This window comes from Chaetodon auriga, chromosome 12 (assembly GCF_051107435.1).
Source record: "Chaetodon auriga isolate fChaAug3 chromosome 12, fChaAug3.hap1, whole genome shotgun sequence".
Lineage (NCBI taxonomy): Eukaryota > Metazoa > Chordata > Actinopteri > Chaetodontiformes > Chaetodontidae > Chaetodon > Chaetodon auriga.
This window is the reverse complement of record NC_135085.1, coordinates 22,276,441-22,335,540: the sequence shown is the minus strand read 5'-3', so window position 1 is coordinate 22,335,540 and position 59,100 is coordinate 22,276,441. Positions and strand designations below refer to the sequence as shown.

At 43.2% G+C, this 59,100-nt stretch overlaps 6 protein-coding genes across 7 annotated transcripts; 3 read left to right on the top strand and 3 right to left on the bottom strand.

The window, feature by feature from the left end:
* Window positions 1-4,427: 4,427 nt before the first annotated feature.
* Window positions 4,428-15,024, bottom strand: jcadb (junctional cadherin 5 associated b). Its single transcript, XM_076746044.1, has 3 exons — window positions 14,510-15,024; window positions 8,405-12,321; window positions 4,428-7,607 (listed from the first exon to the last, which is right to left on the bottom strand). The coding sequence occupies exons 1-3, from the start codon at window positions 14,833-14,835 to the stop codon at window positions 7,573-7,575; spliced, it is 4,278 nt and encodes a 1,425-aa protein (XP_076602159.1). The 5' UTR covers window positions 14,836-15,024; the 3' UTR covers window positions 4,428-7,572.
* An 11,247-nt stretch (window positions 15,025-26,271) lies between these two features.
* kcnj9 (potassium inwardly rectifying channel subfamily J member 9) lies at window positions 26,272-36,338 on the bottom strand. Its single transcript, XM_076744609.1, has 8 exons — window positions 36,201-36,338; window positions 34,980-35,383; window positions 33,472-33,685; window positions 31,929-32,130; window positions 30,757-30,949; window positions 30,316-30,513; window positions 28,358-28,488; window positions 26,272-27,101 (listed from the first exon to the last, which is right to left on the bottom strand). Exons 2-8 carry the CDS (start codon window positions 35,269-35,271, stop codon window positions 26,835-26,837), a joined length of 1,497 nt encoding a protein of 498 aa, XP_076600724.1. The 5' UTR covers window positions 35,272-35,383; window positions 36,201-36,338; the 3' UTR covers window positions 26,272-26,834.
* A 392-nt stretch (window positions 36,339-36,730) lies between these two features.
* eif3f (eukaryotic translation initiation factor 3, subunit F) lies at window positions 36,731-40,099 on the top strand. The gene is made up of 8 exons (XM_076744610.1): window positions 36,731-37,266; window positions 37,713-37,783; window positions 38,418-38,497; window positions 38,583-38,720; window positions 38,811-38,902; window positions 39,077-39,213; window positions 39,407-39,520; window positions 39,924-40,099. The coding sequence occupies exons 1-8, from the start codon at window positions 37,155-37,157 to the stop codon at window positions 39,999-40,001; spliced, it is 822 nt and encodes a 273-aa protein (XP_076600725.1). The 5' UTR covers window positions 36,731-37,154; the 3' UTR covers window positions 40,002-40,099.
* A 382-nt stretch (window positions 40,100-40,481) lies between these two features.
* LOC143329009 (MICOS complex subunit MIC26-like) lies at window positions 40,482-41,359 on the bottom strand. The gene has a single exon (XM_076744613.1). It carries the CDS (start codon window positions 41,319-41,321, stop codon window positions 40,728-40,730), a length of 594 nt encoding a protein of 197 aa, XP_076600728.1. The 5' UTR covers window positions 41,322-41,359; the 3' UTR covers window positions 40,482-40,727.
* Window positions 41,360-42,028: 669 nt separating this feature from the next.
* On the top strand, window positions 42,029-44,151 carry dnaaf6 (dynein axonemal assembly factor 6). Of its 2 annotated transcripts, none has more exons than XM_076744611.1 (6): window positions 42,029-42,260; window positions 42,517-42,583; window positions 42,676-42,781; window positions 42,961-43,057; window positions 43,490-43,575; window positions 43,803-44,151. In XM_076744611.1, exons 1-6 carry the CDS (start codon window positions 42,153-42,155, stop codon window positions 43,930-43,932), a joined length of 594 nt encoding a protein of 197 aa, XP_076600726.1. In that variant the 5' UTR covers window positions 42,029-42,152; the 3' UTR covers window positions 43,933-44,151. The 2 variants fall into 2 exon arrangements, with proteins under 2 accessions (XP_076600726.1, XP_076600727.1); XM_076744612.1 differs by having other exon boundaries at window positions 42,029-42,255; window positions 42,527-42,583; window positions 43,803-44,060.
* A 791-nt stretch (window positions 44,152-44,942) lies between these two features.
* On the top strand, window positions 44,943-58,503 carry pip4p1a (phosphatidylinositol-4,5-bisphosphate 4-phosphatase 1a). Its single transcript, XM_076745670.1, has 7 exons — window positions 44,943-45,137; window positions 46,207-46,400; window positions 49,711-49,817; window positions 51,298-51,403; window positions 53,567-53,619; window positions 54,803-54,893; window positions 57,010-58,503. Exons 1-7 carry the CDS (start codon window positions 45,020-45,022, stop codon window positions 57,151-57,153), a joined length of 813 nt encoding a protein of 270 aa, XP_076601785.1. The 5' UTR covers window positions 44,943-45,019; the 3' UTR covers window positions 57,154-58,503.
* The last annotated feature ends 597 nt before the right edge of the window (window positions 58,504-59,100 follow it).

The window sequence follows — 59,100 nt, the reverse complement described above, 5'->3', positions numbered from 1 at the left end:
GGATGGTTGTCATCATAAAAGAGCTATCTGCTTACTTTCTGACCTAATATATATCATAGCATTCCTTATATTAGAATAGGTAAGAGAAAACAATACTTACAATGCTTTAGCTCCAATAACAAGGGACTGAGAGAAACGCTCCACTCCAAGTGAAGTCCATTTATCCTGAGAGCAGAAATCAGGGATATGAAACTACCAAAGGGTCTCACTTGTTCCTTATTCAGAGCAAAGCAGATGCTGAGGAGGCAGGAGGCAGGAGGCACAGGTGTGAGCAGGTAAACCCAACCGGAGGATCCAAAGTCAACAACCATGAAGTGGATCCAACCTCAGCAGCCGACAAATATAGCCTGGTGCTTTCCCACTAGCTCTGCTGCAGCGGGTCAAATAAATCAGTCCAGGAGCAGCCGAGCAAAGGAGAGAGGGAAGAAGGTAGAGGGAGAGAGAGCAAGAGGGAGTGGGGTTCGCAGCAGAGGGGTGAAGGAGAGAGACAAGGATGAAGAGGAGAAAATATACACAAAAGGGGTGCTAGAACAGACTGATACTTCAAAATAAGTGGTTCTTCAAACTATTCCAAAAGTCAGAACTGTGGTTCGTAAAATGTCCATTCTTGTAACCCAGGTTTGGGACCCTGGTCTGATAGTTTAGACTGACGGTGAGAAGCGACACAACACTGCTTCCAAGGGGTTTGGGGAGTGCGGGCCAAAATCGGCGTGGTAACCTCATCCCACAGCAACCATGTATGGGCTGAAGAAAGCGGCCTCGATAGAGGGGCATCTGCCATAAATAGCCAGGACGCGTCGGGCTCCCAGCACAGGGGGATCGAATCAGCTGTTAAACTACAATCCAGCAGCACAGTGTGATCCAGGCTCTGCGGGGGCTCCTCTGTTACAGCACTGGGGTCTTACAGCACAGAGCTGCAATAAACTTCATTCTGAGCAATGCATGGTTTATCTACTTATATTCATTATATGTGTTATTTCTACAATTCTGTTCATTTCAGCCAAACGACCAATACTGCATACAACAGTAGGTTTAAATTCCTGGTTCAACCCTTTATTAAACATTGCATTGTGTGGTTTTAAATGCCACAACTGACAGACGTTTCATTTTATCTAAAACTAAAAGGAAAAAGCTGAGTCTCAATCTGCAGTCCCTCCACTCAGTTCAATATGTTATGATCATGATCCCTGCCAAAGTACTCACTACAGGGCAGCTGCAAGATGCACAACACAGGATCTCTTCTCTGCTGTTCATGTTGGGATGCTCACCTACACAAACACACACATGCACGACACAGTGTAAATATTTATGAAAAGTTATGCAACTATTGTTCATCTCCAAAAATGGAAATGTGGGCAGAGTAAGCAAACAATTATTTTAAATGTTGTCCCATGTGTCTTAAAAAAGACAAAGAAAGAAAATAATTGATGCAGGCAATAAAATCAATACAAAATCCTGCACAAGAAAAATTGAAGATATTGGCTGAAAAAGTGGAATTTCACTTACAAGGTTTTTACTGACATTAAGTGTGGACATTTATTTTCTCATGGGTTTGATCTGGATGGGCAGAGTCCTGACCTGCATACAGTATATGTATCAAAGTGAGATGTATGCTATATATAAATGGACTGAAATAAATGGATATAGGTACTCACTTCCTTCTCATCCTCTGGTGGAGAGGACACAGGTTCGGGTCAGGGTTTGTGGTATTTTTATTGTTTGATGCCATCTTGTGGACATAAGAAGTACATAACAGTACATATACTTCATTGAGTCTGTTTGTACTACAGGTGTTTAGGCAAACTAATTTAAATGAAAAAAGAGTAATTCACTCCTTTCAGTTTAATCTTCTGTCCCAGTATTGGAGTATGGTACAGCTGAGAATGCAGTCTGTGTGTAAGCGACAGAGGAGCGGAGAAGGAGGACAACTGTGCCATTGCTGGATTTATTTACTCCCCAAGCAACAGAAGTGAGCAAGCTTGACAGGTGTACAGTAAATGCAGATATGTACATTACTGATAGCGTTCTGGCCCAGAGACCGAGGCTGCTGTAACAGAGGGACAGCTGGAGATTAATGGCAGTGGGACTGTTGGCCCTCGAGGACATAACATGCTGCATGTCCACCAAGCTGTGATGTATTACTAGATATTTAGAAAACACGGCCAACTGCATCATCTCATCATCATATCTGATGAGACTATATTAGAATAACTGTGATATTTTAGAATCAGGTTTACATTCATTGGCAAACATACAATGTTAAAATGGTCAATATTTAGACTTGAATTGATTTTTCTTTTAACAGTGTAGCCGTGAGTAACATGACAGAGGTCAGTGCAGGTGTCAATAACTGCAGTTTTAGCAGTTAGAAGAAGCAGTACTGCAACTAGTTGTAGTACAGTAGCCCAAATGGCAGCTGTAGTGGTAACAGTAACTTCAGTGGAATATTTTGTTGCAGCGTCAGTACATTAACAGCAGGGTGGGACAACAGGGTGTTTCAGACCCAAATAATTATTTACTGTTGACTGGCAGGTGAAATGAGCATTTATCTGTCTGTTAAAAAGTCAACCAGCCACCCTGCAGGAGGCATTTTTGTAGTCATATTATCAGTTATGGCCAATATTTTTAGGGTTAGCTTCACTATTTAGCGGTTTATAAAGTGGGACAGTTATATATGAGCTTTACTTTACCTGAGGAGGACGATTAGCAACGATGACCAGCTGCTATGTTAAAGGTTAGTAACCATGTAGCTTAAGACTGCTTTAGGTTTAGCCTATTTTCTATGACAAATCAGAATAGTTAGCTGCAATAGTAAAAGGGCAACACACCACAACAAAACAATCTGTGGAAAATTACTGTAGAAAAGTCCAGAAAACGTTGTCTGTGTTGGGGCTAACCGTTAGCTTAGCTAAGGTAGGCAGTTAGCTAACATCGGGTATGGCAGTTAGCTTAGTATGGGAAATACAACTCACCCTTTGACGTTTTAAAATGTGTAACTAAGCTGATTGAAAGCGTCTTTCCTGGTTTTCTGCCGTTGTTTTTCCTTCAAGTCAAGCTGGTAGGCTGGCAGCATCAAATTATTACAGTATTTAAAGTAGCTAATTTCGCTAACTGGCGCCTCAGGCTAAGAGTGGTGATTCTGGCTAACAGGTGGCATTAAATGAAAACGCCTATCAGAAAGAAAAGTGTAATGTAGATACGTTCTTTCAATAAAATTAGTATTAGGCTTGTGGAAGTTGTAATCAGATTGGCTATACAAATTCTCTCTAGCCAGATGCTCTAATTCTTTAAAAGTTACTACACCAGAAACATTAAATGTTTCGCAGTTGTAACTCCATGTTGGTCTATATAAGTAGGCTATATCATTTATTTTATATGGCGAAATATCTAACCATTTTCTATTCAAAGTGAGCTGTTTGATTAAAATATTAGCTAGTTTGCTTCAAACAAATCTGAACTAGAGCAATATAAAAGTTATTTGCCATTTTGTGAAGTTATTGTGAAGAGACTGCCAAATATATTCTATGGTCGTCTGTATGTTTTTTGTTCATTGCTACGGCAACAAAACAATTTCCCAGATTGGGATCAATAAAGAAGCAGTCGAAAGTCTAAATATTGCTTCTTATATATGTTCACTAACACTGAGAGATGCTGCATGTACATGATGTGACAACCTATAATGTTTGTGTTTTGCACCACACCTCCCTCTTCTCAGCCACCCTGTGTTCTCGAACACATGCCAACGTGCCTTAAAGCATGACACTGGCATGTCAGTGATAAGACTTGTATCTATACAGAGATCAATGAAGTATCACATCAGAGGAGGTGCTAATCAGATGTCTGCCTCTCCTTTTAGAAAAAGAAGGCACACAGAGGAATTTGAGCAGTGTCTGTGGATGGATGACATCCAAGCCTCAGAGAGCATGCTGGGAGGTTTTTACAAGGTTCAGCTCAAGTATTGTCTTTGCCAACACTGTGATCGAGCAAGTGGAACTCAGTGTGACAGTCTGGCAGGGTAATTGGGCTGAAATTGCCGGTGTGCAAGTGTACATGCGTGAAAACACACATAATTGTGCACACACACACACTTTTTCTGTTGCCTTAATATTACTTTAAGAATAGAAGTCAACTCTAAGGGGAGTTTCATCTGAAAATAAAACATTCATGCCTTGAAAAATATGAAACTAATCATTACAGCATCCTTGCTGAATTTGCTGTTGACTACTGATGATGTTTGTCTTACTTCCTTGTGTCCTTCCCATACAATATACATTTGAGAGAGAATAAGTTGTATATTTCTAAGGTATTTTACAAAGAACAGCAAAAGTATGGTTTCCTCAGTAAATTTGTAAACCTCACAAAGTATAAGAAACAGTTCCTGCAGATGGCCCCGGGGCAATTGATCACAAACACTTCCGTTTCATGCAAAGAGTTTATTTATGAATCAGACTGCAGTATCATACAACAGTAGCACAATCATATGACTATGGATTATGCTCATATTTATAGATACAAAGATAAAGGCATGTCTTAAAGGAAAAAAATGAATGAGTTCTCTTTTGATTTACTCTAAAAATAGCTTTTAAATACTTGGCATAGTTTTGTAAATGAAATTATGAAACATAATGTTTTGCCCACCGGTTTTACTATTGGAGTACCAAATGCAAATATATTTTATGAAAAACATTTTTTTTCCTCCTCTCTCTTGCATTTCATGCAAGGAAGAAAAAAAGATGTCAGTGAGTACAAAAAGCACTTAAATCTCATATGAAAATAGAAAATATTACAAGTGTGCATAATTACTTCATGTTGCACATAACCTGCAGTACAAAAAGTCAAATGACACTATGTTCAAGTGTACCTGACATGCCAATTATTGGGGGGGCGTATGTACTGAAATACCTATTTAAATGTCGTCTGGGGCAGTTTACACAGAAGACCGAGGCAAGGCCTTTCAGTCTTCAAAATGAATTGAAAATGAGGTGGGTTAGTAATTAAGGGCGTGCCAGCTTGTCCTCCCTGTGATGCTGACTATGGGCTTGTCTTGAAACACTGAATCTCATCCTGTACTTTTTAAAACGATGCTTTTTGTATAAGTTGAGTTCACAGTTTTGATTCAATGTTCCTACAGATAAACAGCATGAAGAGCAGAAACTATCCACAATGCTACTGCACCTCTCCAGCCAGAGGCATGGCAGAACAGTAAGTTGTTTGTAAAAACCTAAGGTATGAAACAGTGCTTAGTACGTTAGTATTTGGCATTGCCTGGTGTATAATGTAATGCACACATAATAAGGCGACATGATTATTCCAAATTTACAAGAAATGTTTGAAATACTAAGACCAAGTTCTGAGTTGATAAAATGCTACAACTGTAAAATGCTACATAACAATTAAGTGATACTTGATGAGTGATTTAACAGTGATGATTCCTACAAATCTGTTGTTAATACGTTACACCAATGCAGCATTGCTGTTGTTGAAAAACCACGTAACTGCAAACTTGTTTTTATCCACAACAAGATTTTTTTAGTCATTATTTAAGTTTTAGGCTATGATTTAAAATGTATTAAAAACCCCTGTATGTTTTTAAATTTCATTTTTTTTCCGTACTTTCTGCAAATACGTGGTTCTTAGCCAAAAAATAGCATACTGCATTGTATCCTTTAGTGCAATAAGTATTAGGGACAGCAGAACAGATTTACACAAAATGGACACACTGTGCAATGAATGAAACAAAGAAAGAAAGGAGGAAGTGGGGGAGGGGGGAGGGTAGAAGGAAGGAAAAGAAAAAAAATCCAAATTTTATTTCTAAACATGTTTCGAGGAGACAACAACAGACCAATACATGATTTGAACTGGAAGACAAACAAAGACAAAAAAGGCATCGGCCATGTCTGACCACCAACACCGGAAATACAACTGAGATGGACTGATGTATCAAATATCACAAGGAGCGTCGAACACTGATTCTGTTAGCATATGAAAAAGCACTATCAAATAGGAAATCATGGCACAATCAAAAAGTTTCCAACACATCAACACTGGCACTGATGAACCCTATCACTCACTGAAACCGAATCGTGTGATCAAGGCACACCACAGGGCCATCCCTTCTAATATCACTCTGTTAGATTTTAAAGCACTAGAAAATTATGTGTACTCTCAATATGATACTATACAGACATGTGATACTTTCAGCTTGATATAAGTGTGGAGAAATAAAATTCCATGGTTAAATATAAAATATCTCTTAAAATATTTAAAATATACTTTATTTTGTACATTATGCAAACTGATCAACAATTCGATGATAAGAAAAATAAATATTCAGTGAAATGTCGTCTCTTTGCGATACAGATGTGTGAACATAGATATATATCATGAAGTAAAGCACCCACCCCCTGTTCACCTCCCATATACCCTGACACAATTCCATATCCCTGTAATATGATTTGAATGACACGTTCACATTAAAACTCCTGACAATGGTTCCTACAATTAGCTCCACTAAACCACTGAGCTGTTTGTACAACAATATTGCTCTACGTATCTTTTTTTTTTCCGGTTCTATATCCCTATATCCATCTTTAATTTTAATCAGAGTTGCCGACAACTGCTTCAATTCAATCCTTGCCTTTATTGCTTCCTGAAATTACCTGGAAATGGGAGCTATACATCGGATTGATCAGGGGAATATCACACATCTTGTTAAAGAAGGCAACTCTCCCTCTCCAGCGTAGAACCAATGTATCAAATAGTAGGTCACTGATCTATCATGTCACGTGGAGTAGAATCACTCTTCATTGAAGAGCTTTATGGGTTATGGTTGCAATGTGTACAAAAGCAATGAGACAGGGCACAATGTCATTAAATTTTAAAAAAGAAAGGCTGATTGATCTCATCTGAAAATCAAAACAGTTCTTGAGCCAGAGACAGTGATGTCCAGTTCTAAAACAGCTGTCGCCTCACGACAATCAGATACGCAGTTTATTTTGGTGTAGTTTCAATGCAACAGAACAGGTTTGTGACATTAACCCTTCTATATCTACGTTAGGCTAAACATAAATGCTTACATTCATATCCTTAACAGCTCGCCCGTAAACAAACAGATTCATTCAGTATGCAAAAAAATGTCTCGACTGTATTCACTATGGACATTTTAGAAGTTCTAGTATGCACGACAGAATTGCATAATGTCTGCCAATGAGAAAAGCATAGGGAGAATAGAATAGAAAGGACAAGCCGCTACAAGAAGACTAACTAGTAGGAACCCTATAAGAGGATGGGCTTGGGGATGGAGGACAGATGGGGTAGTGGGAAGTCAGTTTGGGAAGGCTGGGGAGGGATTCTGGGTGGAAGTTGCCCCACAAGTTAAAGGGGCACCTCCCTTTGGCAGTGGAACAGCACTCTTAGTAGTCAACGCAGCGCCGAGGGTGAAGGTGTACACAATGCTCTTGTCGGACAAGAAGGCCATTTCAGTGTCAAGATGAGATGAAGGCATTCTAGTAGGCAGCCAGGTCACAGTGTTGGAGCTAAAAACCTCAGATGGAGATGATGGACGCAGTCTTTCTACACTGTTTCCACTTGGCTGGGATCATGGGGTTCTGGGACATAAAGAAGAAAAATTTTCATTCAGAAAAAGTTTGTATCCTATTGTATTATTCATATAAAATATCAAAAATGAAGAGGAATAGTAGTAGAAATTTCAATATCAATCGCAGTCGAAAATGATTCCCTTTTGAGGACAGTAAACCATACAATTTTCAAGAATGCTTTTGCATTCATTATATTTTTTTTTCCAGTAGCATCAAATTCAGTATACTGTATGTTTAATGGATCTGGATTATGTGAGAAGGAAAGAAGACTTGGACTATCTCTGGGCACTGACACCATCTTGTGGAGATGTCTTTAACAGCAAGGCGCATTGAGAGTCTCTTCAGTTTTGGTAACTTGTGACCTTCAGAGATAAATGAACAAAGCACTCTTAAGAGTTTATGGACACATGTGCTCCTTTACTTAGAGGAGACAAAAAAGCAGTAAATATTGTTTCAGTCATCTCTCTTGACACAGTTTGATGTTTCATTTACAGAATAAAATCAAAACCATTTTTTTCAAATTGACTCACAAAGCATACAATGGCTGAATCAAGTCAGTCAAATTGTGTGATTCATTGAACAAATATCTTAAATAACTGCAATGGTATTTTCCATTTTCCGTTTTTGGTTTGGTAGTCTACTGGATCTGTGTGGACCATGGGAAATAAATGTTTTACTTTTATATTACTTTTGATCATTTCAATGTGCGTACATTTGTAAAGCTGTACAGAGAGTTCTAAACTTTCCGAACACATTTTTCCACAAGGATCCTTAAAATTGAGTTTCCTCTCATTTTCTTATCTTACCTGAGAGAGATGACTCCTCCTCATCTTGCAACACTGTCTCCTCAGAGACCTGCCGGGAATGGGTGACCTCTTGATCGTTCTCCTTGTCTCTCTGAGGAGCAGGATGGGGCTCCTCTGTTTGTTCGTCCTTGACTTCCCCCTCTGTCTCTGTCTCTGCCTCCCCCTCCCCAGAGTCAGTACTCCTGATGCTGAGGCGCCTCATCCGATACATAACATCCACCTCCCTCATCCGGGCCATGCGCTCAACTGCCACCCGACCTGGAGAAATAGCCAGCTTATTCTGCAACGCTTCAATTCGGTGGGAGGGGCCCCTGCTCCTCCTCTCCCCCTCCAAGCTAAGAGACAGCCTGCGGTCTAGGTTTGGGGGAACTGAAAGTGGCAGTCTGTCTGGTGGAAACTCTGGTAACCCTGGGTGGTCTCTCCCCAGATGAGTCCGTACACCAAGTCTATGCTCTGCGACAGCAAATGGCTTCTTTTCTTGCTCCTGCTTGTCATCAGGCATTGTATTGTCTTGCCCCTCACACTCACTTCTCACTTCAGCTGTCAGTTTGTCTGCACTGCCTTCAGGTGTTTCACCTTTAATGGCTTCTTTCTCTCCTAATTCTACTTCCTTAGTTACTGTTTCACTAACACTCTGTTCCTCTATGACTTGGGGGTCTGCAGGCACATCAGTTGCTAATATTGTGGATATATTCTCCTCTGTACCTTCATCTGCTTGTATGCTCTGTGCAGGCTTAACTGTGCACAAATTGTCCAAGTTTTCTGCCTGAGCATTGTCTGTTTTTTCACCCCCTCCCACATTTTCCTGTGTTAATGAAGGCTGCTCCCTTGTTTCAGCACATAGGTCAGACCCTGACTGATTCAAACTTGGGTCATTTGGCTCCTCTGTTTTTCTATGTTCTCCTGGACTTTCTAATGCAGCACATTGTGGCGGACTGCCATTTTGATTGGTCGAGCTGTCCGAGCTGTTTTCCTCATGAAGTGGAGGCAATGGACCCTGTCTCATCTGATTCTCAAGCTCTCTTTTGCAAATGGGACACTCCTCTTCTGATTCAGCACTGAGATCTTGCTGAGACTCTGCGTCATTAGTTTTAAAATTGCCTGTGGATGCTTTATTGGCATCCCCCAGGTCTCTCGACTGACGCAAAGTCTGGCATATGTCCTCGTAATCAGGAGGACTAGTGAGCGTAGAGGCATCCTGCATGGGCTGTCTGTCTGCCCATGGCACCTCAGCTGCTGTGGTGTGCGTTGTTGGACTGAAGTCACAAAGTGGTGTCTCAATAGGCTCATCTGGCAGGTCTAGTTTCACTGTCCTGCCATCGTTGCTCCGTCTACGTGAAAGATGCGCAACAACCCTGTATTCTCTGAAGCCTGTCTCCCGAGGTGGGACGGGGAGCTCCTCCCTAAGCTGCTTGCTGAAGGTTACCGACTTTGTTGCAGGCCTGGAGAAGGCGCTCTTGACTTCCCTGTATTCTGGGTCAACAGACCAGCTTACTGCACTGCGCCTAAGGCTGCTGGGCTTGTTGAGAGGTTCTGATGTCAATCGGATTTTGATACGCTCAGGAATTTGAACAGAACCATTTGGGACTTTATTGCTGGCAGTGCCTAGCTCCAAGATGTCTTTGTAGGCCTCATTGAGGTCCTCTATGCACTTGTCAACACTGGGCTGTTTGCTGCTCTGCTGCTGCTGCTGCTGCTGCTGCTGATCCTGGACTTCTTTTTTGATGGTCTCCAGCTCTTTGACAGCATCCCATGGTCGCTGGCTGGCTGGTTTCAGGAGGAACTGTTCAAATGCATCCTGCCCACTGTTTGCTGCTGGTTTGGTCTCCTCCGCATTTCCTGAGGGTGGTAGTGCTGGCTGCTGAGCTGTGCTCTTGTTCAGCTGGTTGGAGAAGGTGGATGTTAGGGAGAAGGCGCTGTTGCTTGACAGTTTCAGGCTCTTCACTCCCTTTATAGGAAAACTGAAGGCAGTGCCCACTACACCGCTGCTATCAGGAGGGACTTCAGTGCCAGGAGGGACAGGGTCTTGTTGTGCTTCCTTGTTTTCAGGGGCAGGTTTTCGGGCCTCTGGGCTAGTTTGTGTCTCCTGGTCTCGATACTGGTTTGCAGGCCAGGATCCTGACAGTTTCATCTCCTTGTAATGATTTATCTTAGGGGGTCTACAGGGTACTTTTTTAAACATTTTGCTGCTTGCTCTACTGCTTGTTTTGCTGCTCGCTATGCTACCAGTTAGTGCTTGAAGCTCAGCTTCAGCTGAAGATGTGCTTTGGAGACTTTGGTTTGTTAAATGGCCAGTTTTGTTGTCACTAGGACTGTCCGCTGGGTCTGGTGACTTCTCATTGTTGTTATTCTGATCACGGATTGTCCCAGTGAGCTGCGGAGTAACAGGGACAGACACCAAACAAAAAATTGTCTCACTAAGTCTCTTTTTGAGATTCTTGGTTTTGTCTTTCTCTGGTGGCTCTGGTTGTTCCACCTTTTTTACTTCTGTCACAGTTTCAGACACACCCTGGTCAGCCGGCTTGCATGGGGGAGGTGGTGGTTTACCCAGAATAGATGAAGGAAAAAACTGACTACGGTTTTGTTCAGAAGTTACACTATCACTCTTTTTGTTTATGCCCCTGTTGCACCATCGATTACTGCTGTCGTTGTCATTGAGAGCTGTTTTACGGCTGTCAGTATTGAGAGCTGACCCCTGTTGGGGAGGAAAGGCACTGTCATGAGTAGATTGTCCTAAAATTTTAGCGGGTGGAGTCTCTTTGTTGATGTTACGGATCTTGTCTGAGTCAGTGAGAGAACTTCCGCTAGGCCCTCCTGAGATTTGCTTCACTCTTGGGTCTTCAGTGGGTAATTGACGGGCATGGCCTGGTTGTTCTTCATGTCCAGAATGTACCTGTTTTCGATAGGATGCACCACGTTCTCCATAATGTTCCAGCCAGGAACAACTTGCCTGTCTAGAAAACCATCGTCCAGGATCTGAGATGGGCATTTGCAGAGCTTCCGCCCTCCATCTTAGGTTTGCCATTTCATTGCGGTTGATTGAAACTGCTCTTGGGGGTAGGGCTCTTTTATAAGATGGGGGTGGGATGTAGCCCGGGGGCTCCATTCCAGAGATGGCAGAGTGTTGTGCGAAATAGTCATGTCTCAGCTCCCCTCCCCTTGTATAATAGATAGGCCTTTCTTTTTGCTTGGCACCCTGGTCTATAGCAAGCATTTCTGCGCTACCCCTAGTCTGCTGGTGAATCTCATATGACGGAGGCTTTAAAGGCCTGCTGAACCTGGGCTTTGGTAAAAGTGCAACATTGCTGCTTGGCCCGGCATTCCTACCCCACCGGTCCCTGACAACAGCACCACTATAGATATACCTACTATAGGGCCCAGAGAAGACAGTGCTGTTGAACCTCTGTTGCCTGTCAGGTAGGCTAGGCCTGGATGGAATGAGCTCTCTACTGCTAGTTCCATCAGGTGACAAAACTCTGGGGAGAGACTGAGACTTTGCTTTAGTTCTCGGGTGAAAAAAACCCTCCGGTGTCCTCAGGCGGTACTGGTCCTGAGCCCACCTTTCCCCATCCCCATCTGACAACTGCCTTCCCAGCCCAACAGCAGGCCTCCACTCCTCTGTACCAAGGCTCTGGCACTTTCTCTCCCCGGTCACTCTTAGCTGACCAGGGGCTGCGTCCAGGTCCCTTAGCCAGGAAATGTCCTCCCATAGCTGCTGCGCTTGTCTCTCTGCTCTGTGTTCCTCTGCTGTAATCAGGGCCTGTGGCCTCCATGCGCCAGCAGAGGCCCTCAGCTCCCTGCCATCAGCATAGTCCAGAAGGATGCTGAAGTCCTGGCCTCGCCTCCGCCAGTAGGAAACATCCCTCTCGTCATAGCTCAGCGGCTCTGAATAAGTCAAACTGGGAACATCGTAGAACCTGCAAAGACCGATAACATCAGTGTGAATAAGACATTCACATTGTTACGAGAGGAAAGTGTCGTGGTTACAGATGTTGCAAGCTGAGTAATGTCTAACAGTCATTAGATTTAAACTCACAGATAAACACAGAAAAGCATCTGAAAGGCAATATTCTTTCATATTTGCGAGTATCTTCTTGTTTAAAAAACACTGAAAAGAAACTATATGAAGAGACGTTCCCGAAACAAAACTAATAAAAACTACAATTACATCAGTTTCTGCGCTAATATGGTAAAGCAACACCAGCCTTGTGAGATTTGATAGTTGTCAAACATTAGAAGTGACATGTCCATGGCAGCCTCAAGCATGTGTTTTGGCTTTGACAGTATTGGCTTTTCGGTGCAACTTAATCAAGGAGAGCAAGCACATATGAGACAGAATTGCTTAAGTCAGCGGCTTCCAAGTCCCTTGAAGAAACCATGAAATTGTGATGCTACTGCAATATGATCTGCATATTAAATTGTGCTGACCTTATCTTGGAAGCTGGTCATCTGGACAGCGACTGTGGCCCTTTAAGAAAGTCTAAGCAAAAACATTCCACCCTACCCAATCTGGCATGAAAGCAAAACCTCTTTTCCTCTGTTTAATTGATCACAAAACCCAATTAACATGATCGATCTGCATCCTTATAGGAAATCCAACAAATACAATATGACCAACCCACAAACAGTCACAGTTTGCTTCACTATGTCACAATATAATGTAATTTTAGAGAAAATCAGAAGAGGGATTTTTGATTCTTGCTAGAGTGTATATGTACTATCACAAGCACTAATATAATTTTAAAAATGCTTGCTGAATTTAACATAAAATGGCAAGTGTGTGACAAGTGGCTGTTGGCAGGTTCAAAACAGTGCATCCACTGTAGTGTGATAAAGCAGTGCTGCCTGGAGATGATTTTAGCTATGGTTCCATATTTATCTCTTTTGTGCAGGATGTGGCTGTAATGCATGTTGCACTGCCAAAACAATTATCTTAGAAGTAGCATACTTAATCATAACAGATTAAGTCTAAAAAACAGAGCTTCACTTCTGTTAAAGAGGGTCATTTTGATAAATTACACTGTAATTTTACATTTCTAATTTTCACAAGCAGTCGTGATAATTTTCTTGATGTGGTGGAACAGTGCTGCTGAATGAAGCAGAAGTAACAGTGTGATATCCATGAATTTCATAGGTCATCAGTCACATCCAAGGATGTTTTAAGCCATCCTGATGATAACCAGTTATAATGGAACGACAGAGTGTGGGTTTGAAATCCTTGTTGAAATTCAAATGCAACCCTCAGATCTTTTAAATGAAATAGATCAATAACTGTATTTTCCCAGGCTAGTTGATTCATAGTGATGAAATAGCCGCATAAGGCCATGCATTGCAGTTAGCAGTTCCACAAAAAACCAATACACAAATCGAACCATAAAATGTATCATACATACATATTACAATATATGTTCATAACATATCCAGTCTTATAAAAGAGATTTTTTTTTAAATAAATGAATTACAATTACCCTTTTTAACAGCTTCATCTTATGTCTGCACTGCACTAGGAGACTGTGTTAGTCACTGTACTCATTCATTTAAGCAGCAAAGTCAATGGATCATCCTCAGCAGCATATGCTACTGTATGGCTGAGGGGAGCCGCGCTGTGCACACTTGCCCAGCAACATGCTTACATCACAGAGCACGTGCTGGGCGTGATTCAGTGTGCCAGTGTTTACAGTGGAGTGATTACGCGCCTGTCTTGAGGCATGTTCAGTTCTCCTCAGTTTGCTCACTGTCTAGGGCTGCTGTTTACATCTGCATGCCTGGTGGAGGCTGTGGAGACGATACCAGCGCATGGGTGGGCTCCACAGAGACACGAGCCACCTCTCCGTGCAGGCATGTAAACAACTCAAACAAGCGCAAAGGCACCTTTCATAATTCCTCATATCCCAGCATAAGATATGTCAGTGGTGCTGCTGCAGCCACAGTGTTCTGCAGCTCTGGAAGGAGGGGAAAGGGAAGAGGAGGAAAAAAAAAACCCTGCGCAGTGCAGACTCAGTTTTGCATGCAATACCGAAGGGCCCCAGTGAGAAGGAGGGGAGAGGAAAAAAGGGAAGGTAAAGGGTGTGGGGGATCGCAAAAGAGAGGGAAAAAAACACTCACCCACTATCTGTGGCAAGAGAATCACCCAAGGGCTGAGCGTCACCTAGGATACCGATACCGGCTTCTTTTCTCCTTTGGTTCCTTTCCCCGCTCTCGTTGTCAGTGGCGGGGTAGCCCTTCACCAGTGCCTGCCTGCTGCCATAGATGCCTGTGATAGATGCCCCCCGGTCCGCCTCATACCCGTTCAGTGTCCCCCGGCCAGCCCTGTTGTCCACAAGTTCACGCTGGCAATCAGCTGGGCGCTTGTCATAAGGCGTGGCAGATGGAGGGCCCCTCTCGGGCAATTTATATCCGTGCGAAATGAGGAGGTCCTCCACACTGTACATGGTGGTGTCTCTCTCACTTCTGGGCAGTAGGGCAAAGGTGGGTGTGTTGCCTTATGCGCAGTGCTGCTGGTGGAAGCTGGAGCACGGCTGCTCAGCAGAGGCCATCACTGAGGGGAGGACAGTGGAGGGAAGAGGTAGCATGAACAGATTATTTCTGTATGCGCCTAAATCGAGAGTGTGCCGTTTTCAACATGCTCGCTGATGTCAGAAAGTACGAATTTTTGTGAAACCTTTCCAGATGTGCTAATGCGTTACCTATTCAGCATGTTCTATGTTGAAAGCTCAGTGAGTGCTCTAAATTCAACATGAACATGTGCTAAACATAACAGAATATTCAATGCGGACATTATTGTGTCTCCTGGGGCATCTCTGGAATGTGGAACTTTAGCTTTAAAAGTGCACACTGCAGAATTTAGGAACTGTCTTTTTTTATTCTGTAGCCCAATCGATTTTCCTGAACATGGACTATTCTCCCCAAACCCAGAAGCCAGAAAATGTGTGTTGTTCGCCACACCCTTTCTTCCTCTCGGAAACATTTTCTCACCTTTTCAAATTGTCTGAAACCATTGTCAAATAGAAGAATTGCTAAATTGAGAGTTGTTCCCATCCATTAAACCACCGCCTACATAATGATTTCTCTACTCTTTGTAAATACAGTGGAAAATGTGGTTTTGCGTCAACACAGGCAGGTTCTAGGGGGAACATTCATCATCAGTCAATACAATCATTGTTCTCTGGACACAGCAGCATTTGGACAGCTGCACTAATCTATGAATGTGGACAATGGTGTACTTCCTCCAACAGACAAGAATAACTGTGCATATTAACAGAAAGTACAAAGTAATTCTTCAACATTAACTGAAGAGATGAGTTTAAATACCTCACCATACTAACAGCCTGTCAGACACTCTTAAATAATCTCCTAGATGCAGTTTGTATCGTGCATTTTCTTTCTGGTAACTTAATACAGCTGCAGCCAATCCGTGAAATGGAATATTCACTCCAGATGACTGTACGTAAGGTGTGCTGCTCTTCGTCTCTGTGGTACGTGTCACCGTGCATGGTGTAAGTTCACGATCTGTAAGTATTTCTTCTCTCGTATTGCATTCGGGAAAAAAGAAGGTACAGTCATTACATGTAATTGATTCAACTCCTGAATCATACATTAAATATTATTTGCAGTGATCACAAAAAGGTCAAATGAAGATGTAAAAAGAAAAGAAAAGAAAGTTTATGTGAAAATAAAACCAAAAACTAAGTCACATAACATGAATCTTAATTTTTTTATTTTTTTTAGTTAAGATTTCATGTCATATTGTAATATGACCCTTCTAGAAATGTTTAGACTCACCATTCAATTCATTTTAACAACAACAAAATGTGTTTTTTATTTTTTTACAACCAACCTACCTAAAACTTTCCAGGCCACCATATCAGGCTTGGACATGGCTAAATCTGTTCAACTACAATGCAACAAAACTATTTTAGGGTGTTAAACACATCTGTCAGATTTTAGTTGCTGTGTCTTAAATACTAAATAAAGCAGATTAAATTTAGGTGTTTATGTACTGTATTTTAATTTTCTGGCAGTCAACTGTTAATATCAGTAGTTCAAGGAGGTTAAAAAAAAACAAAAAAACGAATATTGTTTGGGACTGCTTGAACACAGACTAAAAGTTTAATGTGTAGAGTGTGTTCTCCTAAGTTCCTCTGCTGTTCCTCTGTTCACTTGTGTGTGTGTGTGTGTGTGTGTGTGTGTGTGTGTGTGTGAATGCAAAAGCAGGCCTGCCTGTCTGATGTATTAATTAGTTTCTATAAGAGTCTATCCGGCTTGGAGATGACAGTGGATGGCTTATAAAACAGTAACACGGTGATCAAAGGCTTTGCACACATTAGCATTTTGGCTAATCATGTTTGGACTTCAGCAGTGGCTCGCTGTTCGTTTTCCATCATGAAGGTGTCACGTAAAGGACAAGTGTAGTGTTGAATCACTTCCATACCACCGCTCACTGAAAGTTAGTGTGCCCAAACTGCTCATGACAAACACCTTCACCTTCACCTTATTTACTGCAATACTGCATCTCCGCTATTTTTCATTTACAGATAACAGTATAAATCAGGGATGGAGGTCATGTGACTGAACAGAGAGGTATTTGATTGTGACACTCGGCCATCCAAAGCCATACAAACAGGTTAATATCTAATAGCAAAGATAGCACAGATTGAAAGTGTCCCTGGGCAGAGCGCCTCTCATATAGTTTCCTCTGTGAGTGAGTAAATTCATTTGCTGTTTTTTTCTATGCAATTCATAATCAATACCTTATGATCAAACAATGCAGTCTATTAAAATGTTATTCACTTTCGCAAGAATTAGATATTACAATAAGTTTGTTACTGTAGCTGTTTTTTTTCCTGGAATGACTAAATACAGATGTGATAACATGGAAATAACTTTATTACACAAAATTACTCCAATATAAGGTAAACTTACAACTTCTCCTAATACCAACCGGGTTTAACAATCAGACTCCGGCTGCACCAAGCAATCAATTTCATTATTGATTCATCTGCAGAGTATTCGGACAATTAAAGATTAATCATTTGTTTCTATAAAAGCAGTGAAAAATTCCCATCAAAACGTCCCACAGCCTGAGATGACACCCTGGCTGCGCTTGTTTTGTTCGACCAGCAGTCCACAGCACATTTCATTCACGATCATATGTGACAAAGACAAGCAGAAAATCAAATATTCTCCATTTTTGCATTGAAATGCCTGAAATAGTTGCTGATTCACCTCCTTTTCATTGAGTAATTGTTGCAGCTCTAAACATAGGAGACAAAAGAAAAGTTGACCTAAACCAAGAAATGTGTCAGTAAATTATTATTTCTATCAGTTACCATCAATGATGTGAAATATAGATTATTTAAAGGACCATTCTGTTCAAATGAGTTGGAAAAATCCCCTCCTCTTCTCTTGACCTTAAGGTGACCTTAACATTTCTCACTCCATAACTTTGTCCACTTTGCAGTTCGGAGGTGCTCCTTGCCTGGGAGCTTATTTCATACTGTGTGATTCACTTTACATATAGCTTAGAGATAATTAAAACTATTTCAGATGCAAAAGGCTCAGCAGAAAATCTTAAGATCACACTGTGTGTAACCATATTTTCAAGGACAACACATGTGAAAATGGATTAGTTTATGAATGTCATTCTAACTTCACTGAGTCGACCAGCCTGAGACGAGCCAGACTCTAAAATAACATTAAAAAAAAATCAGCGTTTTGAAATCAGGGCTTCTGATGTGTAAGTCCTCCAACTATTCCTGGCTCTTCAAGTGGAGTGAATAGGAAGTGTGTTAGATGCAGCAAAAATCAACTCGAGGGCTTCTTGAATTAGCCAAATCCAAGAGCAGTCATGAGCAGCGCCGATGGAAAAGTAGCTTCCTTTAACGCAGAGTTTTATCAGGGAGAACCAGAGCGAACCAGACACACGGTGGCCCTTTTTGACAAGGTCACAGCTTCAAATGATTGCAGTGGAAATAGAGCACATGAGCCGTTTTTTGCATAGCAACAACAAAAGTACCATTAATAATTACAACACCGTCAGATTTCTGCATGCACGTTACTGACACGCTGAGAGACGTGACAATCGTATGTGTGGGGAGAACTGACAGTAAGTTGCTGTTGAGGTCATTCAGAGCTGATAATCACTGCGATTAAGAGTTGAGTCCTTTTTCTGCTTTTGGAAGCACGGATCCATTTTTACACGGGGAGGGGGCTTTCATTGATAACTTTCCTGCGCAGCCCTAAAAACAACTTCAACCTGGAGCCTAAATTCACTTTAAACTTTTGGAAATGAAGTTATTGACCACCACCCTGCCGGAGCAGAGGGAGGGAGGCCCCCAGAGTACAGCCAGGCCTAACACACTGCATGCACAGGTAGTGGCCACTGTAACACATCAGCACTAGCAGGCAGCACCACCCTAACTGTTAAGGGAGTGTACCTACATCTTACCTAGTGACAGGGAAAACAGAGCGCCACAGACCAGGCTCATCATGAAAAAACTGCACATGCAAACTCATCTAAACCTCAAGTTGTGCACGTTCATAATTGAGAGCACTTTGTGTTAACTAAGTCCACCTGATTCTCTGAAAAACACCTTCCTCACCATCGTTTTCCCTGGATGATAACTCACTGTATGAATGAATAATGATTCGAAATAGATCCGTTGTATCATAACACACAGCTATCAATAATATATCACTGTTGTAGGAATAGCTGCCTATGCATAGACACAGTATGACCTACTATAGCCTTGCTATAGCCTGCTGCAGTGTTATATGGCACAGCCTACATTAAATTGACTGCTATGAAATGATTTTTCAAATCAGCTCCCAATACCTGCTTCGCCCAGTGCCGCAAGTCCAGCGCCTACCACAGAAAAAAAAACCCTCTACCTGCACGCACTGTAAGTTGAAAATCTAGTCAGCGGTCATGTTTTTGACGAAAGCCGCTTGGCCAAATCATAACCTCGTTGCAAATTTCGCCCAAGAAATGCACGCAGCGCGGCGAGCGAGCGCTCATCCCCGCCTCGCCACCGGCGGCGGCGGCTCGGCGCGGATCTGTCGAAGGGCGAACATTTTGAGGTGTGTGCAAGTTGACGCGCGGTTAACGAGGAGGTTTTGCAGATGCGGCTTCGCTGGCTGTGAGTGTTTACGAAGACCCGCTCCCCTGCGCTACAGTGGAGGCTACGTGAGCCACGAAAAAAAAAAGAAGAAAAAAAAAAAAAAAGACACAACAGCAACCCCTCCCTAGAAATAAGCCCGTGTCGGCAGAGTGCGGAAACAGCATGCAGCAAGATGCCTTAACATTGCAAAAACGAATAAGGGCGTAGCGGCGGAGAGACGCATACCTGGGAAGATGCTTGGCGCGGCCGTCGCAGTTCCCCTGCGCCCAGCTTTAGCTGCTGAGACTGAGAGCACTGCACAGAGCCTGAGCCGAGCATGCCTATTGGTAGGCAGAGACGCGCTGGTTGCTGGCTGCCTGGACTGGGCTCTCCTCACTACAGCTGAGGTGGGGTGGGCTCCTCACATGCAGGCAGCTACAGAGAGGGATGTCAGAATGGTTTCTTCCAAACTGTTTCTCCTAACTTTGCTTTTTTTTCATAGCAACAGTCATTTTTTTTCATTCAAGCTCATACATTGACTTGAATGATAACTACAGACGTGGAGCAGTGAGGTCTGTGTGTCTGCTTGTGTCTTAATCTCTGTCACACATGTTCAGGACATTAACGCCAGATGGGAACACACCTTATGGGTTTCTACCAGAAAGGTCAGGCACTGCTGGTGCTCATTTTTGCTGCATTACTCAACTGATTTTCCAATAAAAACTCCATCTCCCAGTGACAAATCTCTCCATAAACGCCCATGCGTCTCTTTCCTATCCTGTTAAGTTTTAGATGTGCAGTACGGCAGCGAGCAGCACCGCGCCCTTGGTGATGTTGATGACTCGTCACTGTGTGTGTCCCCCCTCCCATCCAATGCCAAGACAGCTTGGCTAATTAAATGTGCTGGGCTCAGGCCTTCCTGTGCCAACTGTGACATGCTGCACTCTGAGGGATCCCTCGTTCGGAGGAGTGACGGGGCGTCATGCACGTCCCAGAGATCCACTGACTGATGGCAAAGTGTTCAAGCCTGACCTCAGGGGTCCCTGCAAAAAGCAGATACTACAGAAGTCTTTCATTGCTGTTTCCCTTATTCTTGGAAGGGGATTCATTGGCATGCATCCACATCTGGGAGCTGACCAGTGCAACCAGTGCTGGATGGCCAGTGGCTCCTGGCTTCTGAGCTGTTGAGTAAGTTAAAAATGGTCACGTATTGTTACTTTATTCATCTGTCTCTCAGGTAGAATACTGTCCAAAAACCACAAGATGTGTCCGGATTGGGGACTCTTTTGAATGATGATTGGCTCCATCGGTTGCTTTTGTCCCAGTTGACAAAGCAATTAAAATCTGGTAAGAACAGAGGGAGTGCAGTTCAAGTGCTCCCAAGTAGCCAAAAACACAGCTTTCAGAGAGATGACGTATGAGGCACCTGGTCCAAAGCTAACCTGAGAGCTGCTAACAGACAGCTTATCTTCACTCCTAAATTCGTCCATGTCCACACTTTCAGTGAATCACTGAATGTGGAAACCACACATGGGCCACAGCCAAGCCGGCTGACACTCTGCGACAGTCAGCCTGACTGGGCTGACTGCACTTGGAAGGCATTTCACACCATTTTCACACCATCAAAGTTAACAGCACAACCAACTATGTTTCTTTCTTGTAGTTCAAACATGATTGCAGTTACTTGTCTGGGAGGCAGACGATGCACAGAAAGTTTCAGATTTCAGATCAGCTCAAGGATCGAGCTCTGTTTATTCAGTCTCCAGCCCAGATTGTCCACTCGATCCAGTTCACTGATGACCTTGTTGGATTTGTTCCACTTGTTGGAAGTGCAACCAATATTTTCCCTCCCTCTAGAATTACCTGTAATTATGTGAATATACATACTTAAGTGATGATTGTGATTTATCTACCTCATCTGGTGATTTTGGTTATTGGGTTAAATAGCCTCATTAGCTTTTCTTCTGACCTTTTAAGCAAAAGTTCCCTCATAAGGATTGGTGGAATTTGAGTTGGCATTTTTTCCCATTGACCTTCCAGATTGACCTTCCACTCTCAAGACTTCCTACCATGTGTATCCAGCAGGAATTTTTAGAGTCAACAACAAATTCCCACGTGCTCACAAGGTTTTGCCCGGTCAGCAGCACTTATATGTGTTCAATGCAATGTGATGTCTTTTCCCGTTGACCACCAGACACTGCCCAGAGCACAGCAAAGGTCGAGGCCCCCTCCTTCCACAGCAGTTAGAAAATGTATGCATCAACGTTTTATCATCAGATGTGTTTATCAGCTTCAACTGATGCCGTCACACTATAATCTAGATATGGTAGAAAGGGTTGTAATGAGTCAGCAAAACGTACATGTTGAAAAATCTACGTAGTGTTACACATCAGCTAACGACACCGCTCTTGAAGAGCTTTGTGTAATCTACATTCCACCACTCGGTGCTCTGTGATGAACGTCTGGTCATTTTAAACGCTGCCCGTCAGGAATACCTGCTGAACACAGACCACCGTATCAGCTCCTCTCCTGCTTCCTGCCACATTGTCGAGGCACTGCCAGCAATACCCATCTCTATGGCAACATAGCATGTCATTCGGTGGATGCTCACGTACCTTATAGTACTTGAGTGCTTCTTTTTTAGTACAGTTGCCCAAAGGGAAGCGAAGCCCTGACACTGGTCTGAGCACAGGGGTCAGTATTGGTGGAATAGTACCTGAGAAACACTGAATTATTAATGAGCAGCTTGTTTAGCTCTAATCTGATTTTATGTTTATCGTGTTTGCTCTTGATTGTGTTTCTTAGTTGTTGTGTCTTGGTCTTATGTTTATTAGTAACATACACATGTCAAAAGTTGGATTAAAAAAACACGTACGTAATAAACATCTGGCTATTTTGTACTCAGATGTCAAATATGGTCTGAAAAGTCTGGAAAATGTGTAGGAACCGTATGGATGTCTCACTTTTTTCTGCATTTGTAGAACCAAAAAAAAATTGATCATTTTGTTGATGTTTGGCATATTTTCTCCCCATCATGGCATGATCATCATCAGCAGACTACATGTTAGAAGAGTTGATCTTGAGTAAGACCTGCCTCGCTCTGATCCGGGTTTGATCTGGATCACCTTCACAGCTGCTCCTGCTGAATCTGGGAGGTATTTAGGAACTCTATGTCTGTGGTTACGTCTGCCTTCTGTGGCAATATGATATTGAATCATTGTCATTTGGCAGATGAAAAATTTCTTTCCTTCCATTTCCATGACCCGCTGTGCAGCCTGCTTCATGCTACAGAGGGGGGTCCAACACCCATATCAGCTCTGTGCAGCTTCACATGGCAGGCTAGCTGTTACTGGGTGGAGGCCTTCGCTTCTAATTTACCGCTTTTAAAGTAATCGACTAAAGGGCTCAGAGATACGTGAAAGGCCGGTGGCGTGGCGGTGAGGAAGCTAGTATCAGACGGTGACCTTTGACTGAAGACTGAATTTGTGTTTGCACCAAATATGGTCTGAAATTTTGTCAACTTCACATTAAACATTTCTGTGCATCGATTGAATGTGCTGCTTGAATTGTGTTTATTCTTAGAGCAGCTGCTACCCAGAGGTGAATGTCTCACTTTAGATTGAATTCATTGCACATACAGGAGGTGTTGCTGCATGTTTTTCCCGCAAGTGTTACAGACGGAAGTCAAATCTGACGACGTTGTTTTGAGACTTGAGGGAGGTTGGTAGCTGTGTTACAGAGCAGCGCTTTGTGGTTCATACAGTAAGGAAACAGTCATGAATATGAACAGTTAAAGCAGCTTCTGCAGTCCTGTGAGCCAGTACATGAGGTCATTTCCATACCAATCATTGGCCAGATCATCACAAAATGCTAATAAATCACAGTTACTGTATAGACCTGCTGTATATTGTTTTCAAAATGTGGTTGTTTTTTGTGGTCGTTTAAAGCTTCTTTTTGCCCACTTGAGTGATAAAGTGTGTTAGCAAAGACATTTACTTAGTTCGTTGCTCATTTACACATCCTGATGACACGGAACAACATGTTGGTTAGTAGTTGTGTTTCTGGCATTGCTTTAGCTCGGTTTTCTTCTCCACTGACTCTTGGGGCAAATATCTTTGGCTGCTAAATGCTCACTGTGCAGTGGCTATCTTTGTCTTTGTCTTTGTCTTTGTGTGCTGTACAGGTGGTGCACAATGGATTCATGTAAGCTTTTTGGGCTAAAAACCTGCTAAAATGCTCTGCAGAGCTGATTCAGATGATATTTCTGTGTTTTCATCAATGTGAGTGATCACTTTCGCATTACATGTTGTCGTTTGAGCCGCAGTTAATATAAAATATTGATTGGAGCAGCTTTAAACAACAGTGTTTTCCACCAGCAGCCATAAAGCATGTTGTTATGTTTGTTTCAGGTTTGAAATGACACAATGATGACCCCGTGTATTTAAAGCTCTAATACAGTTGTCATAGGTTTTGCATTTTAATGCGTTTTGTGAACTCCAAATACTGTTTTAAAAGCCTCATTTTGTTTAAGGTTTTCTCTTTGTCTCGGGGAAACTGATGGTCAGCATGTTGAGGGGAATCTTTTATTTCGTCTATTTTTAAAACATTCCTCTCCTCCTTTCGCTGTCTGCCTAGACTGAAGCAAGACTGTCATGACTTCCTCGCATGAAGAGAAACATTGATTTCGGCTCAGCGGGGATCATGCAAAACAGCCTCTCATTAAAATCATAATTAGAACTTGGAAATGGCACATGGGGTTCAACTCTGGGGTGAGCTGAAAATCACTGGAAACTATTAAACTTGCACTTAGCCTTTCACTCCCAAACAAAACGGCGATGGCGTCTCATACAACCTGAGGCGAAAGCTAAAGGCAGCGTCATGTCTGCCGAAGCCAAATGTTCCCAGCATTATCTCCAGGTCCAAGAATTTCTCTTCAGAGTTCTGGACTCTGGAAAACACACTTTGATGCTTCAGCCTGTCCCTTTTCATCCATTTTACTGGCCAAAAATGGACTTATTTTGATACTAAAGCTTGTATTTCTCATATTTTATTGTGTCAGGTAAAAAGAAATGGAGAAATATATCAGTATCCTTCATGACTTATTTTTCAATGTCAAGGGCATTCGTTCTTCTCCACCTGAAGGTCACTGCTGTGCATCACCACCACCCGTTCTTACACAAATATCGAACTATAGCATCACATCAACTCTCTGACAATCCTCATAAACTCCCCCATCAGTTGTGAAGGTCCAGTTCAAACACACACACACACACATAAACACACAAACACACACACTGCCCTCTCCCTGTCCCCAGCCCCGGTTGCCTAGGAGACAGCTGAGACGGGGACCCCATCTCATTACACACCAATAGGGCTGTGTGACTGGCTGGAGGTGGAAGCATGGGATCTTTATCGCCATCTAGCAGCCAAGACAGAGAAAGACATTTCATTTTTGAAAGCTAATATTCTGCCTAGTAACCCAATGTGCTGACTTCTCCTGGAGCTGAAATCCAGCCCTGCATGCCTAACGAGATGCATGGTGCTGTGGGGCTTTACACAAGATGGAAAGTTTAATATGGGCCATCAGTCCAATGGCAACCTGCTCGATCATCAGTGACTGATTAGAGAACATGAGGACAAAAGTGTGTGTTTTTAATGCAGGAAGGCAACTTAAAATGATCACACAGCTGCACAATATTAAAGAGTACAAGTACTCTTGTGCTTTACTATGTACTTAAGTTCATTTACCTAAGTACTGTACTTGGGTACAATTGTGAGGGACTTACATTTTACATGTTATGCAGTTTTATACTTGTACTTCATTACATTTCAGGGTTACTACATCGCAGTGCAGGTTTTTTTGGAGGGTATCTGTGTATTGGAAAGCAAACTTTTGAGTAACCTAATTATCACCAGGTTGCGTCCATTAGTATCTACTTCATTCACGAGTCTGTAATAATTCATCATTTTGAACACAAATTAGACTCGGGAGACTTCATACTCACCTGTTTGCTGTAGTTCTGATCAGACAAAGTTCCACTAATTGATTTTATGTATTTTATACAGTGGTAGAAGAAGTATTCAGGTGATTCACTTAAGTAAAAGTACCAACACCGCAATGTCAAAATTCTCCATTTGAAAAATGGCATTTGTGATGGGAACACACATATTTCATTATTACAGCTGCATTAATGTCTGAGCAGTATTATAATGCTGCGGCTGGTGGAGCTGCTTCTGCCTAATCTGTGACATTTCATCAGATTTTATAAAATGGTCGTACTCTCACTTTGTAAAACTTTAAGACAGACAAACGTATGTTACTGTAGGTTGAGTTGCAGTCCATCACCTTTGATATTTACTGCAGGATTAATCTTTGGATTGCACAAGTCTGTTTTCTTCAGCAAACATTTGAACGCAGCGTATCTCAAATCTGCCATCAGGAGTCTCTCAATCAAAACAATGGCAAAAGACTGATGACTTTGTGAAGCAGAGTGGGATCATGGGAGTTGTCTTCGTTGAACTACCATTGCCGAAAATCATCTGTCTGACGTGACTCAGACCGAAATGTTCACAGACGAGCTAATGTAACGTTTAGTCATGTTTGCCGTTTTTCCATGTTTCCCGTGTTTTTCCGGAAGTTACAGCAGGTAGAGAGGGTGAAGGAGATATGACGCCATCGCAGGCGACCAGATGAATGTACCGTTACCTTGAATAATTCTACGGATTTGAACGTAAGCACACAACTCAACAAAATATATAACATAGGTCTTGTCGTTTTTAGACATTTTAATGTGGAAGTGTTACATATTATACCTTTAATATCACTCAGCTTGATTAAAACTATACTCTGAACAGCGGTTTCAAAGCTTTAGTTTGCACAGCATGTACAGTACATACAGCATACTTTCATGTATTCAGACCCTTCGCAGAATATCACACAATCTGAGACGGTTGGTCTAGAATATACTGCAGTTTATTAATTCTAATTCTGTGTTATATTAAATATTAAAAACATCGACACAGGACATACTATTGTTGACCCCACCTAACGCATAGTATTGTCATTTAAATGTAGATATAGGCAAGGGTGATTGGAGCTAACACAACAGATCGAAAAAAGATATCACACATACAGTACACCTGTAACAAAGATCGACATAGAAACAAAAGACGAAAGTATCAAGAGATAAATTCCTTCATGTGGTAACGTAAGATATGTCATATACTGCAGAACCTGTGAAACTACTCATCTGCCTTAAATGAAAAGATCTGCAAACACTAACTGTGGTGTCGTGGTGATATACTGAGGGTCTCTGTAAACATTCTCTGTCCTAGGCCTCTGATTCTGATTGGTCGGTGGCGACGCTGCCGTTCAGCTCGCCCAGTCCTGTTTGCTCCTGGATGTCGGTCATCTCTCCGACGATGAAGGTGGCCTCTCCTCCTTTGCTGTTGGCCGAGCCGCTGTCCGGCTGCTTGGCCGCCTGGTTGGTCAGAGTGGGTTCTTCATCCAGCCTGCTGGAGATGGACCAGTAGAGGTGAGCATCGAGTCTGGCTGCAGCCAATGAGAGCTCTCGGGCTGAGCAGGAGGGCGTGTCCACCTTAGAGGGAGGGGAGACATGATGAGGGCCTGTTCCCACAGTTCTGTTGTAGTTAATGAAATGGTTTCACATCTTGGGAAATGCACTCGTTAGCTCTCTTGCTAAGAGTTAGATGAGGCAATTGGTAAAACTCTCATGACTGGACAGTAAATAGGAAGCTACATCCAGCAGTCGGTTAGCTTAGCTTAGCTTAGCTTGAAGACTGGAAACAGCGACCCTGGTTCTGTCTAAAGGTAACAAAATCTGCCCACCAGCACCTCTGAAGCTCACTAATTGCATATGTTGCATCTCGTTTGTTTAATTAGTGCTAAAACTTAATTGACACGTGATGGTTTTATGGCCCTGCGTAAAACCCAATGCTGTTCTTACACTTTGGCTTTTGCCAGGCTAGCTGCCTTACCCTGTTTCCAAGCTTTATGCTAAGCTAAGCTAACCAGCTGCTGGCGGTAGCTTCTTATTTAACAGACAAGTCTCAGCATGAAGGCAAATATGTGTGTTTCCCAAAATGTCAAACTATCCATTTAAATGTTGTAATTGACTTTATCAGCACACCTTTTCCCCTCCACCTGTGGAGATTAATATGGGAAACTCAACCAGCATGAACAGGGACAGTTTTAAAGAGAAGTCGAACATATTCAGAAGGCCAAACTGATCATTTGGCTGTTCGTGCTCTGTGAGGTTTTGTGTCCTCTTGTTGAGGTGTGTGCACTTGTATAAAAGCTCATCTCTGGATTGGCACATGTTATGAAAGCTTTGGTGTGTGGCATTGGTCCATGCCGTGCACTTGTCCCTACCAAAATAACCATGAAATAAACAGTTAAGTTAAACGTCCTGCATTACCCAGCATGCCTTTCAACAACCCCAAGAGAACAAGTGTGAGAATTCAGCCGCACATGTAGGTGGAGACAGGAATAGGGAGAACAGCAGGAGTTTTCCTCACTGAAACACTTGCACTTATATTCTGTCAGTGGAAGAACTGTGTTTGTCTCTGCTGAGGAACTGTTGACTGATCAAACGGGATTGGAACCAATGTCTGCTGAAATTGCTGAAACATTTTTTTGCTGCCAGATTTTATTGTTACCACATTGCTGATATATTAGTATTCTATGTTTGACCTCCTATACACAGAAATGAAAAAATTCAAGAATCTGTCCCACAAATGCAAAGTACACATCCAACACCAGTAGCCAGTAGCTGCTATATTAACAGCAAACAAGTGTTCTAGGACGAATTACCCCAGCTTCCAAAGACGTTACCTCAAACGTGTGATGAAAGGCTCCGTAGTCAACGTCAAAGAAACCCTCCGCCAGTGACATCATCGGGCTAAACCGGTGACCCCACAACACCTCCTCCGCTAGATAGGAGCTCCTCGCCTGGCACGTCATCCCTGCACACACGAACACAAGCACACCGAGCGCATCAGCTCATCGTGTCTCACAGCGTTTGCGAGGCTGAGATATTTGCTTGCGATACATCAGGGGAAATAACCAGGATCGTCTGAGCAACCATTTAACTGGAAAGACGTCTTTACATGAATATTCTCTGCAGCCAAGTTCTGACTGTGGGCTTCTTCTTTGGAACTCTCCACAGCACTCTGACAAAGGCAATCAATATTTGGAGTAGGCGGCGAGGCCACCTTTACCTCACTGAGACGCATCATGAATAGTTCTGATACACTGAATTCCTGCCAAACGGTCGAGTTTATTATCCTCTCGGAATGAGTTTGACGTAAGGCGAGATGAGAAGGGGGTAAAGGAAGAGAGATAAACACCACCCATCGAAATCCCTCCATGAAAGCAGTACCCGGGTACTTCCTGCCAGACTCAGTTTGGGTTTTATAGTTTTCAGTCAGTGAGATAAGTATAAGTCACTGCAGACCACAACTTGAAGTACAACTATAAATATACCACAGGTGTTAAACCCTGCTTCTAAATATGTCATCTGTGAGGGAGCTATGAGCAGAGATAATGTGTGTCCCGGCTGGTGTGAATGATTTTCCTTAGTTTGGGTAAATTTGGTTCAGTCTGGGTGTTCTGAGCTTCAGAAATGACAAGTGAAATCCCAAAGTTGCAAGCTTAACATTTGAGGTATTTTAACTGATGATTTGTCAAGGGTGACTAACAGTGAGTTAGTCCACAAGGCACCAGTGCTTTGCTCAAGGGCAGATGAGTGTTCACTGACACACGCTGGCTGATGTGGAGATGGATATTCATAGCACCTTGTTGCATGTGATGTAACACCTTTTTAATCTTCTCTCAATGCAAAGATTAGATGCTCCTTTAGTCAGCAGTTAAGTGACGAGAACACGAAGCATACGAAGACAGAAAACATCCTCATGTCCTCAGAAGATCGTCCTCTCCAGTGATGAGTCTCCAGTTCTGTTCCCTGTTACGTAACACATTCACTTATGTACTTAGGTCTAAAAATATACCTGTTTCTGTGTATACATATCTGTATGTTTCCCGTAATCACAACATCATAAAGCTCCAAAAGCCTCCTGAAAGACGGAGGGGAGCTGGAGAGCTCTCAGACCAAACGCTGCAGATCTGAAGTCAGACATCCTGGAAGGGGAATTTCATTTTCTAATGGAGAGTTCTGGACTTTGCTTTCTGTAAAACAGTGATGGTATTACTGTAATATCATATCGTTGTATGCATCTACAAGATTAATTTCCCTAATGCTCAGTTCTTGTTGTCCAAACAGGAACATGCAGCCAAACATGCATTTACAACACAGAGGCCATTAGAACTTTGCAGTCAAATGAAATGGCGAGGTATTATTCCCACACAGTCCGATGCTGTTATGTTTTATAATGTTTTTAGCATTTTTAAGCACAGAATCATCTTCAACAAATCATATAAAGCATAGAGTAATAAAATATTGTTAATGGAATTATTTATGCGGCCTGTACCTCAATGAACTGAAAATGTAATTATCATAAACTCAGTGTAGCTTCATTCACTTTCAGCTCTCAAATTTGTTCAGTGCACTTTGATTCTTAGCAGCACGTTTTGTCCATCACCAACATTTTCATTAGATTATGCAAACATGTAAACGCACTCCTGCTCAGCCACTTTTATGTTGCATTTTGTGATTAATTTTGATCTGTTTTGGGCACAAAACCGCATAACTTCCGAGATTATTTGGCGGTTCACTGCGAGTATGGAGTACAGGGGAAGTGATTGAGCAGCATTTTATTAAACCCATTCCTCACCGGTTGCCTCCACCATTCCCTCCAGGATGACCACGATCTCAAAGTCCTCCTTCTCCAGCTGGGACTGCGACATGTCCCAGAAGGGCGAATGCGCGTCAATCTCGTGGGAGATCACCAGCGGCGAGACCAGGAAGAGACGATCGTCACCTGTCTCGAAGCCCACGCTGATGTCTGTCTGGTCCAGCGGGATGAACTCACCTGAAGGAGACGATGAAATGGATGGAGGACGAAAAGGGAGGGAGGAGGAAGAGGTTAGATGAGAGCTTTTCTTTCTCAGCATGCTCAATATGCTTTTACTCAAACTGGCAGCAGAACTATAGGCCACTCTAGAACTACCTAAAGTGGTCAGATGGAAACAGAGGTAGTTCTTGCAGTAGCAGTTCTGGCTGTTGTAGTCGTAGTAGCCACATTAGTATTGGTAGTGAGTAAAACCTGTCTCACCCTCCTGAGTCTGTTTGGACTTGATGAGCTTGGCCCTCATGTTGGCGCCCACGATGTGGGAGCTGCGAAGGTCGCCCACCCTGAACATCAGACAGAGCTTGTCGTCTCTCAGAGAGATGACGGCGTGTTTGGAGAACACCAGCGTCTCCGCCCGCTTGTTGGGCTGTGAGATCTTCACAAACATGCAGCCGACCTGGACAAGGAGGCGGGAGGGGAGGTTTAAAAGTTAAAGGAGAGATCAAACAGACTCAAAGACAGACAGAGAGGGTGCAAAACTTCAAACATTGGTAATAATTTGGAAGGCATAGGATTATTGAATTATCTCCTGTTTTTCATAATTAACAACACAGACAGCTGTAAACATTCATTGTGAGTGCTGCATACAAATAACACATTTTTTCAATGGAGCTTGCTTCTGCTATTTTTCGGTGTTTAAAAACAGTAGTGACGCGTGAATTAACCTCAGACTCAATCAATATTTAACATGCATAAACATGATTGCGCCTGGACGTCAGTGTGAGGATTCGTCCTCATCAGAGGAGTGTTTGCTTTGTGGGAAAAATCCAGCTTCGTCAGCACTTTCAAAGTAAATCTTCTTCCTCAGGAGGCACACAGTCTGCACCGATTTAGTGTCATTCCATCTTCGCAGTAATAAAGATTTGTATATTCCCGTTTTGATTTGATTCATCTGAACTGACAGGAGGCTTCGTTCTTGTACTTTTCTATTTGTTTTAGCTTACAGAAAGTGGGGTTTGCCAAATGGAGTTAGATCTTTTGAACATCTGATGAAGAATCTGAAAGCTAATTTTGTCTGCTTTTTATTTTTCTTTAACCTGACCTCCTGATGGGTTAAAGCAGGTTTGACAGATGTGCAAACACAACTGGCATACAGTAGTTTGATAGGTTTGTGATTATGTGAATTTCAATTGATGTTTTATACTGTAAGAAATGTTTTAAATTAGTTTAATATGCGAAGTGACATTCTGTAAAACAGTGTAATTCACACATTATATTTTCCTGAAACTAATACAATATTCGTCTTTGTAATGGTAATCGCACTACATAAGTCCTGCAGAATAATCGGAATCTGATCATTTTGCTTTTACAAACTAACAATGATTTCTAAATATGATTTTCCCACTGTTCAGCCGTGTAGCAGCCCTGGTGCTCACCATGAAGGCATTGACCATTGAGCCCAGTATAGCCTGCAGCAGCAGCAGCATGGTGCCCACTGGACACTGGTCGGTGATGACGCGGTGGCCGTAGCCGATGGTGGTCTCTGTCTCGATGGAGAAGAGGAAGGCCGAGATGAAGCCGTTGACGTTGTTGACGCACGGCGTCCACGTCTCGTCCTCCAGATGGTCCAGATCACCCCTTCAGAAGAAAAGGAGAATATGTGAGAAAGGGAAGGGGGGAGGGTGACAACGTGGGTGTCAAGACGCAAGAAGATTTATATTTTAATAGCGGAGGTGTGGAAATGTATGTATGAAGACTCATCTCTCTCTTTATATTTACAGTCTCCTTTCAGCTAATTCACATAATGAATAAGAAGTGGTCCTATTCCTCATATCGACCATAATGATTAACCTGACGCTCATGCTGTCACTTTTTCTCGGTGCAGCAAAAACCCACTTTTTCCATCATATATCATCACATGCAGCATCTTCAATATCTGCTGGTTTTTCAGTCCAGTGCCACCACGAGTCTGCAGATTTTCTGTCAGACTGCTCCCTACACAGGCTAATGTCCCTGATTAACACCGCTCCAGCCAGAGAGGGAGAGCTAATTAATGAAAGTGGTGTTCAGTAATTTATATAATCTATGACTTTTATTGACCTGTGTTGGTGACCAAGGAATTGCAGCAACACCGACAGCTCTCTGGCACGGCTTAAGGTGGCCTGTAATTGATATAAAGAGGTCACGATTTTACGAGACGAATACGTTAGCTAATTAGAGTTGGGATCCAGCAGACACATCTAGCGACGGAGTAACACATCACGATGAAATACACTGTAATATTAATACTGCTTTGTCATCTGCTTTTTTGGCTGAAAGTTTTTTGCAGCCTTCATTGCACAAAGGTCTTGCAGTGCCGGTCACTCACTCGCAGCATCATCCTCCATCTTTAGCGGCTAAAAAGGGAGTGTTGCCTCGTGATGATGTCATTAAAGGAACAGTTTGACATTTTGGGGGATGTGATTACTCGCTTTCTTGCCGAGAGTTTAATGAGAAGCTCGATACCACTCTCATATCTGTGGCCTAAATATGAAGCCAGAAGACAGTTAGCTTAGCTTAGCACAAAGACTGGAAACAGGTGGAAACAGCTAGCCTTATGTCTTACATGTTACACTAAAGCTTTTGTATGAGTTGAACACAGCTAAGCTAACCTTCATATTTACTGAACAAACATGTGGTATCAATCTTTCCATCTAACTCTTGGCCTGCATATGTGCATTCCTTAAAATATCAAACTTTTCCTTCAAGCAGCAAAGAAGAGGACAGAGGACAGCCCACAGCCAGGGAAAGCTGTGTTCTTGGTTATACAAATTTTGTCAAAAAGTCATTTTTAAAATCAATCCAATAGCTTTTGGGCTGCAGGACCTTGTTTATTGTCATGGGGATTTTGCAGCAGTTGTGTTCAAGCAGAACCAAAATCTACAGGCTCCTCTGTAGAGATCTAAATATAATATACTTGTTCCACCCACTTTCTCTTACCTGCAGTAAGCTATGAGGTACCAGATGGCTCCAAAGAAGAGCCATGTGACAGCGTAGGCCATGACGAAGACGAAGAGCGAGCAGCGCCAGTTGAGGTCCACCAGCGTGGTGAAGATGTCAGTCAGGTAGCGGTAAGTCTCCCGCATGTTACCGTGCTGCACGTTGCAGCGACCGTTCTTCTCCACGTAGCGCTGTCTCTTACGCCGAGTGCGGACTGGCGAAGAGATGAGGTGATGGAGTACCATATGAAACAGGAGGGAGGGAGGAGAAGCGACACAGTTTGAGTTAGTAATACAGAAGTATGGGAGCTCTTGTTCTTGTGGAAAGCACATGCAGCATGAGTTTTGGCACTTTTCTCAAGGCTGAAGATGAGTCTTCATAGGTCTCTAACTTTCATAACCCTTGGTTCCTTGAAAACATCTCAGAAACCTCTTAGAAAACTTCAAAGCCGCATACAAAGCTGCCTTTTTAAATTTCAGAAAAGTTTTGCTATTTGAAGATACAACTTTGACTGCAGTCAGGGGATGCAAGCTGAACGAAGGCGCGTCGAGATGTTGGAGGACAAACAGAGGAAGGTGCCAGGGGACGAAGCAGCTTAGGGAGATGCAGCGTGGTTCAGCAAAATCAGGCTGGTGAAGAAGGGATAACAGAAATGAAAACAGACAGGTGAGGAAAAGAGAGGAGATGAAGCACGACAGGACGGCATCATCAGACGCTCGGAGGAGAAACGCTAAAACACTGGACTGTAGTTACTGTTCAGCACCAATGAGATCCTGTCATGTGAAGAGCCAGAACTGAGATTATCACACATAAAGGATCAAATCTTTGGTTTTTCTTTCTGTCACCTGGATCGACGGCAACACTGGATATCAATCAGTGTGCATCCAACTCGAACTATAGTCCGATCTTAACGTTTACAGGATTAGTTCAGCCTATTTGTTGATATTTTGGTGCCTCTTAAAATGAAATCCTCTCTTGTAACACCCAACTTGACATCTGCCATTGATGGTTTGGATTTTAAAAGGTCCACTTTAGCTTAATTGCACAAATTTGCCATTTTGTGCATCCAGCAGGTATCCTCACTCAAAAACAATGAATGCCCTGATCTTTAATGAACAAGAGGAAGAGGAAAGAAACTGGACGAACGGAGAGCAGAGCTACTGGAGAAGCTTAAAAAAAAAAGATGTGCAAGACTGTCAAAATCGCTGAGGGATGACGCACTGCAGCACGGTCCAAATTAGAGGAGATTCACAACTACTGCGAGGGAGATGTGGAGGAGAGGGAGGTGCACAAGTTCAGTCAACACACAGTATGTTTGTGTGGAGAGAGAGGAAACACTGATCCAGACTCTCGAGTCAATCAACAGCTCCCAGTCTCTGGAGGAGTTAAAGGAGTCGGTGATGGTGTCCAGTTTTCTCTCCTCTTGAATGATGTGAAAACAGCCAGAACATTTGTTTCATCATTAAATGGGCCATCAAGGACAGGAAGTCACATGCAGAGTCACTCACCCCATCCGAATCGCCCCCTCTCCTTCTCCGTGCCCTGGTTCTTCTTCCTGGACTGATTGGCGTTGGCCTCCCGCTCCGCCAGCTTGGCCTGGAACGACCTGTTGACCTTGGCCGGCGGGGACGGTTGCGTCTCTGTGGTGATGACGTGGCCCAGCTCCTCCGACAGGTTGAAGACTCCGGTGGAGACGGTGGCCTCGGTGGCCACTTCCACCTCCTCCCCTGCCCCCTTCTCTTCCACGGGGAGCGAAAGGGAGTCCGGGCGGGAGGGGAAGACCGAGTTCTCCAGGGCCATGGCCTGAGTGTATGTGTGCGCGTCAAGTGTATTAGCGTGTTATTGATATCCTCCCTATGGCAGACTCTGTCCAGTGGCTATTGATTGGACCATTTGTTCGCTTGACTGAAACCTGGAATAAAGGAGAACACAATGATCCGTCACAGTAATTCACTGATAAATGATTTTTGATAACAAACAGGACCTCAGGAGCTTTTCAGCGCCTCTGTCCCTTTAACTTCTCTGAAGATACTTCACATACTCTGGCCCTCTCCACATTAACAACAAGGCCTGTAAGTTCTCTGTAGCTTGCCACACACGTTTGACTTCCTGTTTCATCATTTCATCCCTCCTAAAGGCAGAGTAAGCAAAAAAATGGAGGCGGATATCACAACATTGGCCCTGATCTTACACAGTTTTGTAAGTCTTTGGAATTAAACATGAAGGGGGAATAAATGTGTGCTTTGAAACAGAGTCCAGTCCTGGAGGACAGTGTGGCAGAAGCACATTAGAGCCACTTTCACTGTTTTGTATATTTCATGAAGCGCCTTTGGGATGTGTGTGTGTGTGTGTGTGTGTGTGTGTGTGTGTGTGTGTTGTATAAGTGCACTTGCAGCATTATTCAGTGTGGTGGACTTATGTTACAGGCCTGCTCTGATGTCTTACATAAGTTACATATATAAGAGTTCAATATGTGTGTATACAGTGAGACATGGTGTGTGGTCTCTGAAATATGTGCACAGTAAAATGGAGTCCTAGTCCTCCATTGTCCATTAGGACAACTGGCGGATGGACGCATGAGGAGACTGATGGTGACAATCAAGATGACGCACTACGCCTGATGGATGGATCAGAAACAGCCTCTGGTAAAGGGTGTCTGTTAGCCAGCCAATAGGCTCCAGAAACCGAAAGGATAAGCTCGAGGATTAATGTCAATGGCAAAATCTTACCTGCTCAGTGCAGCAACTTGTAGATGTCTAAGACCTGGAATGGGCAGATGTTTTATCATCAGAAAAACGAAAATCTAGTCCAAGAACGACCCGCGATTGGCAGCCTTGGTTCAATGACACCCATTTCTGGTGTTTAACAGCGACGCAGCATCAGTCCACTCCGCATCGCTTTTCCAGGAAAACAAAGACCACCTCGATCCGACCTCAGCATTCACAATAGATATAAAAGGAACACCCCATCCGCTGAAAGGCGTAGAGACGAAAGCTCCGGCAAAAACAGTTAAAGTACAATTATTACGGCATTTGTAGAACATGTGTCGGGAAGTGGACGTGCGAAATGGTGGCAACAGGATAACCCGGCAGCGCGGAGAGCTCCATCATCTGTGCATCTGATGGAGTCAGTCAGGTGTGGAGCCACTGAGCGGCGGAGGATGCTGTCATCAGCCCAGCCCCTATCAACCCTGCCTGCCTCAGACGCTTCTCATTTCCAAAACAGAAGGGACAACAGCCGTCCCCCTCCTCTCCGCTGCCTGGCAGACCCTCAGCATCTGCACACAGTTTCGAGAGGGGGATATGCAAAGGCCTTTTTGTGACGCAATTGAAATGCAATAACATAAATATCTTGTCGGCAATTCATCGTTTGGTGAAAATGACTGATACCTTATTTGGATTTGCTTTATAATGATTCATTTTATAGCATATCAAGGCCGATTTGTGTAGTTTTTGACTCTTCTACCAGGATATTATTATACCAAACTCCTGACGATAACATTTAGTAGAGCCTTTTTCATTAATGAAATACCTTCTTCTGGTGTTCATCACGCGCTACATTTTATCATCAACGGTATCACTGACTTGATTATGAGCGTCACGTTCAACCGCTATTCGGCCGCCGGCCGCTAGGTGGTGGTATATGTGTCCACGGACGCCGGTAAGCACTCCTCCTTTTCCAAGATGTCGGTTTACGGGCCAGTGGTGAAAATTCACCCTGTCGTTCTTGCTTCTATCTGCGACTCTTACGAGCGGAGAAATGAGGGAGCGAGTCGTGTGATCGGGACCTTGTTGGGTAAGTACAAACTTGACATGTTTGTCCTCCGTTGAGAGGACTGCCTTCAGATATATCAGGTGATGGCTAGCTAGCTAATATTAGCTTACCAGCTAACGCATGCTGCTTGGTTAAGTCCAATAGTAGTTAGCTAACCTACATCTGGCTAGCGTTCGTCACTGTTAGCTAGCCAAAACGGCTAGCAGCATCACTTGAAACAGCTGGTTCTCCGCTGAAATGGTACACATATGGAAACAGTGACTATCTGCCAAGTCACGTGGCTTTATTTGATATTTTTGTACCGATAGGACATGTTGCAATCAGGATTGTCCGTTGTTATTAGCGTTGATATCGGCCGGTGCTTATGGTTCGTCATGAGTTTAGCCTCTCGGGACCCTCTTGTTAGCTAGCTAACAACGCGAGTGGCTAAAAAACAATACCTCATTTGTGGCATTTGTTCTTTTCAGGTACTATTGACAAGCACTCTATTGAGGTCACCAACTGCTTCTCTGTCCCCCACAATGAGTCCGAAGATGAGGTACGGTATGCTTGTTTATTCACAGTGTGATATTAATTTAGGTTGATGAACGGGCAGTCATTATTGAGCTGTTGGATATCTCCAGATGGGTGTTTTTTTTTCCTTTCTAATGGAAAATTGTAGCGCTACAGCAGCAAAAACACGTCATTCACAAACACTACAGGGACACGACAGGTAGATCAGAAATAAATTCACACCAGTAACATTTTTGTAATTTGAGGCTTCTTGAAATGTAAACTTGCACCACCTCTGAATTTGAAGTATATGCTGCATATATTTAGGCATTGTGTTGGTGTGGCAAGGTGGTGCATTGGAATTGCATAGGAAACTGGGGAGGTGGATATGTCAACGTTTCATCAGAAATTGTTCTGCAGTGCATTTTGTAACACCTCCACAATGCACCCACAGGACCCTTTCACAACTGAAGCTGTGGGATAGTTTTGTAGGGAGTGGTAGCAAAGTAGTAAAGAAGGAAAGAAGAGTATTGATTACATTTTGTACAGGTATTATTAGTGAGGAAACTGAAGATTTGTCCATTTTTAGACCTTTGTGATTGCCTCATATTGCATTGTAAGAGACAAGATGTTTTGGAAAGAAATGCTGATGTGTCAGAGTTTATCCTTTTTGCCAACAGGTTGCTGTGGACATGGAGTTCGCCAAGAACATGTACGAGCTCCACAAGAGGGTGTCACCCACTGAGGTCATCGTTGGATGGTGCGTGAATCGGTCGAATTTGGAATTTGGGAGGTTGAATCCTAAAAAATGTTTTTCCTCACCCCACTGACATCTGTCCTCCCAGGTATGCCACAGGCTTTGACATCACAGAACACTCAGTGCTCATTCATGAGTACTACAGCCGTGAGGCCTCCAACCCCATTCACCTGACCATGGACACAGCGCTGCAGAGTGGCAAGATGAACATCCGCGCCTATGTCAGGTCAGCTGGTCTCCCCGTCATAAACTCTGCTTGCGTGATCAGCTACACACTGAGTGTGTGATTGAATGTGCTTGTGTATCTCCTTCACAGTGCGCAGATGGGTGTGCCAGGAAAGACAGTTGGTGTGATGTTCACCCCACTGACTGTCAAGTATGTCTACTATGACACTGAGAGGATAGGCGGTAAGAATACAAATAATAAATGAAGATGACTGTTTGCAAACAAATACTTTCTGACTAAATATCTGTGATTTTGAAATTTGTTGTGTGGAAAAATATGTCCCAGTGTCAAAAAGAACTTTATGGACTCTCAGTTGTGTTGCACTGTACGCCAACACCCCCATCTGTTTGTCGTAGTGGACCTTCTCCAGAGGACACGTGTAACTCCGAGTCGCACCAAGGGCCTGACCTCTGATCTGTCCCAGGTGGCTAGTTCTGCAGCCAGGATACAGGACATGCTGACCACCGTGCTTGCATACATTGAGGATGTGCTGGTGAGTATTTGGGATTCAGTTGCAATGATGGTGTGACTCAAATCAGATGTATGAAGATGAATGATGCTTTCCTGCTCATATTCCTGCTCTTCCACTTTGTATCAATAAATTGTTTGTCTGGAGGTCATTTGTGAAGTAATCAAGTTTAACGCCACCAGAGCTTTTAAAGGTCATGCTGTTCAATTTGTCTCAGTCTGGCAAAGTGGCAGCAGATAACAGCGTGGGCCGCTTCCTGATGGACCTGGTCAACAAGGTGCCCACCATCTCAGCAGAGGACTTCGAGAACATGCTCAATTCCAACATCAATGTAAGCCCTCTTCAGTGTTACAGCATAAACATTCATTTGTCATATAAACTGCTGACATTTTTCAAAGCACTGCTGGTGGTTGCTGTTCCTCATTGGATTCGGTGCATTCATCATTTACTTGCTGTCAGTGTTGTTCTTAGCACATTGGCTCACTCCCATTGATTTACTTTAAAGCATTTAATTAGACTTTGCTTTGTGCTGTTAGTGCTCTCCTTGCTCTTCTTGTCTCATACGTATTTACTTAGCACAAGTGCAGCATACGCAGCCATCAGAGGAATGTGGGGGTACTTGTCTGGAGTCTGTCCTTCTGACCTCGTCGTCCTTGACGTTTGTTTGCTTGTAATGTTTCTCACTGAGTAAGATTGGAATAACAAAATGTAAATGCTCTGATTTGTTGTTTCAGGACCTGTTGATGGTGACCTACCTGTCAAACCTCACCCAAGCACAGATTGCTCTAAATGAGAAGCTGGTGCTGCTCTGAGGGGGTTTCTTCAAAGTGATTCATATTTAATTTTTGTATACTCTTTTTTTTTTTTTTTTTTGGCTGAGATGAATAAAGATGTTAAACAGTCATACAGTGTTCACCCTTGTTTTCCAGACTTTGTCATTAGTAATATTTCAATTACAAGCAATGCAATTTTGAGGAAATGTTGCAGAGCCACATATTGGACAGCTCACATTTGCTGCTGTTAACTCCTTGTGGTGCAGCCTTTACTTTGTTCAACATAATATTCATTAGTATTAAAAACCCAGAGGTATATAGTTACTCCAATGTAGCTCAATTAAGAAGCTGGACCCATCAAACATTCAACATTTTTTCTTGAGGAATGGCAAAAATGGTTGCTGATGATTAACTGAAGGATTGTTTTAGCTGTAACATCTTAATTTACATGATTTTTAACAGTGCTGAAGAGACAGAGTTAAGGTGGTAACACTAGACAGTCTAAAACTGACAAATGTCTTAGGGTTTTAATGTAAGACGGTTTATTTTCATTTATTCTCTACAGAAATATACATTCAAATCAGAAGCAGAGGTGGATCAGTCAAGCTGCTGTGACAGGCAGCGCCCGGCCTGAGTGACATGAAGCTTAGTGCAAAAAGTGGGCATGAGAGAGTCACACGTTAGAGCCTGTCTAGGTAGCAAATGTCACTCTATCAGGAAATGCTGATTTCGTGCTGCTGCCTCGCTGCAGAAACACTGAGGTCTTCAGGGTTTCGGTCCTGAGTCGCTGCCCTGTCCCGCTTTGCTTTGGACGCTCAGCATCTTCTCCACGGCGGCGAAGCTCTGCACCGCTCGCTCGTACACGGAGTCTCCGCTCGACTTTGCGATGGCCGCAGCCTGTTCCGGGTAGTACATGGAGGCGCTCACGGCCATCAGGCCCGCCGGGTAGATGAGCTTTTTAATCCTGGAGCCTCTGGCAAGAAAGAGCCCCAGGACCCCGGTGAAGCCGATGACTCCTGCCCGCGGATAGAAGTCCTGCGGCGGGTTCTTCAAGTAGTTGTAGGTGTCATTCCCGAAGCCGACGGCACTCTGAACTTTGGGTCTAATTTTGTTGTAGGTGACCTGACACCAACCCGTGTAAGGCTCTGCTAACTTCCTGAGGGTGGCGACACTTTCCTCCAGCTGACCCGCTTCGCGCTCCGCGTACCGGGACGTCTGCTGAGGAGCGCCGTACAGAGACAGTTCATCCCGGTTTAACGGGGCGCTCGCCTCTTTCTCCCCATCCCCGGCAGCAGCAAAGACGGTGACCGGGAACAAACTCAGAGCTGCCGGCATGGCACTACCTATCACCTTCAACATGATCTCTACGGTCCATGCATACACTACGGTGTCCGAGGAGGGACACGCTACTACTCGAAGGGAGAATCACGCCGCCTCAGTTGATTTGACAAACGTCTGTAAAACGCTGCAAAGCGCAAAAATCTTTCTGTTTTGACGAGATTTTTGTTTACAAGCCGTTCATCACTATAAATAAAATGAAATGCATCTCAAGAATCGGGATATTATGGTTACTGAATGATACAGGTCAATTAAAAAGCACCTCAGGATGGAAAAGAGATTCATCTTATTGTGAGGTGCTTTACTTCACTATTCCCTTTTACGCTACTTTACTCTATTTTTTATTTTTTCTCACAAAACTTAATAGGTAAATACTGTACTTTCTGCTGTGCTTCCTTTGTTTGACAGCTACATCGCATATCAAAATACCAAATATGATGATATATTATGTCTTCTCATAGATTAAACTGTACATTAAGTACAGTAGTTAAATTGGCTCCCACTCAGCAAAAGTTAATATTAACATGCTGTTAATGACGCATTTTTACCTGGTTATTACTGCGCTTGTGCTTATTCCACTTGGTCTCCTGTTGATAACACCTCTGAGGCTTTTGTTTTCAGTTTACCGGCCTTGTTGTGAACTTTCTGCTCCCTCCAGGTTTCATCGATCACGTTCATTCATTTGTTCCAGGTGTCTGTTCCGTGTGTGACGTCACTGGTTCCCATGGCAGCACGGTCATCTCCAGGGAAACGGAAAGCGTCAACAGCAACAGTCCATACGTCCATTAGCCACATTAGCTAACAGGCTAGTTTTTACTGTTTTTACCTGAGCGTAAATTTGTGTTTTTCTGAATGGAGTGTCTTGGAGTATCATCCGTCCAGAGCCTGCAGGCTCTGTCTGCCTTGTTGTCAACCCAGCAGCAGCAGCAGCAGGAGGAGGAGGAGGATGAAGAGTGTGAAGTAAGACATTGTACAGTCAGAGGTGAACTCTCTGCGCCTATTTCAACTGTTCATGTACTTCACTTAGCCTTAATGTTATGGAACATGTTTCTGAAGTCTTTCTAGCAGTTTAATGATTTGCTCATATTGGGTTTTATCACATATTTAATGTGTGTAATTGCCTCATAGTGACTGCAGATTTAATGACTGGACACCATGAGCGCTTATTTAAACTGAAACTCCGTTGGTTTAAAGTAACATCAGTTAATCTCAACAGAAGGTGACAGCTTGTGCACGACTGGGTCCAGGACACATTGGCCCCCGACCCAAAGAAGACAAAGAAGGTAATGTTTCATATAACACCAGAGTCTTTTTAGTAACTCAGGTGGTCTGATGAAAGGTACAAACAGGATTTGCACCTGTGTTGTTTATTTAGTGTCAACCGCCTATGTGAAGAAGAACAGCAAAGACATCTGGAGCGAGGAAGAGGTGGCTGAAGGCTCCCAGTATGACGATTTTGCTGACCCGCGGCCGCAGCCTGAGTAAGACAGACCGTAACACATGCCAGAGGGTCCACTGATGTAGGGGGTGAAACACTGGGAAAAGCAGACACAATAGACATTCTGTTTATTGATGTTTTCTCTATTAATTCTGTCTAATGTGATGTCAGATGAGTTTAAACAGATTAATACTTAAGTGTGTGTATAACCTTTGTGTTCAGGTATGAAATAATCCTGAAGCAGAGTGTGGGGACAGAGGATCTGTTCTTGGGCTTGAACGGAAAGGACCCATCCTCCATGTGCTGTGAAGCCATGCTGGTAACTTATTGACCGCCACTGCATTTTTATACCTCACTCAGCGTACTGTTTGTTAACTATGAAAAATGAAATGTTCAAAGATGTGATCAGGGGCACGCAATCAGAATATATTAAGAAACTCTTTATGGACGGTATGATGAAATGTTAAGGGGCATAAAATCCAACTGTTAAGCAACACAGACGAGGGAGAGAAAGTGGATGACAGACTACAGGAAAGAAATGTCACCACTTTTACAGACTTTGATAGTTTTTCAAACTTTTATCAGACCCTGCATGAAAAATGAGAAGACAGTGCGTGTTAATAATAGTGAGAAAATTACACAACTAGGATAATACGATACAAGTGGAACATTTGTATCCTGTTTGAATGAAAGTGCAGATTTAAATGCACGCAGTGTACAATATTAAAGATGCTGACTTTTTTTCTCTCAGGTGAAAATCAAACTGCCAGACACTAAAGCAACAGATGTGGTCCTGGATGTAAAAGAGACGTTCCTTGATCTGCGGACGCCAAAATAGTAAGGGATGCTTTGAAAATGTTCTCTTTCATTTTGAATCCCCTCAAGACAAGGCAGCAGCAGCTCAGACCAAAAGCTCCATTTCCAGACATTTCCTTTTAATCAGAGGTTCACATCATGATCTGAGCTTTCGATGCTGTTTCACACTGCTTTTAATATGCTCCTCTATCCGATACGCACTCTCTCCCGCCATCTCTCTCTCTCTGTGTCTTCTCTCCTCTCCTTAGTAAACTGGGTCTTCATCTCCCACATCCGATCCACAGTCAACAGGGAAAGGCTCAGTTCTTCACTGAGAGGGAAGAACTGGAGGTGACTCTACTAATGAAACGCCCCATGGATTTTATCAACATGCCATAAGACAGAATGACGACAGTTGACAAGTATTCAAAAGACAAAGATCTGAAACCAGTGGACAGAGGACATGACGCACACTGTTTATGGGTCAAAGAAAGAGATGGCTTGAGAAATGATGAGCATATGCATAACCTGTTTATCTGTAATTTGCACTCTGATTTCTTACTATTTTTACATCTGCCTCCACTGATTCCATGAGTATTAAAATACACTTGTTTCTGATACATTCTTATCGTGTGGTTGCTTTATTATTGGAAAACCACAGATAGTTGAAGATAGTAAACACGTGCCCATAATTTTAGGCTGATACCTTTATGATGCATGGTATAATCATAATGCATGTAATAGCCACTATAGTAAACTGGTATCTAAAATAGAGAGCATTTAAGGAGACTTCAAAGGATAGGTTCAAATGGTTTCAACTCTTAATAAAATACTCACCTGTCCATATGTACAGGTTGACCTCACAATGAGCAATTTGAGGCAGTTGAGGCTGCTGTGGCTGATAAATGGATTGGCCACTGCCACTTTTGGTAGTCACCAATGACTCCTCTGATATACACATGGGCATGTAAGCACTGAATTAAGAAAGACTTGAAAAAGTCCTAACTGATAGTTTGTAGTTTCTTTAAAAGTATAGCATCTACATTTTAATTGTTTCAGGGCAGGAACACCTAACATTTCAGCACGTAAACCTTGTCTGTAACTGCTCCAGTATAGCTGCCCAGTGTAATGAGGAAAAAGTGGACAGCTTGGAAGTCTGGATGTTCATGTTCATGCAAAAAAGTTTAATTTTAAGGGTTGAAATGAAAGTTGCATATTGCCACTTTATTCCAGTTTAAAAGTAACACAGACAGGCCAGTGTTGGGAAATGAAAAGACATGTTTCACTGGTCGGCCTACACTAAACATGACGAACACCTATGTCGTGTGTCGGGGCATCCCTTGGTGTGCAGTGCCACACCTCCGTGCATCGTTACCGCAGCAGCGGTGGTGTGATCATGTGACGCCTGCATTTCCGACACAACAATACAACACCGTATCGGTCTGTGCTCACGCTCCAACTCTCTCCCCCACGCCTCACTCTCGGTATGGCGGACGGCGAGAGGTCCCCGTTGCTATCAGATTTGGGAGATGGTGCTCTTGGCAGCGGTAACGGCGGGGTGTCTCCCGGTGCGGCGCCCTACGGTGTGCCCAACAAACCAAAGAGTGAGTATCCATGGTGCTCTCTCCTCCACCCGACTCCAGCCTGAGCTAGCCTAGCTTAGGTTAGCCTCTACTGACTGAGCATTCTGATTAGCCTGTTAGCTCAGCTGTGGCAGTGACAAAGAAGCAGCCTGTCGTGACTGTGTTTGTGTAGGATATTATTTAAGCTTCCAGAGCGTTTCTTTGTAAGCATCTCTTGACGGGTGACATATGCTGTTTAGCAATCATGTCATGAAGCAGAGACTTAAGGGGAATCAGCATTGTGCTAACGAGTTAACCTAGCAACCGTTATATTAGCTTGGTAGCTAGCTCTACTTAGCACCGGCAAACCACAAGCAAAGCTTCAGGCGTGCAGCTCAGTATTATTATCACCAAATTTATATTTCATTTACGTTTCTTAACAGCAGTTGTTGCATGTATTTCAACAACTGAATGGTGCTCACTGCACTCGCAAGCAAGATAATTGTACCGTTTAGCTAGATAGCATCTGAGAACACCTGATCTGATTGACACATGAAGAAGCCATTACGGCGGCTGCTGAGGGATGCTGCAAGAGCGAGCTGCGACCAATCACAGCTCTCGTAGGGAGGGACGGTGTCTAAATCCCTTATTGGAAAAGGCATGCGATACGGCTCCTAATTGTGTTTTGCTCCCACAAGCAGCTCTAAGTACTTCACCACTCATTCACCCTGCTTGTTAGAAATGTAGGGCAGGTTTTACTGTGTGTTGCATGTGACCTCCAGGTGAAACTGTCCCATTTACTTTCTCATTGTTTCACTCACTTCTCTCTCTCACACAAATACTCTTATTTGCTGAAACTAACCCCGCTCCGCATTCCAGGAGTGTTTTTCTTCTAAAGCTCCTTTCAGTTGAACTCGAGACCAAATCTTATTATCTTGTTAATCATAACGTAAGAGGTTACTTGTCATGGGAGTTGAGGCGCTTTTTTCCAGTTCATTGCGCAACTCTTGTGACTGCGTTCCCTCAACAATCCATTCATTTTCCACTGATCGCACCACTTTTGCATTCATCATTTTGTCCCTTTCCCTTCCTTGTCTCCCTCTCTGTGCAGACTTCCCTCCGTTCCCCAGCCCGACTCAGCCCTCGGTGCTCCTAGGGGAGGACCCTCCGCCCTACTCCCCTCTCACCTCCCCGGAGAGTGGCAGCGCCCCTGTTATCAGCTGCCGGGTGTGTCAGAGCCTGATCTCTGTGGAGGGGAAGACCCACCAGCACGTGGTGAAGTGCGGGGTCTGCAATGAAGCCACGGTGGGTTTCTGGAGGAATCTGTATTGCCGCATGTAGCACACACACACACGTATGAGGTTGCCTCACATACTTGACCAGCATCCTGTTTTTAAAGGGTAGTTTCACACAAATTACAAAAAACATATTTCCTCTCATAAACCTCTAGTGGTGTCTACTCAGGCAGAAGATTTGGTTTTATTGAAGCCAGTTTTTGAGATATATGTTTCTAAGGTTTCTGCCTCCACCACAGGACAGTGGAGGTGAATGTAATTTTGTTTTTGGTGCTCAAACCAGTGAAATTCAGTAGCATCTGTTTCCAGAATCCTTATGCTCATAGCTTTAAGTAATCCACAGAGAACAGTTAGGTCAGTTCATGTTATCCTGTGAAGCTTTTCAGTTGTTCAGCTGAACCAACTCTTTAAAAGTGCAGTATATAGTAGAGTGTGACTGAAGGCATTGTTTTATATAGGCTAAAGGTAGATTTCATGCATACATATTCCATAGTGTCATCAGCAGTTAAGACTGTAATAGAATTTAAGTCTTACCACTGACTGTTGCAGAGTATCACGTAAGCCAGCACAGCTGATGCGATCAAACCCGACCTGAACATCACTTCTAAATTTTTGTCCGAACCCGGGCCAACCTGTCAGGTCTAAACCGGCTCGGGTGGGTGTGCCCCCTGTGGTGTTTAGTATTTGAACACCATGAAAACATGTATAAATTTGATTATAAAGAGGGGAGGTCTGTGTAAGTGTCTGCTCTGATCACTACCCACCAGGTTTACAGGCATGAAGACAGTTGTTTTTCAGGAGATTTAGGGACACACACCCTCCTAACTGGTGTAATTTGGTTCATCCACAACCGGGATCCATTACACGTGCTTAATGTTCTCTCTTCTTTGGTGTTATGAAATCCAGATACAGTTTTTTGACGTCACTGCACTTAACAAAATTTTTCTGTGCTCTTTTCGGGTCCATCAGTTGGGCAAGATAGACTAAAAGCTCATGTAATACTTTGATTTATTAATGCCAGTAGCTAGAAATAATTTGGTTTACCCATGCCTTTAGATTGAATGATAATTCAGTTCGACAAGTCACATACTGTGAATGAGTCACCTGCAAGTTTGCATGACATGTTTGTCTTTATGGGTTTTACTCCTAAACAAAATGGCAGGATTTCTGTCCAAGACTGAATCAAGACATGACAAAAAAAAAAAAACGGATGCACAGCTGCACTTCTGCATTCCTGTGTTATGAAAACAATCTCTTCGAAGAAGCAAGTCACACAGAGAAAGTGATCTAAATGATTGATCCAATCGGAGAGCTGTGCTGACGATAATGCAGCATGTAATTTCAACAGCCATCACTGTCAGATTCACAGGTTGAAGGGTCTCCGCGACTGTGCATGACTGGCTGCGCGAATCGGTGTACAGATGGAAGAGAAAATCTGAAATGTTCCCAGATGTACCAGTTGGCAGTGTGAGCAATTTACAGATGAAAGGAACATATGCAGATGCAGAGAAATATGCCCAGGGTGTGCAAATATAGATGGTTGGCCACAGACTTACAAAACACAGATGAGGTTGCATTTAGATTGAAATTCGGGTGGATGTGCAAACATGCATCATTAGCATTACAGATGGAAGTAGCATCATACAGACATGTGTTAAGACCCAAGAACTGGCTCGAATCCAAAGACTGGTACAGGAATGTGGACAGGAGGCAAAGTATGTGACTGTAGTGTCTGTGGGACAGCAATTATTATTTGATAGCTTTGATCCACAGCGTCTTTAGTGGAGTTAATGGGACATTCGTCTTTGTGTCAGTCTCACGTTGTTAATTAGGCTGATAAATTAGACGTGTTGTTTTTAACATAACAGTTGCATCTAACCCGGCTTTGATTTGACAGCTGAGGTGGGATGACAATCGATGCGAGTAGCTGCAAGTCAACAGTATAAATGGTTGTTTCACTGCCACAGATTTACGTTGCGAAAAGTGTCTTTATTGCAGTTAATGGTTATAATCAGAGCAGCTCAGCCGCACTGAAAGGGAAGTGATCACATATTGAGACGTCAGAGACAAAGTTGCACAACGTATTTAATCACAAAGAACATCACACCTGTATATCATGGTCAGGTTGGTTTCCTGGTTTAGATTTAGTTATAAAACTGACTGAATAATAGAAACACCTGTCAGGATTATATAACAGAGTTGAACTGCAGCACAAACTTCAGCCTCTAAAGTGACCACACAGTTGAACCAACACTTCTCTGAAAACATTGGAACGACGATTTAAACCTTCCTGACAGCTTTTTTTCAGAACAGCATTAGACGTGTCATAAATGTTAGCGCTGACACGTCTTTATATGGCAGCTTAGATGACTAAAGGTGACTGAAAATTGTCAATCCACCGCATGATGATTACTTGTAGCATTCATTTTCAGTCCCTATCATTACCTCCTCTCCCTACAGCGCAGATGCAAACGTCCCTCCCACCGCTGTTGTAAGTGAAATTGATAACAGAGCAGGAAAGTCACAGGGCTCAGTCTGATCTGGTTAATGATGCAGGGGAGAGAGCCATCAGCGGGACAGACAGCAGGGTGTTGTATTGAGCCCAGAGGAAGCTGTGCGATTTGTATAGTTGTACTTGTGTGAAACGCAGATTAAAGTTTCCATTGTCTGTGTGAGCTCAGACGATGTCCTTGACAGCTGATGTTAGCCTGCAGACCTGGATGACACAAAGTGGGCTGCACCAACAAGACATACACTTGGTAGTTAAAAGAATACAGGCACAGTATACAGTGAAGAACAGAATTGGGGGATTTTGGTATGAGGCAACCCATTTCTGTGGAGATATTAGTGTATGTATATATGTATAAATCTTAAAACAGCAACAAAAATCCCCAAATAAACTGTATTAATAATCCTTTCATAAGCAAGTTTGTGGCCTTAACATGTTTGAAGCCTTTCATCTGTATCTCCCTCCATGTTGACATTAAAGTTAGAGGCAGTGCTCGATATACCCGTTGCTTTGCAGAAGGCCTCTACAAGGCCTTTACTGTCCTCTGAAATAAGTGTGTTTTGGATTGCAAACCGTGAGCGCTTGATGCTGTGCTGTCACACTCAACAGCTCCTGAACTGTCCCTCGGTCCCGTGCCTGTGACTGCAGCGCTGTCACTTCCAATATCTCCCAGAATACTCCTCTCCCTCACGTCGCGTTGGTTAATTCTCGTCCATCAAGAATAATTGGCTTGTTATCGACTCCTATTCTAATGCGTGGTTGTACTGTCTTCATATCTCTTCCTCCTGTGCCTCTCTGTCTCCCTCTGCAGCCCATTAAGAACGCCCCAGCAGGGAAGAAGTACGTTCGCTGCCCCTGCAACTGTCTGCTTATCTGCAAAGTCACTTCCCAGAGGATCGCCTGTCCCCGGCCATATTGGTGAGGAATTCTCTCCAAGTGTGTGTGTGTGTCTGTGTGTGTGTGAGACTGCAGGTACACTGTGTGTCTGTGTGAGAGAGAAGTGAAGCAGAGGAAACAAGGTGCAGTGGGAGCAGCAGTCCTCAATTAAGGCTGTGCTCCCAGCACAGTTTACATCCAGTGCTCAGCCAGCCAGATGAGGACATACCAGCCTCATTAGAAGAGCTACACTGTGTGTTTCACTTCAGCATATCATCTGTATTATGAGAGGGCTGTCAGTATGGGTAGTGCACAGTAAGTGCCATGAGTTGTAAAGTAGCACAGAATTCATGCAACACTGCTTTGATTATACACCTTCTGCAGAGTCCACACTGAGCAGATTCAGATTACAGTCAGTGTCTCTTGTGTTGCTTTTTTTTTTATTTTCCACTGCATGAAAGAAAAGTGTCACTTGCCTTCTGTCAGGAAATTAGCTAAACAAAAAGTCACAAACACTTTACAGGTCAAACAGATGTGAAAGTGTTGTAGAAAACACAAGACTGATGTCAGTCAGTGGAAATGTTGGGCTTTGGCAGCTCATCTGAACATCACGCTGCTGCAGCCTAGTGTAATTGGTAAGACAGATAAGATTCCTTGTTTACGCCTGAGGCATGAAATGTGCAAGAGAAACATTTTTAGCTCGTTTTTTTAAAATTCTCTGCTGCTAAATGTGTATAATTTGAAACTATACATCATAAAATCTCTTGTCATAAAGATCTGAAACACATAATTCACCTGTCAGCTTCAGTGCACATCATCAGGAACGACTGAGGGCTAATTTAGGTTTCCATGTTGAAATATTTTACAGTTTGTCATGAATGCACTAGGCAAGAAATAAATGTATTTTTCAAACCAAATGAAATGTACTAAAAAATATTCACAACTTACCCGTTAACCAGTGATTTGCTTTGACGAATGAGCTCCAGTTTAACTTTCTTTGAAAATACCCTCACTGCATTTTGAGTTTTGTCTCCCAGATATGCTTAAAATTGGAAGAGATGCTGACATTCGTTGGCCTAAAAACAAACTTTAACTGTCATAGCTGACTTCTGGGATTCTGTGTGTAGCATTTCACATCTCTGGTTTCATCACAGTTGACCACAGGTTGCCTGTTTTGGTAAAGTAATGCTAAAAGTTTGTGTATATTCCACATCGGCCCCTTTTCCTGCAATAAACTGAGAGTTTACCTCCACTGCCACTGTTTTGCATTCAAACCAGACGTGCTGACTAAACCAGACACATCTCTGCTGCCGTCTGATCAGTGACTCTGAGTTGCTGTGGTTGTCTGAGGAAGCTGGATGTAGAAAAGCACTGATGGTGGTAACATGAGGACTGGCTGCTGATGGGTCCCAGAAGGTGAAACTGCTGTCAGCCCACAGCATCCGGCAGTGATTATGAGCTACTTGCACTGAATGATATCTTGTGGTGTGAATGCTGACTTTGTGAATCTGTCTCTTTGCAGTAAGAGGATAATTAATCTGGGTCCAGTTCATCCTGGTCCGGCCAGTCCTGACCCCCAGCCAGCCGGAGCCCGCGTCTCCTGTGGACACTGCAGCAACACCTTCCTGGTACCACACTCTCTGTCCTCTAGTGGCTAAAATTTCACATTTGGATTGCACAAAAGAAGATTAATTCTCCAAGCAAAGCTGCTTCTTGACCTGTTACAGTACATTTAATAAAATAGTCTGAGCTCAGAGGTTTGTACGCATGTGCACTAAATGTCTTGGGATTCCTGTCGTAGGGTTTGAAACAGATTTCTGAAATACAGAAAGGATTTTCTGAGCATAGCTTCAAAAAATAACTGTTACATTGGGGCATTAGTAGGTTCTATTTAAAAATCTATTGATTGATTGACCTAATCAACCTCTGTGATAATCAGTAGGAACCAGAACATCAGCACAGTCCTCTTTCTGAAACCTGTGGCACGGGTCCCCACATCTCCGCTCCCTGTGAATGACTTACATCTGAAGAAGACACAGCCAATAAGTTCACCCTCCCTACAGAGAGCCAAGATCCAATAAAGATGTTTACCAAGAGATGATGCATCACTATGCAGAACAGCTGAATAAGAAAACAGCTTTGGCATTTTCTTTATTGGCTTTCACGTTTATCTTATATGATCTTGAGCAGAAATATCTTGTGACAGTTTCAGTCGGCCTGCGAGGCGTCTGCTGCGAAGCGAGCTGCAGCACAGCCAGACAAGTGAATTACTGCAAAGCCAAAACATCTCAGCAGCAGACCAAGTAAATGTTGAGTTACTGGTGTGGATCAATAACCCTATCAACTCTCTGCTGATATATCGGGGCCATTTTTTGCTAAAGGGGAAGTGAAATTTTAACTTACTGCTCTTTAACAATGTGTGGGACAGGTAGAGATGTGTTGGATGTATGGGGAAAGAAAGGAGGGTGACAGCTGCAGAGAAGGAGAAGAATAGAGTTATAAAGAGAGGTTAGATAGATGGTCCAGGCTGTTTAGCATTCAGTCGGACCTTTCCTACCTGTTAAAAGACAGGCCGGCTGAGTGAAAATACAAATCTGTGCCCTGGGTGGCGTTGCAGTGATCCTTTTGTCGCAGATCTGGTGATAATGTTCTCTGTGCTTCCCATACAGAGTGTTTTTTCAGGACAAGAAGAATGTACAGCATGCACAATGCATCCTGCTCTGCAGCCTTTACAAATGTATGCCACCCCAGTGTTAGGGAGGGAATAAATGTCTGCTCCATGAAAAGAAGACTATTTTTCTTTCTCATTTTTTGGACGGCATGCAGCGCCTGTTGGCAAGAGCTGCGATGGTTGTGTTAAATTTCTTAAAATATGTCATCAATCCGTGCAGCAGCAGGCGTATTTAAATCCACGGTCCAATTTAAAGACCATCTGTAATTCGACAAGGAATTTATCATTAAGTTGTGCGTTGCCTCCACGAGACATTTACTCGCAGTCAAAGAACGAGCCCCATCAGTGCAACAATAGATCATTTAAGTCATCTATCAAGCCAAAATGCTAAACATTCGCCGCTTCCAGCTTCTCAGATGTGAGGAGTGTTGCTTTTCTTCTTTTTATGTAATATCATTGCGAGTTTAATATCTTTGTGTTTTGGTTTGTTTGGTCAGTCAGACATTTTTTTTAATCTATTTCTTGCATTTTACAGATTTAAAGACAGTTCCTCTATTAGTCAGCTGTTTCACTTCAATCTGTTCACCCAGTCAGTCCGATGGCAAACACCCCTCATCAAACAGGGCCCTTCACACCTCCTCCATTAGTCATTCTAACACCTCCGATCAGGTCACTAATGTAAAGACGCTGTGGCCGGGACGAACACATCAAACACATCTCTACTTCCAAATGTGAACACGTTCTAAATAAGCAGTGAAGGACTTAAACATCTTCACAGATTTGTTCTTTCCTTTGTATTTCCTGCGCAGCCTTTCTTACTGTATTTGTTCTTCTAACAAATATATTTTAGTTCTGTGTTAATGTTTTTATTGCACGCAGTGTCAGAGACTATTTTACGTTGCCCTTTAATAGATCACATTTTTCTGAATCTGAATCCAAGGTGTCAGCAGCAGCAGAACAACTGCTGTTTTATGTTCGATTGAGCAGCAGTTGTGATTACAGGGAACGCAGTGCTGCTTCTTAAAGCTTTCGTCTTCACCATCGCGGATGATTTGATAAAGATGCACGCTGGTTTTTCGCTGAAGCTGAAGGACTCATGTCTGTCTCCTCTTAATTCCAGTGGACAGAGTTCACAGACCGGACGCTGGCCAGGTGCCCACACTGCAGGAAAGTGTAAGTAGCTCTGAGCAGTTCATCCATCGTGTCGCCTCAGCCTCACTGCTTTCACAGCGCAGATTCACATCCTCAGGCGTCTAGCTGAAGCTTTAACTCTGTGAAAGAGCGAGTCGGTAGCGGCTTCAGGGTCTTTCCGAAGGACACAACATCCTGTTTGTGTGACTGTCTCTGACCTCAAAACATTTTCCTCACCAGCCTCACAGAGTCTGATCTGTGAGATTTAGCACCTGAGGATTTACCCTGAACTCTGCTGCTAATCACATTCCTCTATGACGAGTATCTCCACCAGCTTCCGAACATGGGGAGCAAAGTTCACGGGACTTTAGGGACGGGAATTAGCAGGCATAACCAGATATGATCCTGCATGACCTGTTGAGGTGCCAATCTCAAGAGTTATTTCAAGTATGGAAAATGTGTGATGTTACAGTTTGATATTACGGTCTGTGTGTGATTTCTGGCCTTATGTGCGTGTTTCTTTGATCAGTCATGCACACGCTGCAGCAGTTTGCCTCATAGTTTGTTTTCCACAGAATTTTGCTGAAAAGAGCTGTGCCAGTGTATCCGTTGTATTTTAGTGGACACAGCGTGCCATGACAGTCTTTACAATCAGCTTGAGTCATCAGGCTTAAACTTGTCCAACTTAAAATGGCTCCAGATGCTGGATTGGACCTGGACAGGTGCTGCTGCAAGTTGAGTCTCTGCAGGTGTATCACCGTCAGGCTTCATGTGATGTTTCAGCCCTGCACTTCCATCCAGAGTTATTACATCCCCAAAAATCTACAAACTGTGATTATTGATTGATTATTCCTCGACTCATTTCTGTGCTTTTTAAGAGGCCAAATACATTTTTAACCCTCCTCATCTTGTTTAATAGGTTTTTTCACAGAATATGTGTTGACAGGTCGCAGTAGGAAATGGGAATGGAATTAAGGGAATGGCTTCATTCCATTTAGCTGCCTCAGTTTCAGGGGTTCGGTATTGTGCGTGCTGTCTTACTGTCATGGTTTACCGGGAGCTTGAATAGAACGGAGCCGTCTTTAATGTTATTAGTAATCCCATTGTGACAAGTCAAAATTCTGCTGTGAAAGAGGCTTATACTAAAAACACAGGCTCATATCGTGGTGTTGTATTTAATTTCATGTCCTAATGATGGCACGCCTCTCCTCTGTCGGCCCTGCAGCTCCTCCATTGGTCAGAGGTATCCCCGGAGGCGGAGCTTGTGGTGTTTTCTACTCTGCTTGCTATTCAGCATCTCCACCGCCGGCTTGATGGTGAGTGGACGCCCCCTAACATCCAAAAGATGGAGACCTTGTCATTATTAATAATAGATTATCAATAGCTGCTGGTTGTTGTAAGAATTAACCTTTTCGGCAGGCTGATAACAACAGAAAACACAGTGGAAGTATTGTCTCATCTTTTCTAAATGTGTCCTCCCTTTTCAGTTTAGACTGTGTAAACCTTTCAGCTGCAGACAAAACGACAGTAGTAAGAAGAAGCGGCACGATAACAATCTCTGCTGCTGTTGTCGCTTGTTTAACATGGAGGCTGTGCACCTCCCAGCCGCCGTGCAGACGCCGGGTGACAGGCCTCTATTTGTCAGTGAGATATATCACACACACAGCCGAGTTTAACTGTAAGCAGTGTTCAGGTCGCAACACCAGCCTCAACACCCTCTGAATAGCAGAGGAGATTATATAATGCCTCCCTAGTTTGGAGCTTCTGTTTCTTATTTTACTCTTATACTGTACGTGGATGCAAGCAGGCAAGACTTACAGTGCATTTCATCTTTTCTATTTTAGTTCTTGCTCTTACTTAAATGGTTAAAACGCAGCAGCAGAATAATCTCCCAATTATGAAGACAGTCTTGAGAAAAAATAATGAGCGCAGGAGTCTAAAAATAAACATGGATGCATAGAAAGAGCTAGACGGTTGAAACATTCCGCTTCATCAACAGCAGAGGGTGCAAGATGAGCATGAAATGGCAGCTCACAGTATAGACACACTGAACACTGGATGCATACGTGCCTGCCAGCATGGAGGACAGTCAGCAATGTGCACGCAATAAATGCGCTGTATTGAATGCACGTGTCCGGCAACAAATGTCACAACGTTGGAGATCACGTTACGCTTAATAGAAAGGTTGTTTAATTATACGAATGGCACAAGAGCAAAGATTCTGACAGTTTAATCCCAAGGTGGCGTCAATAAACTTTATCGGCAGCAACCCAAGACAAGTAACGGATCAAACTTGGTTTCCAGACAGCGTTTAATTAGGAATAAAGAAGCAGTGGTTTAATAGTACTTGAAGGTAGTTAAGTATTGAGGGTAGTTATAAGGAGATTCATCACCATAATAGCTGTAATAGCTGTTCTGGAGCTGTGGTGGGCCCCGGACTCGGCAGCCGGAGCTGAGAGATGCCAGTTGAAATGTTAAGGTCCCTGAGAGGAGCCTCAATCACTAAAACCTTCCTGGTCATTTAGAGAAGAGAGAGGGGACTCATTTCAGGCTGGGTTACATGTTTCTTTTCAGCATGTTTTTAGTATTTTTCAGCCTGCCTGTGCTCTTTTGATGGCCTCACGGTGAGAGAAACACCTTATCTGGATGTCCGGTCCTGGACTTAAACATGATGCTTCACTCTAGATAACATTAATCAACCGAGCCAGGGCTGTGTATCATCCAGAGATCTGTGGCTGTCAGAGCAGGAGGAGAATCTTTTGACTTTTTCGACCCACATTAGCTTTGCTCTGCTGTTGTGACTTTGAAACAGGAATTCATATTTCCATATTCTCAGAAACTCCCCGTGGGTTCTCTCAAAGTCACTTTTGCCATCTTCATTAAATAATTTTCTTCTGAGCAGCTGCACACTTAATACTTGATGGGAAAGCTATTTTCTCTCTTACCCCTCAGTCACTTCTCAGTATTGAATATGTGCTCTTCCATGAAATTTGGGCATTTCAAACAGTAAAATTCAGCGTCACTGCATCAGTCTGGTGCAGGTGGATTAATCGTGGACTGGGGAAAAATAAAATACACTGACGGTTTTACTCTGTTTTGCATGAAAATGTCTTGACAAGAGAGATGAGTGTTTGGTGGAAGCCTGCTCTAATGCTGTCATAAAAGCCAGACTGCTTGGTCTTTTAACTGTAAAAATCACTGGATACTTGGCAGGAATTTTGCACAGTTTGCGACAACATAAATGGGTCACATAATAAATGCATAGAACATTTTCAAGCCCAATTTAGCTCTCCGGCTCCTTGCATTCAGCCTGATTGGACTTGAGCCGGCTCACTGTAATCACCATAACACACACAGAATGTGCTTATAATTCCCTTAAAAGGCCTTTTGAGCAACATCTGATATTGTGAAACTTCCTCTTTCTCTCCTCAGGCTGGAACGTGGGTGAAGGCTCAGACCTACCAGGGGATCTACGCCTCGTGGGCTGTGCTGCTGCTCCTGGTTCTCGTCACCCTGGCTCGGGCTTTCTACTGGGCCTGCATGAGGGTCAGCCAGCCCCTCCAGAACTTCACATAGAGCCTCCCCCCCATTCCAACCATGCCGTACCCTCTTCCCAGCCCGCCAGGCAGGAGAAAAGATGGCTTTAAAGAAAAAAAAAAAAACACACACAAAAAACAGAATATTTATTGAAATCCAACTCCAGAAAGAAAAAGTTCTCCTGCTCCTCCTGCTCCTCCTCCTCCTCCTGTCCCCTCCCTTTTAGTCAAACGTGTTTCTAAAACTGGATGGCGGCGGCTGCGACTGCTATTATATCTATCGGTAATTATGACGATGCCTATAGCCTGATGTACTGTTTATCTGTTCTAATCTTGTGGCCAGTGTGGGGTTCATTTTAACATAACAGTTTTTCTTCTTCTCTTTCCCCCTGCGCTGTTTATAAATTTTCAAATTTAGCCTGCGGGACATCTGTTGCACTCTGGCAACTTCTAAGACGAGGGCTTAAAGCTAAGTCTTAGATGTGAATATTGCCCTCGTTTTTGTTTAGGGGGGGCGCTCCTCCTTCAACCCTAATTTGACATTAGGTTTAGCATTTGAGCGTTTAACATTTTTTAAATTCAGAAGCAATTTTTTTTTTTTGTAAACGCGGCGATGAAGTCAGGTGAAGCTAACAAATCGATGCCAGTAGAAGATGATTGGCTGAAGGGACATCGGCCTCCTTTTGTGAATCAAAAGATCAAGTAGGTGTTGAAATGTGTCTGAAAAATTAACTTCAGCACTATGTGAAGGTAGGCTATGATGTTTCTGAACTCAGTGTTTATGCTGAATTATCCCCTGGGACTGACTTTGATCCAAAGCAGCTTGAAAGCCTTAAAGGAGGTGTGATAGAAGGATTCCACACACACACACACACACACACACACACACACGCACACACATAGACAGCCACACGAATGCATACCGGCACACAACAAAAGGAAGGTGCTCTTTTAGAGTTTCAACAGCTCAGAAACCAGTTTGTCGAAAACATCCCAGCCTCTCTCTTCAAAGACAGACCGTAAACAGATTTTCTCCATACTGTTGTCCTTGTTTCAGCGAAGAAAAAGTGACATGCACGCCACTTTGCATGAAAATATGGATATTCTGTTCTGGTCCCACAAGAGCGTAACAGCACCAACAGCTTTTTTTGCTTTGCTCCTAACAAAAAACAATAGGTTAACTTTTTAAAAACTTTCTCTCTTTTTATTATTTATTTTCCCACAATGCCTGAATGCCGGCTTCCATCTCCAATTGACATGTCACAAACAGCAAAATAAGGCATAATCCTCCCTCTTTTGCGTTGACCTTGGTTGATTTTATTTGGCTTGGCTTTCCGAGACAGACCAAAATGTGAAATAAAACAGATGGAGCCAGCGGAAACATCAATATCTGCCTCCTTATAACCCTGCGAGTATCCGGTGTGTTTTGGAAATGCTTTCTCTTGTAAGTTTTCATTCATACAAACTGCACATGTTTGTCTTGGGAGCAGACTAAGAGCCGAGTCTTCAGGCCTGTCTGCGTTTTTCTAGCCGAGGTGCAATCTGTGAAAGCAAAACAACATAAGCCTAAATAAAATACAGTGCTTCAGGCTGTGAGAGCTGCGGATGGCGAGCCTAAAGGTTTGGCATGTACTGTACAACTAAGCTCATCAGAGCTCAGATTCACTGTAATTGGCACAAAAGCACCATATTGCTCAGCTCGTTTTGATCATTTGGGACCTTTCATGGTGAAAATACGTCCAGTGTTCTGTCATTGATGATGGTGGCTGGTCCTGAGCTTTTCCTAATGGCCGGATGTATCTTCACCTTAAGGCCAGTGGAATACTTGTGAAAGAAAGCTCTACCTACCACACACAGCCTACCGTCAGTCCGAATAGGTCAGTAACATGAACACAAACACACACTACGCGATACATTGTCACTCAGTGTAAGTCCCACAATGACTCGTCTGTGGTTCTGAATGTGGTAACATTTCTTTTCTTATGAA

Bases quoted from the DNA above. Each gene is read 5' to 3' on its own strand.
- pip4p1a (XM_076745670.1), top strand. From the start codon at position 45,020: ATGGCGGACGGCGAGAGGTCCCCGTTGCTATCAGATTTGGGAGATGGT. The intron at 49,818-51,297 runs GTGAGGAATTCT...GTCTCTTTGCAG, and splicing joins GCCTGTCCCCGGCCATATTG to TAAGAGGATAATTAATCTGG. The intron at 53,620-54,802 runs GTAAGTAGCTCT...TCGGCCCTGCAG, and splicing joins TGCCCACACTGCAGGAAAGT to CTCCTCCATTGGTCAGAGGT.
- eif3f (XM_076744610.1), top strand. From the start codon at position 37,155: ATGTCGGTTTACGGGCCAGTGGTGAAAATTCACCCTGTCGTTCTTGCT. The intron at 39,214-39,406 runs GTGAGTATTTGG...AATTTGTCTCAG, and splicing joins CATACATTGAGGATGTGCTG to TCTGGCAAAGTGGCAGCAGA. The intron at 39,521-39,923 runs GTAAGCCCTCTT...TTGTTGTTTCAG, and splicing joins TGCTCAATTCCAACATCAAT to GACCTGTTGATGGTGACCTA.
- kcnj9 (XM_076744609.1), bottom strand. From the start codon at position 35,271: ATGGCCCTGGAGAACTCGGTCTTCCCCTCCCGCCCGGACTCCCTTTCG. The intron at 33,686-34,979 runs GTGAGTGACTCT...TCTCTTCGCCAG, and splicing joins GAGGGGGCGATTCGGATGGG to TCCGCACTCGGCGTAAGAGA. The intron at 30,950-31,928 runs GTGAGCACCAGG...CTCCTTGTCCAG, and splicing joins CAATGGTCAATGCCTTCATG to GTCGGCTGCATGTTTGTGAA.
- LOC143329009 (XM_076744613.1), bottom strand. From the start codon at position 41,321: ATGTTGAAGGTGATAGGTAGTGCCATGCCGGCAGCTCTGAGTTTGTTC.
- dnaaf6 (XM_076744611.1), top strand. From the start codon at position 42,153: ATGGAGTGTCTTGGAGTATCATCCGTCCAGAGCCTGCAGGCTCTGTCT. The intron at 42,782-42,960 runs GTAAGACAGACC...CTTTGTGTTCAG, and splicing joins GACCCGCGGCCGCAGCCTGA to GTATGAAATAATCCTGAAGC. The intron at 43,576-43,802 runs GTAAGGGATGCT...TCCTCTCCTTAG, and splicing joins GATCTGCGGACGCCAAAATA to TAAACTGGGTCTTCATCTCC.
- jcadb (XM_076746044.1), bottom strand. From the start codon at position 14,835: ATGTACAGTGTGGAGGACCTCCTCATTTCGCACGGATATAAATTGCCC. The intron at 12,322-14,509 runs GTGAGTGTTTTT...CGGTCTTTGCAG, and splicing joins TCTCTTGCCACAGATAGTGG to GTTCTACGATGTTCCCAGTT. The intron at 7,608-8,404 runs GTAAGATAAGAA...TTTATGTCCCAG, and splicing joins GGAGGAGTCATCTCTCTCAG to AACCCCATGATCCCAGCCAA.